Here is a 72,089-nt window from a genome sequence, read left to right on the forward strand (position 1 = left end):
TTATGATGTTGTGGCCATTGGGGAGACGTGGCTGCAGGATGGTCTGGACTAGGAACTAAATATACCTGGTTATAAAGTTTACAGGAGGGACAGGGAAATGGCAGAGGGGATGGCGTAGCCTTAGTGATTAGAAATAATATCACCACATTAGTGAGGGAGGATATAATGAGGGGAAAGGATCCAGTGTAGACCTAATGGGTGGAATTGAGGAACAAAGAATGATCTAAAACTGTTATGGATGTTGTGTAGCGACCCCCTGGTAGCAGTTCTGAGGTGTTAGATTGTATAAATGCACGAATTAGGCAAGTGTGTAACAAAGGCAAAGTAGTATTAATGGGGGATTTTAACTTACACATAAACTGGGAGAGGCAGAGTAGCACCTGTCAGAAAGGTAGCGAATTTCTGGAATATGTTGGCATAGTTTCCGACAGCAATACGTCCTAGATGTAACAAGGAGACATGCAATATTAGATTTAGTTATGAGTAATGAGCCAAATTTAATTAGTAGCCTATATGTCCGTGAACATTTATCAAATAGTGATCACAACATGATCAAATTCAAGGTAGCGTTTGAAGTGAAAAGCACGAATCGGCGACTAGAATTTTAGACTTGGGTAAGGCTGACATAACCGTGTTGAGACAGAGGCTGGGTAGATCTGTTAATGGGTGAAACGACTGAAGAACAGTGGAGAATATTTAAAGAAACATTTAACGAAATACAGAGTGATATATACCCCTGACAGGAAAACAGCTCCATTTCACAGAAAAAACAGCCATGGACAACTGAAGAGATTAGGGATAGCATAAAACAAAAAGAAAGGGCTTGCAAAAATGCAAATCGCAGCATAGATCCGGCCGAATGGGATCGATACAAAGACCAGAAAAGGGTCACAAAGCAGCTTATAAGAGCTACTAAAAAGGATTATGAAAGGAAACTTGTAAGGGACATCAAAATCAAAAACAAGAAATTTGATAACTTACATAAAGGGAAAGCGGGTGTTCAAGAGCAATGCAGGCCCACTAAAAGCTGAAATGGAGATATTGTCATTGAGAATGGGGAAATGGCAGACATGTTGAGCAATTACTTTGCCTCAGTATTTACAGTTGAAAGGAGAATAACTTGCCGGAAGTCCCGAAAAAATTAATAGCCGACAGGGGACAGGGACTTAATACAATTAATGTAAGCAAAACATCAGTAACAAGGAAATTAATGGAACTAAAGAGTAAGAAATTCCCAGGACATGACGGTTTCCATCCGAGGGTGTTAAAGGAAGTAGGGTAGCACATTGTAGATGCTCTAACTAATGTCTTTCAGAGTTGGCTAGATTCTGGATTAATCCCTCTCGATTGATAATTTGCACATGTCACTCCTCTTTTTAAGAAGGGTGAAAAGGGAGAACCAAGGAAATTGCAGACCAGTTAGCCTGACATCTGTGGTGGGCAAGTTGCTGGATTCCATAATCAAGGATAGGGTGACTGAACACCTAGAAAAAAATCAGTTAATCAGGGACAGCCAGCACGGATTCATGATGGGAAGGTCATGCCTGACAAATCTCACTGATTGGCTTGAAGAGCTGACAAAGGTAGTGGACAGGGGAATGTTTGCTGATGTTATTTATAGAGATTTCCAGAATATATTTGATGAAGTCCCGCAGAAGGGACTGTTAACTAAGGTAGAAGCCCATGGATTTGAGGGCAAATTATTGACATGGTTAGGAAGCTGGCTGAGTGGTGGGCGATAAATAGTGTGGATAATGAGTAGGTATGCCAAGAAAATCGGATCTCAGTGATGCCATTGATTCTCCAGCCAGTGGAAAAGCCCCTGGGAAGGAGGACATTAGAGTCATAGATAGATACAGCACTGAAACAGGCCCTTCGGCCGACCTAGTCTGTGCTGACCAACAACCACCCATTTGCACTAATCCTACATTAATCCCATATTCCTTACCACATCCCCACCACTCTCCCACCACCTACCTGCACTAGGAGGAATTTACAATGGCAAATTTACCTATCAACCTGCAAGTCTTTGGCTGTGGGAGAAAACTGGAGCATGCGGAGGAAACCCACACAATCACATGAAGAGCTGAGGGCGGCACAGTGGCGCCTCACAGCTCCAGGGACCCGGGTTCGATTCCAGGTACTGCCTGTGTGGAGTTTGCAAGTTCTCCCTGTGTCTGCGTGGGTTTTCTCCGGGTGCTCCGGTTTCCTCCCACAAGCCAAAAGACTTGCAGGTTGATAGGGAAATTGGCCATTATAAATTGTCACTCGTGTAGGTAGGTAGATGGTAGGGAAATATAGGGACAGGTGGGGATGTTTGGTAGGAATATGGGATTAGTGTAGGATTAGTATAAATGGGTGGTTGATGTTCGGCACAGACTCGGTGGGCCGAAGGGCCTGTTTCAGTGCTGTATCTCTAATCTAATCTAATCTAAACTCTGCATAGGCAATACCCAGAATCGAAGACAGTTTGCTGCAGCTCTGAGGCTGCAGTGCCAACCACTGCGCCACTGTGCCGCCCATCACCACTAGCATAATCAAGAGTGCCAAGCCTGCTATACTCTCAGCACTCCATGAACTGCTTTGCCTGTGCTTGGTTAAGGGAGCAGTACAACAGGACATGCGCGATGCCAATAACATCAACCTCTATAAGAACAAGGGTGACCGTGGTGACTGCAACATAGTGGGGAAAGTCTTCGGTCGAGTCATTTTAAACATGCGCCAGAAGCTGACTGAGTGTGTCTACCCTGAGACACAGTGTGCTTTCGAGCAGAGAGATCCACCATTGACATGCTGTTCTCCCTTTGCCAGCTACCGGAGAAATGCCGCGAACAAAGATGCCCCTCTATGTTGCTTTCATAGATCTCACCAAAGCCTTTGACCACGGCAGCAGACGTGGTCTCTTCAGACTACTAGCAAAGATCGAATGTCCACCAAAGCTACTAAGTATCATCAACTCAATCTATGACAATATGAAAGGCACAATTCAGCATAGCGGCGCCTCATCAGACCCTTTTCTCATCGTGAGTGGCGTGAAACAGCGCTGTGTTCTCGCACCTACACTGTCCGGGATCTTCTTCACCTTGCTGCTGTCACATGCGTTCAAGTCTTCAGAAGAAGGAATTTTCCTCCACACAAGATCAGATGGCAGGTTGTTCAACCTTGCCCATCCAAGAGTGAAGACCAAAGTACGGAAAGTCCCGATCAGGGAACTCCTTGTTGCTGACGATGCTGCATTAACATCTCACACTGAAGACTGTCGGCAGAGAGTCATCGACAGGATTGCGGCTGACTAAAACGAATTTGGCCTAATCATCAGCCTCAAGAAAACAAACATCATGGGACAGGACGTCAGAAATGCTCCATCCATCAATATCGGCGACCACACACTGGAAATGGTTCAAGAGTTCACCTACCTAGGCTCAACTATCACCAGTAACCTGTCCCTCGATACAGAAATCAATAAGCGCCTGGGAAAGGCGTCCGCTGCTATGTCCAGACTGGCCAAGAGAGTGTGGGAAAATGGCGCACCATCACGGAACACAAAAGTCCGAGTGTATCAAGCTTCTTTCCTCAGTACCTTGTTCTACGGCAGCGAGTTTGGACAACGTATGTCAGCCAAGAGAGACGTCTCGATTCATTCCATTGTCGCTGCCTCCGGAGAATCCTTGGCATCAGGTGGCAGGACCGTATCTCCAATGCAGAAGTCCTCGAGGCGGCCAGCATTCGCAGCAAATGCACCCTTCTGAGCCAGCGGAGCTTGAGATGGCTTGACCATGTGAGCTGCATGGAAATGGTAGGATCCCCAAGGACACATTTTTCAGCGAGCTCGCCACTGGTATCAGACCCATCGGCCGTCCATGTCTCCACTTTAAAGACGTCTGCAAGTGTGACATGGAGTCATGTGACAGTGATCACAAGTCGTGGAAGTCAGTTGCCAGTGATCGCCAGATCTGGCAGACAGCCATAAAGGCGGGGCTAAAGAGTGGCGAGTCAAACTATCTTAGCTGTTGGCAGGAAAAAAGACCGAAGTGCAAGCGGAGAGCAAACTGTGTAACCGCCCCGACAATCAATTTTATCTGCGGCACCTGTGGAAGAGTCTGTCACTCTAGAATTGGTCTTTTTTGCCACGACAAGCGCTGCTCCACACACCACTGACCACCTCCAGGAGCTTACCCATTGTCTCTCCAGCCAAGGATGCCAAAGGAGGCTCCGATTGGCAAGATGTGACTAGTGGTGTCCCGCAGGGATCAGTGTTGGGGCCTCAGTTGTTCACATTATTCATTAACGAATTGAATGATGCCATAGTAAGCCATATATATTAATTTGCTGGTTATACAAAGTCAGGCGGCATTGTAGACAGTCTAGATGATAGCATAAAATTGCAAAGCGATATTGACAGACTAGGTGAGTGGGTAAAACTGTGGCAGATGGATTTCAATGCGGGCAAGTGTGGGATTATCCATTTTGGACCAAAAAAGGATAGATCCGGGTATTTTCTAAATGGGAAGAGTTTAAGTGCAGTGGATGTCTAAAGAGACTTGGGGATTCAGATGCATAGATCTTTAAAATGCCACGAGCAAGTGTAGAAAATAATCAAAAAGGCTAATGGAGTGCGAACCCTTATATTTCCACGATTGGAGTAAAAAGACACAGAGGTTATGATGCAGCTGTACAAAACCATGGTTAGACCCGACGTGGAGTGCTGTGAGCATTTCTGGGCACCGCACCTTCGGAAGGATATATTGGCCTTGGAGGGAGTGCAACATAGGTTTACAAAAATGATACCTGGACTACAGGGGTTAAGTTATGAGGAGAGATTACAGAAATTAGGCATGTTTTCGCTGCAACTTAGAAGGTTAAGGGGTGATCAGATCGTAGTTTTGAAGATATTCACAGGAAAAGACAGGCTAGATAAAGATAAACTATTTCCACTATTTGAAAATTCTAAAACTAGGGGGAATAGTCTAAACTTTAGGATCAGTCCGTTCAGGAGAGATGTCAGAAAGCACTTCTTCACGCAAAGGGTGGTAGAGGTTTGGAACTCTCTCCCACAAACAGCAGTTGAAGCTACAACAGTTGTTAAGTTTGAATCTGACATAGATAGATTTTTATTAAGCAAAGATATAAAGGGCTATAGGCCAAAGGCAGGTATATGGAGTTCGGTCGCGATCAGCAATGATCTTATTGAATGACGGCTCGAGGTGTTGAATGGCTTACTCCTGTTCCAATCATCCCATGTTCCTATGATGTCGTCGGGTCGGATTTCAGTATTATACCCGAGCAGGCCTTTACTCCAAATCCCACAGGGAGGTCACCCTACTTTACTGGCCTTGATTCCAGCAATAATAGGAAGAGGCCCTTCAGTAGGTAATAATAGGCCGCTTTAAGGCCTCCAATGGCCTCTGGGCGGAAAGGCCGTTGCTGGTCATTTCCAGTCCCAACTGATTGCAGTGCAATGAGAAGATGACAGGCCCTCCCTCCCATGCCTGCCACAGCAAATCTATGGGTTACATGCTTCCTAGCCCATCTCTGGGAGTGCGGTGGCATTAAATCCAGGCCTAGGATTCATTACACTTCCTCCCTTGGGAAAAAAAGAATGTCTTGCTGCAGTAAGGATTTCATTCAGACAGTTCGAAAATACAATTAATTCTTAATACCGTAAACATTTTTAGCAAATAACTTATTGCGTCCTGCAGAGGAGACACTTTCCTATGCTACAATAACACGTACCATATTTTATTAATACTATTTACAGTCTAGCTGACAGTGGCTGCTCGCTTCATCAAAGTACAACTGCTCTCTGGTGTGGGTATGAATTTTCACCTGGATGGGAAACTCATTAACCTCATTCACCTCTGTGCCAAAACTAAACTATGCATCATAGACATACATGATCTGTCGTTTTTGGATGACTAAACTGTCATTGCCCACTCTGCGTCAGATTTGCAAACCACTCTCGATCTCTTCACTTCTACATGGAGAGGACTTGAATGCCCTCTACAGTTGTCAAAACAAAACTCATATATCAGCCTATACTTGGTCATAGAAGTATTCCATATCCCACATATGTTGAAGGAGAAACTCTAGAATACATTGAAAACTTCCTGAAACTTGGCAGCTGCCTCTCTTAAAAGGCCACCATTGATGGGGAGATCCAACACAGGATCAACTGTGCCAGATCAGCCAGCTACAAACTTACAGAAGTGAGTGTTTGACAATAAAGACTTCTGCAAGTCAGCAAAAGTCTTAGTTTACAAACAATTCTCGTCACCACACTCCAGCACTGCAATGAGGCCTGAACTGTGTATCACAGACAAATAAAACACTAAAGAAATTCCCTCAGCACTCCCTCCAATGCATCATCCAGATTAAAGGGAAGGACCATAGAACAAATGCTAGTTACCTTCTTGAAGCCAACTCTACTAGCATCCAGGCAAATTTCCTGAAAATCCAACTTCGATGGACTGGACACTGAGTTTGCGTAGCCAAAAACCGTCTGCCCCGCCAGGTCCTGCTTTCCCAACTCTGAAATTGCAAGCGTTACAGGGAAGGACAAAGGAAATGCTTCAAAGAACACTCTGAAGCTCTCGCTGAAGCTCAGCAGCATTGACATTCATGACTGGAAGGAGCTCGCGACTAATTGTTCAAAATGGTGGCAACTTGTCCATCACTTTGAGTCCAAGTGCCTTAATGATAAGGAAGAGTGGCCGCAGAGAAAGAAAGAAACGGAAGCAAACCCCACACTTGGGATCCTTGTGAAATCTTCTCCCATGTGCTCAAAGATCTGTGGGCCTAGACGCGGCCTATTCATTCACATGAAGACCCATAGCAGAAACTTGTGACCCTGTGTAGACGTCATCCTCTAACAGCTGACGATTTTACAAAATTGCTGAATTTTACCTATAACAAATGAAAGATTAGTAGGATTCGGACATGGCAAAATATTCACATTTCAGAGCCTCCCTTCAGACTTACACCTTCTCTTTGAACTCTGGGCAGAGCATCAGCAATGACATTGCTTTCCCTGCAAGATGTACAATGAACAGTGCAACTGGCTGTAACGATATTCTCCACAGAAACAATATGCCTTCCTTTGCTCTGATTTTCTTTTGCAGAAACACGAGTGGATATCTGTATAAAACAAAATTTCCCCGTGACATTTGGTGACATCTGCATCAAACTGTTGTAAAGCCAGTACAAGATGGCAACACGGGTTGAAATACCACCAATAAAGTTGTTGAAAATTGATTTAAATTCAAGTTATTAATAGAATAAATCAATTAGTGCAACACAATTTGGATTTGAAGGCTATTGTCAGTCATGATGCCATAACAACTTAGATCTGGCGTCGCAAACACCCACCTAGTTGACTAAAGCCCTTTGGGAAAGGAAATAAGCTTCTCTGGCGGACATGTGATTCCAGACCCACAGCAATCTGGACAACTGGTGATGGGCCGTAAATGCTGGCTGTGCCAGGGACTCCCACTTCCCGTTACTGCAGCATATCTTATTTTACAAACTTAATGTCTTCCAGTTGGCATAAAACCCCTGACGGGACACTATTACGAACTCTTCCATCGAATTACATCCCTAATTTTCTCAAAGTATTTTGCGAACATTATCGATTTCTGCCATCTGCCAAACTTCATTCTCTCAAGCAAATTCCATAGAATGATTGGTCCTGCTTCGTTTTGTAATTTTTTTTTTCTGTCTTTGGGCCTCTGGTAGCAACTCGCAGGGATTTGCAACAGTAGTCTTTACTTTGTCATGGTCACGTGCGTGATCATCTGAAGGAGACTTCCATTCAAAACCAGTCTCCAGGAGCTTGTCTAAGATGATTTGGGCCAATCCATATTGTGGAAGATCTCAAATGGCACAATGTGAACTTCTACTCTCTCTTATATATATACTTTATATATACTTTGCCGAATCAAAACTACCAGGAGTTTCTCCTTATTAAATCTCATCTTACACCTCCAAATCACGTCCTCCAGCTTTGAGCTTTCCATTCTCAATTCACGATTTAATGCAAATTAAACATGCACTAACAGTTAACTCACGTTCGATGTTTGTTTATCTGAAAGATTACACGTTAATTAGCATATGCAATAACGACAGTCTGTAGTCATCCACTGAACAGGTTTATCAACAAGATGGTGCCAAACACTTCCACAGTACAAGAAAATCGAGAAATTTCTCAGGTAGTTTTCTAAGTCTTTCCCTCCAAGATGCTAATATGGAAGTAGTGTTTCAGTGCCAGATGAGCTGAGGCAGTTCTTGAGGCTGGTGATGTTCAGGAGGTGGAAATAGGTATATGATTCAGACGCGTTGAGATCTGCGGGTCAGTTCAGGGGAAACCAGTGGAGAAAATTTACAAAGCATCATATTCAGCCTGACACAACTGCTAGGATGGCAAATGGTGTCAGTGAAATGTGTATGGAGTTTGTGGCAGAGTAAAGGATGATTGATTTTTTATTTCATATATTTAATTGGAGAAAATTGCAGCTTCTGCTAAACAGACATTTGTAATCTTGTCACACAGAGGCAGTGGAAAGTCAAGGGAGATGGTGGAGAGCTGGACCTTGGTGTTGTCAACACACATGTGGAAGATGGCCCATGCCTGTCGTTGCTGTTGACATTGGGAAACATGTAGATGTGCAAGAGTAGGAGGCAAAATATAAAGGTCAGGCACAGGCGAATTGATAGTGCACGTAGGTGGACGGAATCCGTTGCGAGGTAATCTGTGACTATTATCGTATCAGGAAGACAGGAACCAAGAAAGGGCAGTCCCACAAAAAGTGCCCAATATTAGAGATATGGAGAGATCACGGGCGAGGTTTGATGGATGTTTGGAGGAATGAGTTGAGCCGGTGAATTTTGAGGCATGGATAGAGTTTAAGCTGAGGACGAGAATTTTAAATTTAAGCCATTGAGCGGACTGAAATCTAATGCGGGTCAATGAAAACCATTGTGTTGTGCGAGCTGCCAGATGTTTTGGCATATAAAGAAGTGTAATAAAGTTTTGGAAAGAGAGAGAGTGGAGGTTTGGTTGTCAGTGAGCAGTGAACTGGGGGAATAGTGTCAGGAGATGGCCCAGTTCTTGTTTAACTGGAGCCTTTAGCCACTGCAGAATGAACTGATAAACATGTGCAATACAATAATAGAGAGAGGAATGTCAATGGAGTACGCTCAGAGTCTGTCCCCTAATTCCACCCACAGTAAATTCTCAGCTGTAATCTTTAACATGGATTTAATTGTCCTCGTGTCGAAGTTTACATTTTAATTGATTCTGCCGCTGGATTCAGTGTATACTGTGGAGAAAGCCGGAGAATTTATGCATGAACCATTATCAGTGAAAATTGTCATTACAATTACATGAAGCCGCTCATCATTGTGGGATCTGTCCTGTATTAGCACATGTTTCAACCTTATCCCCAAGATAGGTCTGATTAAGTTACTTTGCTGGACTTTGAGATATTCATGTCAAATGCACCATTTTATTTACATGCCAGTCAAAGCTGCTGATGTAATGTGTTTGTTCAAGTGACTGTCACTAATAGCAATGATCAGGGGTATAACCATGTCAGTGGAGACTTATCCCCTGTATAAATCAGGGCCTATTAGTATGTATCAGCTCAGAGTGAGTACCGGAGCTGTCGGTCTCAGAACAATACCAGCTGTTGCTTCTCACAGAAATGAGATATCCAGTCCTATATCAGATTGAAGATATTTACTATCCCATTCTTGCAGCCATTGGAGTTCCCGGTAAGCTGCTGTCTCCAGCTCTTAATGTTGCAAATAAATATTAAATCGACTGCTGTACTTGATAATGTTTTCCTTGCTGAATGTTTTACGCAGTTGTCTATTCGGTTCGGTCAGTATAATGATGGGCTGTCTGGAGGCTCTGCTTATTTGGTGTTGAAGCAGATGCATAATGACTGTGATAATCTTTGTGCATCACATCCTTGCATTAGTATTGCATTATTCACTGGGCTGAATGTATTTTCCTTTGATAGAATGCCCTTAGATTCTAAATGTACGAGCTCATTTTTCTTTCTTTATCTGTAATTGTTTGTGTTGATCCATTCCTGAGAATGTGATCAGATTAATATCTCAACTTAATGTATTGGGATCAGATGCTCGGGCTAAGTACGTAAGAATATATGCAATAGGAACATGCATAGGCCATTTGGTCCCTCGATCCTGCTCCACAACACATTCAGATCATTTGTGATTTGATCTCGACCTCAAAACCATTTTCTTGCTTGTTCTCCATAATTCTTGACTAGCCTATAGTTTAAAAATCTCTATATCTTAGCTTTGCATATAATCAATGACTCAGCCTCCACAGCTCTCTGGGTCGAGAATTCCAAAGATTCATGACTATCACAGAAAATAAATCCTCCTCAGCTGCGCCTGAAATGTGCACCTTTTGTCCCTTAGTTCCAGATTCCTCCTCGAAGGGGAAATATCTTCTCCCCACCAGACTCTGAAGCTTCCTCAGAATTTCACATTTCAATGTGTCTCTCATACTTCTAAACTCTGAAGTTTATGGGCGGAAACTATTCAACCTCTCCTCGCAAGACAGCCCCTTTTAACACCAGGAGTCATGGGAGTGAAGCTTCTCTGAACCTACCTCAATGCATGTCTATTCGTCCATAAATAAGGACAACACAACTGTACACAGTAGTCTCGGTGTGTTGCCACCAACGTTCTAAGAGCAGTTATCAGACCATCAGAAGTTGTTAACAGTTTCATGCTGTGGAACTAACCTGCTTGGAATGTTATTTCATCAAAATAATTTCAATGATTTAAAATCAGGCAGATCCATGTCCTGGTTCCCAACATCAAGGGCAGGATTGTAAAGGGAGTCCAACGTTGGTAAAGGTGGCGGGGCGGAGCGGGGGTGGGGGTGTGGGGTCGGGTTGTGTAGGTTGGGAGGGGGCATGAAGATCGGAGCGGGTGAGGCCCGTCACCAACCCGAAGTCGGCAGGACCCCTCCCTATCTCAGCGGCGACTATCTCAGTTTTATTAAAGACAGAGTGCACAGCAACTCGACGTCCTGTGAGCTCGTAATAATGTCCATCATATCAAATGCATTATCATATCACCAATCAAAAATCTCAATCAAATCAGTTAAACTCCTTTTTGCATGAAAATATTGGTGCTTCCTTTATTTAATTAATCGCATTTGCCCCAGTGACTGTTCGTTTCTTGCCAGTTTACCGTTTCTGAACTTTATTTTCCTATCACACATGTTAAGCACACTGGCCTGCAATAGCTCTGTTTATCTTTAAAGCTCTTTTTGAACAAATTCGTACCGTTTTCTTTTCTCCAGTTCTCTGGCAGCAAACCTTTATCAACAGGGGATTGCAAGATTATGGGCATTGCCTCCATAATTTCCACTCTTACTTCCCTCAGTATGCTCGAATGTACCTGATCCGTCCCTGGCGACTTATCAATCTCAAGTATAACCAGCGTTTCCAATCCCTGCTCCGTATCGATTTGAGCCAATCCAGTCTCTCGATACCTTATTATTCATTAGGTATTTGGGAGCTTATTCTCCTTGTTAAAGTGGTAAAAGGTACTCATTTAGCACCTCAACTATGCCTCTGCTTCCATGCACAAATCATTACTTTTTGTTTCCTAATCGGCCCTATTCCTTCTTTTATCACTCTCTCACTTTTCATACAGACATATATGAATGTACAGGCTTTTTAAATTCCCTTTACCTTGTCTGCCAGTCTCTGCCCATACTCTCTTTGCTGCTGTTATGATCCCTTTTAAAACCACTAACAAATCAAAAGAACTAAATGCACCCATTGACCCTAAAATCTGAAACAAAAACAAATGGACAAGATTTCACTTTTATCAATTTTACTTTAACTCTCAAACAAAACTAGCATAAATTAAACATGAACAGTTAAGTTACGATCAATGTTTGTATATCTCAAAGGTTGCTCATTAATTAGCAGGTGCAGTGAAGGTAGTTCTTATTAATATTCTGAACAGGCTGATCAGTACAATGATGCCGACCATTTCCACAGTACAAGACAATCGGGAACTTCCTCAGGTATTGTTCCAATTCCTGTCCTCCAGGATGCAGATATGGAATTAAAGATGTCCAGTCAATAGCAAACAATGCAATCTTCCAGTTAATGGTTCTGTTTTGTCATCTTTCAAACACCCTCAGCCATTAATCAGCTTTCAGCTGTGTTCAATCCCCCAGACTCTTCTTGTAATACAGAAACCTCAGCTACAATCATATATGCCTTGTAAAAATAAAAACAGCTTGTATTCTTTTAGTTTCGAGATACAGCATTGAAATAGGCCCTTCGGCCCACCGAGTCTGCCCTTCGGCCCAACGAGTCTGTGTCGACCATCAGCCACCCATTTATACTAACCCTACACTAATTCCATAATCCTACCTGTCCCCAACTGTTCCTATAATTTCCTACCAACTACCTATACTACGGGCAATTTATAATGGCCAATTACTCTATCAACCAGCAAGTCTTTAGCATGTGGGAGGAAACCGGAGCACCCGAAGGAAACCCACGCAGACACAGGCAGAACTTGTAAACTCCACACAGGCAGTACCCAGAATTGAACCCGGATCGCTGGAGCTGTGAGGCTGCGGTGCTAACCACTGCGCCACTCCAGAACGTTAAAGCTTTCGATCTCTTTTCAAATAAGGGTCTGTCTCAAATAAGCTCGCTTTGAATCCTAATCACAACACCAAACATGTCAGCTGCCAAGAATGCAGTCCACACATGAGGCGTTGCGAGGTGTTGGAGCCGGTGGAACTTTGGGAGCTGGTCCAAAGGAAGCAGTGGGACTTCCACCTCTGCCATTCAGAACCACCCATCTCTATTTGATAGCACTTGGGCAATTTACTTCCTGGTGCCAGGGTCCCTGTCGTTTTTAGGACTGGGATTCCGACTCCAAGAGCCAATCATAGGGCAGGTGGCTCAGTTCTACTGGTAGCGCCACCTGGAGTGTACTACCAAGGGACTTGGACCGAGGCCAACCACTGGAGACGTGAACCTCAATTAAGTGAGGCGAGATTACCGAGGGCAGGCTGACAGGCAGCGATGATGGGGCAGGAGGGTGGGAGATGAGGGGAGAAGAATAGGCTTTCCAAAGGAGTGGGTTGCTTTCTGCTGGGGACCTCTGTGGGCCACAGATTGCCCAGGGAGGAAGAGCCCTAAGCTCACAAGGAGGTCACTTCATTTTTCAGGGCTTATTGCCAGCAGCGGCAGGAAGAGGCCGTGAGGTAGTTAATAATAGACCTATTCAGCGCCTCAGCTGTTCTCTGGGTGGGAAGGCCGTTGCTGGCCTTTTCCACTCCCAATGTATTGACTGCAATGGAAAGATGACGGGCCCTTCCTTCCCTGCCTGCCATCGCACATCTATGGTGCACATGCCTCCTAGCCGACCTCGGGGAGAGGGGCGGCATTAAATCCATGCCTAGGATTCAGCACACTTGCCTCCTTGGGAAAAAAAGAATACCTTCCTGCAGTAAGGAATTCGTTCAAACAGTTAGAAAATACAAGTAATTAATAGGGTAAACATTTTTTAACAAATCGCTCATTGTGTACTGCAGAGGTGACACTTTCCTATGCTACAATAACACATTCCATACTTTACAAATACTGTTCACTATCTAGATGACAGTGGCTGCTCGCCTCATGAAAGTTCAACTGCCCTCTGCTGTTGGTATCAAATTTTGCCTCGCTGGAAAAATCTTTAACCTCAGTCGCCCCTCTGCTGGCACTAAACTATACGCCATAGACATTCATGATTTGCAGTTTGCGGATGACTGCAGTGTCGTTGATCGTTCTACTCCAGATCTGCAAGCCACTAGTGACCTCTTCAGTTCTGCATCAAGGGGACTTGAATGCTTCCAGAACAAATCTAATATATCAAGCTACACCTGGTCAGCCAAATAGTCCATATCCTACATATGCTGAAGGAGTAATCTTCTACTCACTCTTCACTAAATATAGGTACCAGATATATATATACTTTGCCTAATCAAAACTGTGAGGAATCTCCACTTGGTCAACCTTATCTTTCACCTCAAATAACGTCATTCAGCTTTGAGCCCTTCCATTTTCAATTGAATCTTAAAAGTAAATTAAACATGAACAGCAGTTAAATCACGTTCAATGTTTGTATCTCTAAAAGGTTGCACATTTATTAGCATATGCAAAAATGCTAGTCCGTACCAATTCTCTGAACAGAATCATCAACAAGATGATGCCAAACAGTTCGAGAGAACAAGAAAACCACCAATTTCCTCAGGTAGTTTTCCATGCCTTCTCCTCCAAGATGCAGATGTGGAAATAGTGATTGAATGTTTCAGTGACAGATGGACTGAGGTGGTCCTAGAGGCTGGCGATGCTAGGGAGGGGGAAATATGTATCTTTTCTGATCGAGGGGCAATGAGATCTGAGATTCAGGTTAGGAAACAATAGGGTAAGGTTCACAAAGCATCATATTCAGCCTGACACAACAGCTAGGATGGCGAATGATGTCAGTGAAATGGGTATGGAGTTAGTGATAGTTCAAAAGATGATTGCTTTGAGAAAATTGCAGCTTCTGCTAAACAGACATTTGTATTATGGTCACAAAGAGGCAGTGGAGGGTCGAGAGAGGTGGTGGAGAGCTGGACCATGGTGTTGTCAGCACACATGTGGAAGCTGACTTCATGTCTGTAGTTGCTATTGACATTGGGAAACATGTAGATGTGGACGAGGAGGAGGAAAATCGAAAGTTCAGGCACAAGTGAATCAATAGTGCTGGGAGGTGGAGGGAATTCATTGCAGGTTTTCGTATTGGTAAGAGGGAACCAAGAAAGTGCAGTCCCACCAAAAGTGGCCAATATCAGAGGTATGGAGAGTTCATGGGCGAGTTTGATGGAATGGGTGGAGATGGTGAATTTTGAGACCACAAAGAGATTTGAAGCGGAGGAAGAGAATTTTAAATTTGAGCCATTGAGAGGATTGAAATCAAATGCAGGTCTCTGAAAACCATTGCATTGTCCAATCAGCCGGACGTTTTGGGGGATGGAGATGTACGGAAGAGTTTTGGATAGAAGGAAGATGGATGTTGGATTGTCAATGAGTAGTGAACAGGAGGAATAGTGTCAGGCTCTGGTCCACTTCTAGTTTTACTAAAACGTTTAGCCACTGTAGAATGAACTGATAAATATTTGCAATAAAATAAGAGAGAGAGGAATGTCAATGGAGAACGTTGACAGTCTGTCCCTAATACCATCCATAGTAAGTTCTCAGCTGCAATCCTGAACATGGATTTAACTGTCCTCGTGTCAAAATTTACATTTTAACTCCTTGTGTCCCTGGAGTCAGTGTATAATGTGGAGAATTCCGTTTCATTTTTAAATGAATCGTAAGGAGTGAACTTCATGACTACAATGACATGAAACCTCATGAGAAGCCGCTCATCATTGTGGGATCTGTCTTGCATGATTGCATGTTTCAGCCTTATCCCCAAGAGATGTATGATTAAGATATTTTGCTGGACTTTGAGATATTTATGTTGTATGCACCATTTTATTAACATCGCAGATAAAGCTTCTGTATTGTGTTTGTTCAAATAACTGTCTCTAATCGCAATGTTCAGGGGTATAACCATGTTAGTGGAGACTTATCCCTTTATAAATCAGGGCCTATTAATATGTATCAACTCAGAGTGACTACCGGAGCTGTGGGTTTCAGAAGAACACAGTTGGTGCTTCTCACATAAGTGGTATATCCGGTAATATTTCAAATTGAAGATATTTACTATCCCATTCGAGCAGCCATTGGAGTTCCCGGTAAGCTGCTATCTCCAGCTGTTAATGTTGCAAATCAATATTAAATCGACTGTTGTACTTGATAATGTTTTACTTGCTGAATGTTTAACACAGTTGTCTGTTCAGTTCGGTCAGTTGAATGATGGGCTGTCTGAAGGCTCCGCTCATTTGGTGTTGTAGCAGAAGCATAATGACTGTGATTATATTTGTACATCAAATGCTTGCATTAGTATTGGATGATGCACTGTACTGAATGCATTGTCTGATGATAGAATGCCCTCAGATTCTAAATGATCGGGATTTCTCCCATGCTTCGAAACTCTGAAGTATCTAGGTCCAAACTGCTCAAAGTTTCCTGATAAGACAGCCCCTTTAACACCAGGCGTTAACCTAGTGAAACGTCCCTGAAGTTCGCTCAATGCATGCATATTCCTCCTTAAATATGGGGAACAATGCTGTACAGAGTAGTCTGTGTTTCCCACCAACGTTTTAAGACCAGTTATCGCACCATCAGGGGTTGTCAACAGTTTCAAGTTGTGGATTTCGTTGATTTATAACGACACAGCTCACAGTATCAGTCTTACAAGGAGGCAGCACATTGTCCTCCTTCCCCAGCATCATGTGTCGATCTCACTGGGATTTCAATATTTTGTTGGAAATGACTGTTATAAAATATGTCCTTATGGGAATCTAACGCTGCTTCAGAGGTCTGGCAACTGAAGTGAGTTTGTTGCTCACACTTTAACATCTCCTTCACTGATTCACTGCGGTTGAATTCATTTACAGCTGCTTGAATTTACTGTAATAATAAATGTACTGGTTTTATGTTGCATCAGTTTGGACTGGATTTGTTGGAATCACGAGCCCTTCTAGTTAATTGCAGATTATAAAACCTAGTGTTGATCTATATTTGTTTGTTGAACAAACCAACAGTTTTACTCTGAACTTACAAATTATGAGAGATGAAATTTCAAGTTTGTGTGTTCCGTCTGGAAGAGGCACTCGGTTTTGCGTATTCTTTGTATTGCAGATAGAGTTAACAGTGCAAGTTGTGGGAATGACGGTCCATCCTAACTCGTAAATTAATGTCCTGGGTTATTTGAGTGATGTGTACGCGATGAGGTCAAACAATTTTCAGTATGTGTGCATACAGTAGTTTATTCGGAACTCTTAAACTAATTATACCTTTGCTTGCTGCATTCTATGCAAATTAACACTAAATAATAGTACATCAAAGATGCACACACTGCAATCGTTTTCTGTGATGTGCCATTAATGACCAGATTTGGGGGGGGGGGGGGGGGGGAGAGAGAGAGAGAGAGAGAGAGAGAGAGAGAGAGAGACATCCACGTCATTTTTTCTCAACTGACTAAATAACTAAATGGAACCAGTTATTTATCAACTGAAATGTTTACTTCACTTTGTTCGCTTTCCAAACCCTTCAGGACCTGCCTCCCCTCCAGTTCTCAAATGTCCTTTTCGTTGTCTCCCACCAATCCACTCACTGGTTCAGCCTCCATCGGTCTCTTCCTCCTGATCTAAATTCTGAAACGCAGCGCAGATTTTGAGACTACATCTGTTGGCTCTCTTAACAAATAAAACAAAAACAGCTCCCCTGTCCCCTCTCGGCCATTGGTCTGGAGGCTAATCTGGATTTAAACAATTAGATTCTTTCCTTAGCCCTTCCACTGCGTCCAATGCTCATTTTCATTCGCCTGCATTTTTGTTTTCAAATCAATTTTCCAATCAATAGTTGATAATTGCTCTCAGAAGAATTCCCTGCCCGAAGGTGTTGGATGCTGCAACAAGGCTGTATATTTCACACAGGATCCTGTCGAACTGCTGCTTTAGTTTGATCTCTGATCAATAATTTCTCTGCTTCCCTTTCTATCTCTTTCAGTTAACCTGTTGGCGATTCTGATCCTGTCCCGAGGAAAGTGTGGTCTCTCCAAATGTATCACTCGCTACCTGGTGGGAATGGCAGTGGCTGATCTCCTGGTCATTATTACAGATCCCATATTGAGGAGGCTTCCAGTGAATTATTTCCCAGATTCATTCCTGTCCCTTACTCCCATCTGCAGTTCAATTGTTTTCCTGATCTTTGCAATCACAATGGTTTCGGTATGGCTGACAGTCGCTTTCACCTTTGATCGATTTGTGACCATTAGTTGTGAGAAGTTGAAGACAAGATTTTGCACTGAGAGAACAGCGGCCATTGTTATCGGAACAGTGACTGTGCTGTGCTCTTTAGAAAGTGTTCCCTGGTACTTTATATATGAACCTAAATATATAATTAATAATGTTCCTTGGGGCTGTATCACGAAACAGAGCTTCAGTACTTCCCCTGCATGGACCAGTTTTGTGCTGTTTCACCGCATTTTAACACCTTGTGTCCCCTTCTTTCTGATTCTGCTCTTCAATGTTCTGACAGTCAGACGTATTTTAACGGCCAGTAGAGGCCGCAGGGGACTTCGGGGCCTCAGCACTGGAGAGAAGCCAAATGACCCTGAGATGGCGAATCGAAGGAATCCATCATTTTGCTATTTAGTATATCTGGAAGTTTCATACTTTTATGGATGACGCAGGTTGTATTTAACATTTATAAGCGAATTACAAAACAATATAATTTCTCTATCAATGACCCTCATTTTATCACACAAAAAGCAGGTGGTATGCTGCAGCTTCTGAGTTCCTGCACCAACACGTGTATTTACACTGTGACCCAGACTAAATTCAGAGAGGAGCTGAAGAAGGCCCTGCTATACCCACTAAATCTAATTGTGAAATTCGTTAAATCATAGCTAAAGCAAGGGTTTTCAAGTTCCAGCACTAAAATCCATTCCAGTCGGCATAGCCTAACTCATTGCAGGGCGGACCATTTTCTATTCACAGAATAGATCCCTGAGATGATTGTAAAGCTCATTTTGTAATATTTTATTGAACATCCGACCTAATGAGACTGGTTATCTTTGCAGAAGACACAGGCATTCTTTCTCAAAAATGACGGTGCTAAAGAGCACAGCTGAACATCATCTGAAGCAGCTCTGAATCAAAGAAGCTTCTGTTGGCTTGATGGCAAAGTGACAGGGTGGTGTACTGGTTAAGTCACTGCGTTAATAATCCAGAGGTCCATGCTAATGTCTTGGGAACACGGGTTCAAATCACCCCATAGCTGCTGGTGGAATTCAAATTCAAGTGATTCAGAAAAATGTGGAATCAAAGGCTTGTCTCAGTAATAGTGCCATGAAACTACCATCAACTGTCGTTAGAATCCATTTGGTTTTCTAATTCCCTTTGAGAAATGAAATCTCCCTTCCTTATCCGATCATTCCTGCATATGAATCCAAATCTTCGGCAATCTGGTTGACTTAACTGTTCTCTGAAATGCCTGAGCAAGCCATTCAGTTGTCAAGGACAATTGGGGATTGTCAGCAAAGGCTAGAGCTGCAAGCGAAACCCACGTCCCGTGAAATACTAAATAATATAAGATGGAGGATGAGTAAGTCACCCAGGAAAGTAAAGGCATGAATGAGGAAAGAGAGTGAAAATCAAACAATAAAAACAATAAGTGAGCATGACTAGCAGAACGAATTAAATATTAAATACAAAGAGAGAGAACAGAGTAGATAAATGTGGAAAAAAGAAGTCAAACAAAGAGAAGTGGCGTTCGACAGAGCAGGAGCATGAAGGACCGAAATATTAACACCTCAAAACCCAGGAAGAGGCGCACATTGTTTGCTGCATAAAGCAATTATTTCTTTTTTAAGTTGCATGCATACAACCTCTTTTAACATGGAAATATCTCAGAATATTTCATACACAGAATGGCGTCTGAAGGGTTGGAATCTGTTGGCACCAATGCGATTCCTGGTGCCAGGAGGTAAAGGCAGGGCGAACACAGCTATGGCCTTTCCGAGTCCTCCCCCATTCAAATCCCGACCACCAACGATCGTCCCCACAGCCTCCCGGACCCCAGGCGCGAGCTTACATTGTTGAACCACTTAAGTGCCCGGCGCAGGGATCTCCATCCATTTGAAGACGGAGGTACCCACCTCAAAGAATTGGGGGCCAATCATACGGCCAGTGTCCCAACGTTATTGACAGCCCCAGTGGCGGTCAATGCTGGTACTGAAGAGGCCTTGGGACAGGTCCAGCATTGGAGCCTCGAACCTCTGGTAAGTGAGGCCGGGTCTCTGGGGTATCAGTCTGCCCCCGACAAGGGTGGGGGATTGGGGAGGGGGTGTAGTGGAGTGAGAATAAAGGATAAGGGAGGAGTTAAGGGCGGCACAGTGGCGCAGTGGTTAGCACTGCAGCCTCACAGCTCTAGCGAACCGGGTTCAATTCTGGGTACTGCCTGTGTGGAATTTGCAAGTTCTCCATGTGTTTGCGTCGGTTTCCTCCGGGTGCTCCGGTTTCCTCCCACATGCCAAAGACTTGCAGGTTAATTGGCCATTATAAATTGCCGCTGGTGTAGGTAGGTGGTAGGGAAATATAAGGACAGGTGGGGATGTGGTAGGAATATGGGATTAGTGTAGGATTAGTATAAATGGGTGGTTGATGGTCGGCACAGACTCGGTGGGCCGAAGGGCCTGTTTCAGTGCTGTATCTCTAAACTAAACTAAACTAAATATTGAGCTTTTTCCCATGGGTTTCCTCTGTTGGCCACAGATATCCACCAGAGGAGTGTCCCCGATGCCTGCAGGGAAGGTGCGCCGTATAATTAGGCGATGTCACGGCTGATGGAGGCAACCTAAGGTTCTTAATTGTCCTCTGCTTGGGAAGACCAGTATCCACCTGTCCCAACCCAAGCAGAATGGCGTGGCGAGGACCCATCTGCCTTCTGAATGCGACCCAATATGTTGGGGGATACATAAACTCTAACCGGAATTGTGGAGGCTGTTATGGCATTTGGCATGGAAACCACACCATCTTCCTCCAACGGCTCTTCACTGTCATCAAGCTGGCTGATGCTTCTCTCGCCTGGTTCCATTCTTATCTAGCTAATCATAGCCATTGTATCACTTGCAAAGGCTTATTTTCCTGTTCCCACAATGTTAGCCCTGGTGTCCCCCAAGGAACTATCTATGGCCCTCTCCTGTTTGTCATCTACATACTATCTCTGGGTATAACAGACAGAAGAAAAAGACGTGCAGAAAACGGACCGAGCAAACAACATACTCTCAGAGAAACAGAGACAATGGGAGACAGACATAGATAATTAGAGATGATAAAGGCAGTGTCAGAAAGTCAGTTTAACCCACAGAGTGCAAAGACTATATGTGTTGGCTGGCTGAGTATTCAACAGATGAAACAAGCAGGCAGTTTAATGTCTTCCCTGGTTAATACACTTTAGGCTTTTATGTCAATTCTAAAGTTTATGTGTGTCGGATGAGCAATAATCCCACCCAGTCTTGTGTAACTGATCGTGTTCGCATTTAATGCAGGAGTTTAAACTGCTGTTATGTACAATGTGCAACTTTACTAGTGAACTTCAGTCTTGTGAAATCAATCAGAATGTATTCTTAACCCTTCTTCTCTGTTACACAGTAGATCCCACTGCACAGTCCCTTTCTCTGTTTTCGTGCTATGTTTCATTTTTGATTCACATTGAATATTAAAAATGGTGATTGGCGAGATAGAAACTAAACACTGGATCTGAAACACTTTCAGACTCAGCCCAGTTTTATCTCTGACGTTTGACATAACTGGACAATATGTGCATTCCTACTGTGTATTATCTCACAATAATAAACTTCCGTCCATTTACTTTAAACAGATGACATTATTTCATTTTCTGTGTGCAATATCATAGAATTACAAAATCAACACAATATTCTCTCTGCAGTAGCTCGCATTTCAAGGTTTAATTCACTCAATCCATTACATTCTCTGTGTTAATTCCCATCATGTGTTTTAAGCACAGTTTGCAGGACTGATTACATTAAACCGGTTCAGATATTGTAAACATTGATTTAAAATTACAATCAAATTAAGTTTTTCGATGTATATCGCCTGTGAGCTCTGACACGTCTGAAAGTTTCAAGGACACTGAACAGCCTATTCCACCTCTCATTACATCGTACAACGGACTGCAACAGACAGCGACAAACTCAAAGAGAATTTGATGGTCAATAGCTCATTTCTGCCATTTTTGGCAGCATTTTCGGTAAATAAAGTGGGATAGGAGAAATTAATTGTTGATGCTCAAATGTGTTGCAATGGGAGAAATCCGTTATGATTCCAGAAATTTATAAGAACAGGAATAGAACCATCGGGATTCTATATATCGATTGGAATGGGAGAAACCATTTGTTGTTTTCCAGAAATCAAATCAATCAGGACCAAAAAAAATGAGATTCCAGATATCTACTGCGAAAATAGCATCAGGCTTCTTTATGTCTATTGGTACTTAAGAAATCGATTGGGAACCAAAAATATTGGAGAAAGAATGGGTTTCTGTAGATCACTTGGACGTGCGAAATCAATTATGTTTACAGAAAGCAATTGGAACGGGAGAAATCCGCTGTTTTGAAGAAACCAATTGTGTTCGAGAAATCAATTGAGGCAGAAAATTCTGCTGGTGTTCCAGAAACCCAGTAGGGTGCTGGAAATACAGAATAGGTCGAGAAATGTAAATTTAATTGTTACACTATTGTACAGATTCGTTCCACACATGTCTTACCTGGACAGCTGCAAAAAATGAGTCAGATAAGGTGATCAAGGTAGAGCGAATATGATCCCACCACACATTGAGACACTGCATTCAGGAACATACGAACTCAGGTGGTTAAAAACAGTTTTGTCATGTCATGTCTGGTACCTTTGCATCGGTGTCCTCCAGTTAGGAGTTATCCTACCTGTGGAAATAGTATCCCCTTATTCTCTCTGTGAAAACAATTGGTGTTTTGAGACATCTCTATCAAATTTACTGTCAACTGTCTCGGTTCAAAGCGGCATTTAATTCCACAACGGGGAGATGTTACTATTTCAAATGCAACCGTGGAAATTTGATTTGAATTGGATTTCGAGTTTGGAATGGACACTCTCAGAAAGTGGGCTGGCAGCGACTTCTGAAAAATCACAAAGAGCAACATTTTCTCAGAGACTATGATATCAGAATCACCTGAGAACAACTGCCCCTTTTCACCATAAGACAGGCTGTATTTCCCGTTCAAGACAGAAATCAGCTATTTCAAAATCGATTGCAGGTGCTGATAATTTCTCTAAAGACGGATGATTTTTGCAGTGAATCGAGGTCAGTTTCCTGAAAGAACATGCTTCAGAAACGACAAGAGAACAGGCTAAACTAAAATTTGTAATGAGTAACGAGACAGAATTAATTAATATTCTGACATCAAATAAGCAGCAAGCAATGAGTGGTCATAATATGTTCTGTTTGAGGAGAAACGTAACGGAAATGCTCTGCTATTCACCTTAAGTAAGGCTGACGTGAAGTAAGATGCAGACTGAGCACGTTAAACTCGGATGTGTTAATGACAGGCAAAACTAGACATTAACAATCTGAGGCACTGAAAGAAGCATTTAGTAAAGTAGCTTTTTAACATAGAGCCTGTGCTAGCTCTTTGGAAGAGCTACTCAATTAATCCCTGCACTCTTTCCCATTAGCTCTATTTTGTGTTTGCCTTGCAGTATTTAAACAATTCTATTTTGAATATTGATATTCAATTTAAAACCATCAACCTTGCAGACAGCACGTTCAAGAGCCTAATAGCCCACTGTCTAAAAACAAATAAAAATCCCTATGTAGCTCCTGGTTCGGTTGCCAGTCATCATAAATATCTCTCCTCTGGTTACCTTCCCTTCTGCAAGGAAAGGGTTTACACTGGGAAAATGGGCGGCACAGTGGCATAATGTTTAGCGTTGCAGCCGCACAGCTCCAGCGACCTGGGTACTGCCTGTGCGGGGTTTGCAAGTTCTCCCTGTGTCTGCCTGAGTTTCCACCGGGTGTTCCGGTTTCCTCCCACCTCCAAAGACTTGCAGGTTGATAAATTCCCCCTGGAGTAGGTAGGTGGTAGGAGAATTGTGGGGATGTGGTAGAGAATATGGGATTAATGAAGGATTAGTATGAATGGGTGGCTGTTGGTCGGCACAGGCTCGGTGGGCTGAAGGGTCTGTTTCAGTGCTGCATCCCTAAATAAAACAAATAAATAAATTCTCGATTTGGAAAACGTCTGCCAAATTTCCTCATGGATTTGCTGTTTTAAGAACACATGGCTAAACCATTAATGCACTACTCCAGGTTGATATGTAGCGCTCCCCTTCCCTTACTCACATCGACTGCTCAAAGAAAAGCGCCAACTCCGTAGAGATAAAAATCTGCATCGTTGTGAGCATCCCCTGGATCAGAAGATTCTCCAAGAACATTATGAGAACAAATCGGCCGCTGACACTCAGAATAATGACTGAGTTCAAGGCACAAAGAAACATTGATGTAAATAGAACATATCCCCCCAGGAGCAGCGGTAGCAGCAGAGCAAGGTAAGTGGTGTAACACAATGACAATGAAAGTTAGAGTCAGCTCGGTCGTAGTAAAATGTCAATGAAATGTAAGCAGATCAGTATTAAAACTGGACAGGAGAATAAGCTGGGGGAAGAGGTAGGTTTTCATGATGGACAGGGAACTACAGATATGTGTAAGTGCGAGGATGTAAAAGGAGAACAATGGGTTTTGAACATGGAGAACAAATGCATTTACATGGAGTGATGTTTGTTTTTTGTTACAGTTCTATTAGCAGGTGTGGCAGCTGTTTAAGACAGAAAGCAAGATAAGCCTTGTTACAGATTTGAATTGACACTGTTGTGCAGAGTATTAACCATTGTACAGTCACAGCCTGCGAAAATCCGCTGTGGTAGTCTTAAACAGGCCATTGCCATGCTGGTGAAAGGAAGATATATTTGATAAAGAGCATTACTCCAGAAAATCTGCCCACAATGCTGAACGTTTTGCAGTCAAATGCTTTCATTTCGAGTTTCTCTTCTCAGCAGTTTTTCTGGCAATACAACGCCAATAACAGCATTGATGGTTTTGAGCTTGGAAGAAATTCGAGCCTAAATCCAGCGCCTTTGGCCGCTCAGTTCCGCCACCACGCTGGGCCCAAATCAGTGCTGTTGCCCGGTGGGTGAAAGCTGTCATTCTTGCTGTTTATCATCTGAGTGGAGTGATTTGCAGTGAGAAAGCAGGAATTAAGAGAACATTGTGAGCTCTGTTCACGGGATGAAGTAACCGAGAGGTTAAAGCAGCGGACCATTAATCCATTACTCTCTGCATGCATGGCTCAGAATTCCACAAGCATTGTAATTGTATTTCAGACTAGATGTGTTTTCCCCTTTCTTTAACAAATCCAAGAGTCCAACATCTGAGTCCCAGCCTTCCACAATCCGCAGTGTTGGTGCTTTGCAGAGCGGTCTCAATCATTTTGCTCAAATCAGCACAGTCATAATTTCCACCCAAACTGTTTCTTCACAGAGGTGTTGATAGTGGAAGGTCTGAGCTGCCTGAATTCTCATTCCAAGTGGCCAATGGCATCCTGGTGAAAGAAGTATCTCTGCACAGATGCTGCCTGATTTCACCAAAGTTTGCATCATTTCTCTGTTTTAAAATTTCGGCTTTCGCAGCAGTATCAATGAAAACACAAAACCTGCCTCATCTTCGTAGCTCCAGACATCCCTTTGCTCAGCTTTTCTCAGACACATGTTCACTCTTCACTTTCTTACAGGTACTGTTAATTGAGGCGTTTCCACACACAGTAGCCTGAAGGATGGCTTCCCAAATGCACATTGCTCATGTTATCAGTGTTTCTCAGTGAATTCGCAAGGGAAGCATTCCACAGTGCTGTGAGGGAATATAATGGATTATTCAGTTGGCAAGCGGATTTGAAGGCTTTAAGTGGGGTACCGAAAAAGTAAGGAAGTTTCACAAAATGTGGGAGAGGTACGAGAAGATAATGAGCTCCAGGAGAATGAGAGCATGTCAGGCACGCTCAGGAGATATCAGAGAGAGTCGAGACGCTTTAGGGACAGCGGAGATGGGAAGGAACACTCAAAGGCATTACATGGGCTAATGGAGGCTCTAGATGTCTCAGAGACCAGAAGGGACGTTTAGGAGTTATTGGGGAAGGTAAAGCATGCTCAGCTTTTACCAAAGAGCGTAATGAACCACTCAGGTGGTTTAAGTAAAGGTAAATTAGGCGCAGACGATTTCAGAGAATATAAAGGACACTTATGCACCTCAAGTGCTTAGTTCAGGCATTTTGGCATGGAAGCTTCAAGTGTGATATCGTTGAGGCATTTAAAATATTTAATGGATTGAGTGGATTGATCGAGTGAAACTACCTGAACAAGGGATCGTAGCGAGAAGTAATAATAGACTATAAAGAAACATGAATAATGCAGGAAATGAGGGCAGGAATATGAACACTCAGGCACACGCACTATAAACTAACAGGTAATGACAGGGACATAGCGATAATATTCAAACACACGCCTGGCTAGTCTGCCACATTCTATTTTCCATAAACTTGAAATGATCCAAAGCTCTGCTGCCCATACTTTAACTTGCACCAAGTCCATTTTGCATTATCACCCCTGTGCTCGCTGGCCTACAGTGGATCCAGGTCAAGCATGGTCTTGATTTTAAAATTTTCCTTGTTTTCTGTAATCTCCTCCAGCCCCACAACCCACAGAGATATCTGCACTTCTCCATTTCTGGTATTTTGTGCATCCCTGATTCTAATCGCTCCACTATTGGTGGCCACACCTTCAGTTGCCCAGGCTGCAATCTCTGGAATACCCTCCCTACACCTCTCTGCTTCTCTACCTTGATCTCTACCTCAAAGACACTCCTTACAACCTACCTCTTTGACTCTTTTGGTCATCTGTCCTACTATTTCTTTATGTGGCTAGATGTCATACTTTGCTCTATAATTCTCCAGTGAAGCACCTTGAGACGTTTTATTACGTTAAAGGCATTATATGCAAATAGGTTTCTGCTATTAGTTAGATGACCCCTCACTTTAAACTCCATCTGCCCGAAGTATGACTCACATAATTAATCTATCAGGAATGTTTGACAATACAGTAATTCCCAAAGGTTAGGCTATTGCATTGCAAAAGGCTACGGCATTTCATGAGGTGCATGCATTTCAAGCTGCTATTCCACTGAAAGTGGCTATTGCAAGCGTCTGTTGCATCACATGTAGATTTTGTATTACAAGTGGAAACTCAATTGCGAGAGTATTGCTATGCAAGATGTTGTTGCATTGCATGTGTATACACTACTGCAAGAGCCTAATGCACCGCAAGGAGCTGCTGTATGCATCAGGACAGCACATTGCAAGGCCTATTGCAATCTGAGGAGCTGTTACTCTGAAAGGGCCGAGACTATTGCAAAAGTCTTTTGCATTGCCACGTTCTGTTTTCCTGAATAGGCTATTGCATTCCTCAGGGCTATTGAATTGCAAGTGGATGTTTCACGACAAAACAAAAACAACATTGCACAACAAGAAGGTGTTTAACCTTTGCATTGTAATGGACCATTAGCATGTCAGAGGCATCGGCATTTTAGGTACCAATGCATTGTAAGAGTGTATTACATTTCAAAGGGGTATAGCATTACATTTCAAGTTGCCGTTTTATTGCAGATGGTGCCTATACTCTAACAGGCACTGCACTACATGAAAATGTTGCACTGCATCAGGGTTTCGCAGAGCCAGCAACTATTGCACTGTAAGTAGCTATTATCCTGAAAGGGGCTATTGTACTTCAAGACACTCTTGTCATGCCAGGGACTGTTCATTTCAACAGATTTCTTAATGCTTTTGCATTCAAAGTGGATATTGCATTGGAAGAGGTTGTTGCATTGCAAAGGACTATTGTGTTGTATCATGCTTTTACTTTTTAAGGGGCAAGTGTTATTTGCATTGAGAGAGATGATATTGTAGTCAAGGGGCATTTGCATTGCAGTAGAAAGTCGCACCGCAAAGGGAGATTGCACTGCAAAAGTCTTTTGCATTGCAAGCAGCTTTAACAATCCAATATGATCCTGTCTTGCAAGCAGCTATTGCATCACAACAGGATTTTTGCCTTGAAAATGTGAATTGCACTCAGTGGACTGTTGTGTTGTAAGGGAAAGTGGCATTGCAGAGAGCCTATTGCACTGCAACATGCAGCTCCAGTTCAAAAGGCTATTGAATTGCAAGAACCATTGAACTACAAAGTGGGATGGCACTGCAAGGGGCTATTGCATTGCAACAAGATTTTTAAAATGCAACTATCTATCGCACTCAAGGGGACTGTTACATTGTCAGTGAAGGTTGTTTTCCAAAGGTAGCATTGACCTGTAAGAGGTTACAGCATTGCTCGGGGTCATCGCACCGCAAGCAGTTATTCCATTGCAAGCGATTCCTTTGCCTGTTCGAGGCATTTGCATTGCAGGTGACTCTAGCTTTGTAAGGTTGACGACTTTTGCATTGAAAGGTTCGATTATACTCAAGGATCTATCGGATTGCAATAGAACGTTTCATTGCAAATGGTTATTGCACTGTAAAAGGCTGTTATACTGCAATTGAGTCATAGAGTCAGAGAGTCGCACAGCATAGAAACAGGCCCTTCGGCCCACCGTGTCCATGCCGACCATAATGCCTATCTATACTAATCCCACCTGCCTGCATTAATTCCATATCCCTCTATGCCTTGCTCATTCAAATACCTGTCCAAATGCCTCTTAAATTTCGCTACTGTTCCTGCCTCCACCACATCCTCAGGCAGCTCATTCCAGATACCCACTATTATTTGTGTGAAAAATTTACCCGTTGGATCCATTTAAACCTTCTTCCTCTCACCGTAAATCTATGTCCTCTAGTTTTATTCACCGCTACCATCGACAACAGACTCTGGCTATCTACCCTACTTATGCCTCTCATAATTTTATATACCGCTATCATGCCCCCTCTCAGCCTCCTTCGCTGCAGGGAAAACAGACCCAGCCTATCCAATCTCTCTCTATGACTCAAGCTCTCCAAACCAGGCAACATTATTGTGAATCTTTTCTGCACCCTCTCTAGCTTAATCACATCTTTCCTGTCGTATGGTGACCAGAACTGCACACAGTAATCCAAATGCGGCCTAAACAACTTTATGTACAACTGTAACATGACATCCCAACTCTTGTACTCAATGCCTCGGTCGATGAAGGCAAGAATGCCACATGTTTTCTTCACCACCCTGTCTACCTGTGTTGCCTCCTTCAGGGAACTATGTACTTGCACCCAAGTTCTCTCTGCTCAAGAACACTCTCCAGGGCACTGCCATTCACTGTAAATGTCCTGCTCTGGTTTAACTTCCCAAAATGCATTACTTAGCACTTGTCTGTATTAAATTCCATTTGCCCACTTTCCCAGTTGAGCTGTCTGCTGTTGTAAACTTAGACAACCTTCTTCACTGTCCACTGTATCAACAAATGTTGGTGTCATCTGCAAACTTACTCATCGTGCTCCTTACATTCACATCCAAGTCATTAATATATATGACAAACAACAGAGGGTCCAGCACCGATCCCTACCACACACCACTGGTCACCGGCCTCCAATCTGAAAAACAACCTTCCACTAGCTCCCTCTGCCTCCTGTAACCAAGCCAATTTAGTATCCAATTTGCGAGCTCACCCTCGATCCCATGTGTTAGAACCTTCTGGACCAGCCTACCTTACGGGACCTTGTCAACGGCCTTGCTAAAGACAATGTCCATCATCCTGTCCACGTCAATCCTCTTGGTCACCTCCTTGAAAAAACTCAATCAAATTCGTGAGACTTGCTTCCCACGCACAAAGCCATGCTGACTATCCCTAATCAGACCATGGCTTTCCAGATGTATATAAATCCTGTCTCTCAGAATCCCTTCCAATAACCTTCCCACCACTGATGAAAGGCTCACTGGCCTGTCGTTCCCTGGCTTATCCCTGCTGCCCTTCTTAAATAAAAGCACAACTTTAGCTATCCTCCAGTCTTTGATACCTTAACCATGGCTAACAAAGGTACAGAAACATCTGCAAGGGCCACAGGAATCTCCTCCCTTGCTTCCCATAGCATCCTAGGATACACCTGGTCAGGTCCTGGGATTTTATCCAGCTTAATGTACTTCAATACCTCCTCCAATATAGCAATGTGCTATTGGACTGCAGTGAAAGATACTTTTGTATTTCAAGAGGCTATTGCAATGGAAAGAGGCATGAAAGAGCAAGAGGCTATTGCTTTGCAACAGGAATTTGCATTGCAAGGGTTTATTTCACTGAAGTGATTTTCCATTCCAAGTAATATTTTTTATTATCAAAGGTCTATTTCGTTATCAGAAGCTATTGCATTCTCAGGAGCTGTTGCATTGCAAAAGGCTGTTGCTTTCCAGGAATCTATTGCATGTCATGATCTATTGTATTGCAAGCGGATGTTGCAAGCGACTTTTGCATTTCAAGAGGCTGTTCTGCTGACAAAGTGTCTTCACATTGCAAGGGATTGTCTCAGTGCTGGAGGTTCCTGCAATGGAATGAGCCATTACATGACAAGAGGATTTTGCATCACATTGCAGGATTATCTTATGAGGATATATTGCAGAAACTGAGCAGGCATTCTCTACTGTCTCGAAAAATGAGAGGTGACGTCATTGAAACTTACAAAAGTTTTAAAGGGTGTGGCAGGGTAGAGGTGTCCATAATGTTTCCTCACGCCGGTGAGTTCGGAACCAGGGGACACAGTTCCAGAATAAGGGACTGGACATTTAAGTGTGAGATGAGGAGGAAATGATTGACATAGAGGCTGGTGAATCTGTGGAATTCTCTGCCCCAGAGGGCTGTGGAAGCTCAGTCATTGAGCATGTTCAAACCAGAAATTGAGAGATTTCTGGATACTCATGACATCTAGGGATATGGGAATATTGGGGGAAATGGTGTAGAGGTAGATGATCAGCCATGATCGGTTTGAATGACACAGGCGGCTTGATGGGCTAAATGACCTACTCATGCTCGTATTTCCTATAACACTATGTTCCCTGACAGCTATAGTGTAATAGCACCTCACAATACGGCATCCTCTTGCAATGAAATAACCTGAAACAATGCAATAGCCTTTTGAGCACAAAAGACCATGGCAATGCAGAAGTGACTTTGTAATGCAATAGCTCGACACGCCAGGAGACCAACCCTGGTTCAATGAAGAGTGCAGGAGGGAATGCCAGGAGCAGCACCAGGCATACCTCAAAATGACGTGTCAACCTGGTGAAGCTACAACCCAGGACTACTTGCATGCCAAACTGTGTAGGCAGCATGCGATAGACAGAGCTAAGCAATCCCATAACCAACGGATCAGATCCAAGCTCTGCAGTCCTGCCACATCCAGCCGTGAATGGTGGTGGACAAGTAAACAACGAACTGTAGGAGGTGGTTCCACAAATATCCCCATCCTCAATGATCGGGGAGCCCAGCACATCAGTGCGAAAGATATGGCTGAAGCATTTGGTCCAATCTTCAGCCAGAAGTACCTAGTTGATGATCCATCTCGGCCTCCTCCTGAAGACCCCAACATCACGGATGCCAGACTTCAGCCAATTCGATTCACCCCACGTGATCTTAAGAAACGACTGAAGGCACTGGATACTGCAAAAGCTATGGGCCCTGACAATATTCCTGCAATAGTACTGAAAACCTGTGCTCCAAAACTTGCCGCGCCCCCAGCCAAGCTGTTCCAGCACAGCTACAACACTGGCATCTACCCTGCAATGTGGAAAATTGACCATGTATGCCCTGTACACAAAAAGAAGGAGAAATCCAACCCGGCCAACTACCGCCCCATTAGCCTCCTCTCAATCATCAGTAAAGTGATGGAAGGTGTCATTAACAGTGCCATCAAGCGGCACTTGCTTAGCAACAACCTGCTCAGTTTGGGTTCCGCCAGGGCCACTCAGCTCTGGACCTCATTACAACCTTGGTCGAAACGTGACAAAAGAGCTGAACTCAAGAGGTGAGGTGAGAGTGACTGCGCTTGACATCAATGCAGCATTCGACCGAGGATGGCATCAAGGAGCCCTAGCAAAACTAAGGTCAATGGGAATCAGGGGGAAAACCCTCCGCTGGCTGGAGTCATACCTTGTCACAAAGGAAGATGTTTGTGGTTGTTGGAGGCCAATCATCTGAGCTCCAGCACATCACTGCAGGAGTTCCTCAGGGTAGTGTCCTAGGCCCAGCCATCTTCAGCTGCTTCATCAATGACGTTCCTTCAATCATAAGGTCAGAAGTGGGGATGTTCGCTGATGATTGCACAATGTTCAGCACCATTCGTGACTCCTCAGATACTGAAGCAGTGTGTGTAGAAATGCAGCAATACCTGGACAATATCCAAGCTTGGGCTGATAAGTGGCAAGTAACATTCGCGCCACACAAGTGCCAGGCAATGACCATCTCCAACAAGAGAGAATCTAACCATCCCCCCTTGACATATAACGGCATGACCATCGCTGAAACCCCCACTATCAACATCCTAGGGGCTACCATTGACCAGAAACCGAACTGCAGCAGCCATATAAATACCGTGGCTACAAAAATAGGTCAGAGGCTAGGAATCCTGAGCCGAGTAACGCACCTCCTGATTCCCCAAAGCCTGTCCACCATCTACAAGGCACAGGTCAGGAGTGTGATGGAATACTCTCCACTTGCCTGGATGGGTGCAGCTCCAACAACACTCAAGAAGCTCGACACCATCCACGACAAAGCAGCCCGCTTGATTGGCACCCCATCTTCAAACATTCACTCCCTCCACCACCGACGTACAGTGGCAGCAGTTTGTACCATCTACTAGATGCACTGCAGCAATGCACCAAGGCTCCTTAGACAGCACCTTCCAAACCCGCGACCTCTACCAACTAGAAGGACAAGGGCAGCACATAAATGGGAACACCACCACCTACAAGCTCCCCTCCAAGTCACACACCATCCTGACTTGGAACGATATCGGCGTTCCTTCACTGTCGCTGGGTCAAAATCCTGGAACTCACTTCCGAACAGCACTGTGGGTGTACCTACCCCACATGGACTGCAGCGGTTCAAGATGTCAGCTCACCACCACCTTCTGAAGGCCAATTAGGGATGGGCAAAAAATGCTGGCCTGGCCAGCGAAGCCCACATCCCATGAAAGAATTAAAAAAAGACACGCAGTGTGCTAACTCTACAGAGTGCAATGATCCCTTGCAGCACAATTTCCTCTTGAAGTGTAACAGCACTATACAAGAACAAAGAACAAGAACAAAGATAATTACAGCACAGGAACAGGCCCTTCGGCCCTCCAAGCCTGCGCCGATCCAGATCCTCTCTCTAAACATGTCGCCTATTTTCTAAGCTTCTGTATCTCTTTTCTTCCTGCCCATTCATGTATCTGTCTAGATACATCTTAAAAGACTCCATCGTGCCCGCATCTACCACCTCCGCTGGCAATGCGTTCCAGGTGCCCACCACCCTCTGCGTAAAGAACTTTCCACGCATATCCCCCCTAAACTTTTCCCCTTTCACTTTGAACTCGTGTCCTCTAGTAATTGAAACCCCCACTCTGGGAAAAAGCTTCTTGCTATCCACCCTGTCTATACCTCTCATGATTTTGTACACCTCAATCAGGTCCCCCCTCAACCTCCGTCTTTCTAATGAAAATAATCCTAATCTACTCAACCTCTCTTCATAGCTCGCGCCCTCCATACCAGGCAACATCCTGGTGAACCTCCTCTGCACCCTTTCCAAAGCATCCACATCCTTTTGATAATGTGGCGACCAGAACTGTACGCAGTATTCCAAATGTGGCCGAACCAAAGTCCTATACAACTGTAACATGACCTGCCAACTCTTGTACTCAATGCCCCGTCCGATGAAGGAAAGCATTCCGGATGCCTTCTTGACCACTCTATTTACCTGCGTTGCCACCTTCAGGGAACAGTGGACCTGAACACCCAAATCTCTCTGGACATCAATTTTCCCCAGGACTTTTCCATTTACTGTATAGTTCACTCTTGAATTGGATCTTCCAAAATGCATCACCTCGCATTTGCCCTGATTGAACTCCATCTGCCATTTCTCTGCCCAACTCTCCAATCTATCTATATTCTGCTGTATTCTCTGACAGTCCCCTTCACTATCTGCTACTCCACCAATCTTAGTGTCGTCTGCAAATTTGCTAATCAGTCCACCTATACTTTCCTCCAAATCATTAATGTATATCACAAACAACAGTGGTCCCAGCACGGATCCCTGTGGAACACCACTGGTCACACGTCTCCATTTTGAGAAACTCCCTTCTACTGCTACTCTCTGTCTCCTGTTGCCCAGCCAGTTCTTTATCCATCTAGCTAGTACACCTTGGACCCCAAGCGCCTTCACTTTCTCCATCAGCCTGCCATGGGGAACCTTATCAAACGCCTTACTGAAGTCCATGTATATGACATCGACAGACCTTCCGTCATCAATCAACTTTGTCACTTCCTCAAAGAATTCTATTAAGTTGGTAAGACATGACCTTCCCTGCACAAAACCATGTTGCCTATCACTGATGAGCCCATTTTCTTCCAAATGGGAATAGATCCTATCCCTCAGTATCTTCTCCAGCAGCTTCCCTACCACTGACGTCAGGCTCACCGGTCTATAATTACCTGGATTATCCCTGCTACCCTTCTTAAACAAGGGGACAACATTAGCAATTCTCCAGTCCTCCGGGACCTCACCCGTGTTTAAGGATGCTGCAAAGATATCTGTTAAGGCCCCAGCTATTTCCTCTCTCGCTTCCCTCAGTAACCTGGGATAGATCCCATCCGGACCTGGGGACTTGTCCACCTTAATGCCCTTTAGAATACCCAACACTTCCTCCCTCCTTATGCCGACTTGACCTAGCGTAATCAAACATCTGTTCCTAACCTCAACATCCGTCATGTCCCTCTCCTCGGTGAATACCGATGCAAAGTACTCGTTTAGAATCTCACCCATTTTCTCTGAATCCAAGCATAACATTCCTCCTTTGTCCTTTAGTGGGCCAATCCTTTCTCTGGTTACCATCTTTCTCCTTATATATGAATAAAAAGCTTTGGGATTTTCCTTAACCCTGTTTGCTAAAGATATTTCATGACCCCTTTTAGCCCTCTTAATTCCTCGTTTCAGATTGGTCCTACATTCCCGATATTCTTTCAAAGCTTCGTCTTTCATCAGCCGCCTAGACCTTATGTATGCTTCCTTTTTCCTCTTAGCTAGTCTCACAATTTCACCTGTCATCCATGGTTCCCTAATCTTGCCATTTCTATCCCTCATTTTCACAGGAACATGTCTCTCCTGCACGCTAATCAACCTCTCTTTAAAAGCCTCCCACATATCACATGTGGATTTACCTTCAAACAGCTGCTCCCAATCTACATTTCCCAGCTCCTGCCGAATTTTGGTATAGTTGGCCTTCCCCCAATTTAGCACTCTTCCTTTAGGACCACTCTCGTCTTTGTCCATGAGTATTTTAAAGCTTACGGAATTGTGATCACTATTCCCAAAGTAGTCCCCTACTGAAACTTCAACAACCTGGCCGGGCTCATTCCCCAACACCAGGTCCAGTATGGCCCCTTCCCGAGTTGGACTATTTACATACTGCTCTAGAAAACCCTCCTGGATGCTCCTTACAAATTCTGCTCCATCTGGACCTCTAACATTAAGCGAATCCCAGTCAATGTTGGGAAAATTAAAATCTCCTATCACCACCACCCTGTTGCTCCTACATCTTTCCATAATCTGTTTACATATTTGTACCTCTATCTCACGCTCGCTGTTGGGAGGCCTGTAGTACAGCCCCAACATTGTTACCGCACCCTTCCTATTTCTGAGTTCTGTCCATATTGCCTCACTGCTCGAGTCCTCCATAGTGCCCTCCTTCAGCACAGCTGTGATATCCTCTTTGACCAGTAATGCAACTCCTCCACCCCTTTTACCTCCCTCTCTATCCCGCCTGAAGCATCGATATCCTGGGATATTTAGTTGCCAATCATGCCCTTCCCTCAACCAAGTCTCAGTAATAGCAATAACATCATACTCCCAGGTACTAATCCAAGCCCTAAGTTCATCTGCCTTACCTACTACACTTCTTGCATTAAAACAAATGCACCTCAGACCACTAGTCCCTTTATATTCATCATCTGCTCCCTGCCTGCTCTTCCCCTTAGTCACACTGACTTCATTATCTAGTTCCGTACAGGCTTTTGTTACTACCTCCTCACTGTCAACTGACCTCAATTGGTTCCCATCCCCCTGCCACATTAGTTTAAACCCTCCCCAACAGCGTTAGCAAAAGCACCTCCAAGGACATTGGTTCCAGTCCGGCCCAGGTGTAGACCGTCCAATTTGTAATAGTCCCACCTCCCCCAGAACCGGTCCCAATGTCCCAAAAATCTGAACCCCTCCTTCCTGCACCATCTCTCAAGCCACGCATTCATCCTGACTATTCTTTCATTTTTACTCTGACTATCACGTGGCACTGGTAGTAATCCTGAGATTACTACCTCTGAGGTCCTACTTTTTAACTTGGCTCCTAACTCCCTAAACTCTGCTTGTAGGACCTCATCCCGTTTTTTACCTATATCATTAGTGCCTATGTGCACAATGACAACTGGCTGTTCACCCTCCCCCTTTAGAATGTTCTGCAGCCGATCTGATACATCCCTGACCCGTGCACCTGGGAGGCAACATACCATTCGGGAGCCTCGTTTTCGACCACAGAACCGCCTGTCTACTCCCCTTACAATCGAATCCCCTACGACTATAGCCCTTCCACTCTTTTTCCCGCCCTTCTGAGCAGCAGAGCCAGCCACGGTGCCATGGACCTGGCTACTGCTGCCTTCCCCTGGTGAGCCATCTCCCTCAACAGTATCCAAAACGGTATACTTGTTTTGGAGGGAGATGACCGCAGGGGACTCCTGCGCTGCCTTCCTGCTCTTTCTCTGCCTTTTGGTCACCCATTCCCTTTCTCCCTCAGCAATCCTAATCTGCGCTGTGACCAATTCACTAAACGTGCTATCCACGACCTCCTCAGCATCGCGCATGCTCCAAAGTGAGTCCATCCGCAGCTCGAGAACCGTCATGCGGTCTAACAAGAGCTGCAGCTGGACACACTTCCTGCACGTGAAGGAGTCAGGGTCATCAGCCATGTCCCTGAGCTCCCACATTGAGCAAGAGGAGCATGATACGGGTCTGAGATCTCCTGCCATTTTTAATCTTAAGTTTAAATTTAGTTAAATGAAAAAGGAACGAAAAGTTTTTACCAATCACAATAAAACCAGAGAAATCGAAAAAGCCTTACCTTATAAACACCCCACCGAGGCCTTTTTATTTTTGGTTAGAGGAGGAGGGCGGGTGGGATACACTACAAGTGTGGTGTCTCGGGTTCAGAAACAGCCCAAATATATAGTGTTTTACTTACCCAGCAGCCCCCTGGCCTCCGCCGAAAAACAAAAGGAAATTAAATTTACTTTCAAACTGACTTTCCCAGCTGCTCACTCGCTCACACGCTGCTCCCGAAAAAGCTGCTGCACTGAAAGGAAAGTTATTTTAAACCGCCCAAATGTATAGTGTTTTACTTACCCAGCAGCCCCCTGGCCTCCGCCGAAAAACAAAAGGAAATTAAATTTACTTTCAAACTGACTTTCCCAGCTGCTCACTCGCTCACACGCTGCTCCCGAAAAAGCTGCTGCACTGAAAGGAAAGTTATTTTAAACCGCCCAAATATATAGTGTTTTACTTACCCAGCAGCCCCCTGGCCTCCGCCGAAAAACAAAAGGAAATTAAATTTACTTTCAAACTGACTTTCCCAGCTGCTCACTCGCTCACACGCTGCTCCCGAAAAAGCTGCTGCACTGAAAGGAAAGTTATTTTAAACCGCCCAAATATATAGTGTTTTACTTACCCAGCAGCCCCCTGGCCTCCGCCGAAAAACAAAAGGAAATTAAATTTACTTTCAAACTGACTTTCCCAGCTGCTCACTCGCTCACACGCTGCTCCCGAAAAAGCTGCTGCACTGAAAGGAAAGTTATTTTAAACCGCCCAAATATATAGTGTTTTACTTACCCAGCAGCCCCCTGGCCTCCGCCGAAAAACAAAAGGAAATTAAATTTACTTTCAAACTGACTTTCCCAGCTGCTCACTCGCTCACACGCTGCTCCCGAAAATGCTGCTGCACTGAAAGCACTATGCAGTGCTTTAGTTCCTAATGGCACAATTGCCACGAGTAATGCAACAACAAATTGCATTGCACTGTAATATCACCTTACACTGACAAACCTCTTGCAATGAAGTAGCCCCTTGCTGTGCCATAGACATTTGTCGAACAATGTAACAGAGACCTTCAATGCAGCATTCACTTGCAATGCCATGGACTGTTTAAGCATGCTTTACCATTGGAATGCAAAGGCTTGTTGCACTGCAATATCATATTGCAGTGCAGGATCCATTGGCAGTGCAATAGCACCTTACAATGCAAAGGCCTTTCCTGTGCATTAGCCCCTTGTATGCAATAGGACTTGCTACACAGTGCTGAGGCTACTTGTAGTGTAAAAAGCACCTTGCGATGCCTTGGACATTTGCAGTGCAACACACATTTGCAATCCCATTGACCATATTGTGCACTGGACCTTTACAATGCAAAATACGTTTGTGGTGCAACAGCCTTTGCCGTGCAAAATCCTCTAGCAAAGCAGTAACCCCATGCATTGCAATACCTGGCATTTTTATTTCTGCATCCACAAGTAGTCAATGTCTGCGTGCATACCTGTTGTAGTGATGTAGAATATTGTGGATAGGTGTGCAACTGTCAGGAGTGATCTTGATTGCTCTCTGTTCTCCACTCTCTCTTGTGTCTGTTTTTCTTTGACTCCTCCTCTGTGTCTTTCTTCTTTCTCCCCACTATGTTGTTGCCCGTGTCACCCCCTCCTTTGTATTGTTTCCTCCCCTCTCTATCATTCCCCTCTCTCTGTGTTGTCACCAATTCTGTGTGTCATATCCCCTCTCAGTGCTCACGCACTCTGTCTGTCCTCCACTGTCTCTGTCATCCCCTTCTCTCTCTCTCTCGCGGTCTCTGTCCTCCACTGTCTCTGACATCCCCTTCTATCTCTCTCTCTCAGCCCGCCACTGTCTCTGACATCTCCTTCTCTCTCTCTCTCTGTCTTCCACTGTCTCGGGTCTCCCCTTATCACTCTCTCTCTCTCTCTGTCCTCCACTGTCTCTGACCTCCCCTTTTCTCTCTCTCTCGAAATGCCCTCCACTGTCTCTGGCCTCCCCTTCCCTCTCTCTCACTGTCCTCTATTGTCTCTGGCCTCCACTTCTCTCTCTCTCTCTCTCTATACCCCTCTCTCTTCCCCCTCACGAGGCCGCAAAACAGTGTAATAGCCCCCTTCAATGCAGTAGCAAATCATATTGAAAAGCCCATGCAGTGCCATAACCACTTGGAGTGCCATAGCCACTAGCAATTCCACATTCTCTTTCAGTGCCATTGTCCCTTGCAATGCAATAGACCTTGCCGTGCAAGACCCCCTTGTAGAACGACAACCGTTGCAGTGTAGCGTCTGCTTGACGTGCAAGAGCCACTTGTGGTGTAATGGTCCCTTCTAGTGAAATGGCCCCTTGTAAGCCATATTCCTTTACAATGCAAACGACACATGACGTAAATGGACATTTGAAAAGAAAATCCGTTGAAATGGAATAGTCCCATACAATGAAATCACCTCTTCCAGTGCAATACCCTCTTGCAATGCAAATTCCTGCTGCAATGCAACAGCTCCTTAAGAACACTAAAATCTTTCAATGCAAGAGCTTCTTGTAATGCCTGTTGCAATGCTACCGCCCCTTGCAATGGAAGCATCATTACAAAGAATAAAGGCAATTGCAGTGGAATAGTCTTTTTGATTGGAACGTGCAATATCCCCATGCAATACCAATGCATGCTGCTGTGCACAAGTCCGTGCAGAGAAAATTGCCTGGAAGTTTAGCAGACACTTACAATGCAATAGCCCATGGGATGGCATAAGACTGTCAGTGCAATAGTCACTGGCGATTCAAAATCCTGTCACAATGCAGCAGCCTCTTGAGTACAGTAGAATATTTCTGGTCAAAAGCAAATAATTGGCCTTGTAATTGTACAGCTCCATGCAGTACATTCGTCAGTGCAGCATAAAAGTGACGAAGCTGTGGCATAGTGATGTGATCACTACACGAGCAAACCAGTAACCCAGAGCATTGCTCCAGCGAGAAAAGTTCGAATTCCACCACAGCAAAAAATGGAATTTGAATTCGAAGTTAATCAATAAATCTGGAATAGCAATGATCAGGGGTATAATCAGATCAGGGAGGACTTATCTCCTGTATAAATCAGGGCTTATTAATGTGGGTCAACTAAGAGCGACGAGCTGAGCTGTGGATTTCAGAATGACATCAGTTGGCGCTTCTCACAGAAATGAAATATCCAGTAATATTTCAGATTGAAGATGTTTACTATTCAGTTCTGGTAGCCATTGGAGTTCCTGGTAATCTGCTATCTCCAGCTCGTAATGGTGCAAATCAATGGTAATTGGAAAGTTGTACTTGGTAGTGTTCTGCTTTCTGAATGTTTCACACAGTCGTCTGTTCAGTTCGATCAGTTGAATGATGGGATGTCCAAAAACTCAATTAATTCCATGTTGTCCAGCTGCATAATGACTATGATGATTTGTGTCCATCAAATCCTTATGTTAGTATTGGATCATGTGCTGTACCGAATGTATTGTCTGTTGATAGAATACCCTCAGATACTAAATGTTCGGGCTTGTATCAGTTTCTTTATCTGTAATGATTTTTGTTTTTTGCAACCCTGAGAATGTGATCAGATTAATATCTCAAATGTACGTCTTGGGACCAGGAGCTCAGGCGAAATACGTGAGAACATAAGCAATATGAAGAGGCATAGACCTTTTTCCCCTCGAGCATGCCTCAAAACCACCTTCTCGCTGGTTCTCGTTAACCCTTGACTAGCCGTTGGTTCAAAAATCTCTCCATCAAAGCCTTGAATATAATCAATGATGCAGCGCCCACAACTCGCTGAGGTCGAGAATTCCAAAGATTCATGACCCTCACAGAAAATAAATTCCTCCTCATTTCGCCTGAAATGTGCCCCTTTTGCCCCCTAGTTCTAGATTCCCCTTGAGGAGAAATATCCTCTCACCATCCGCCTGTGGAGCTTCCTCAGAATATGTCACTATGTCTCACTATGTTCACTATGTCTCTCATACTTCTAAACTGTGAAGCATATAGGTCCAACCTACTAAACCTTTCCCGACAAGGCAGCCCTTTTAACACCAGCGGTCAGGTAGTGAAGCTTCTCTGAACCTCCCCCAATCCATGTTTATTCGTACTTAAATAAGGAGAGCAAAATGTACACAGTTGCTTCGGTGTGTTCCCACCAACGTTCTAAGAGCAGGTATCAGATCATCAGGAGTTGTGGTACTAACCTGGCCCGGTTATTCGCTGTATTGTAGACAGATTTAACAGTGCAAGTTATGGGAATGAGTGTCCACCCTAACTGGGTTTATCAATGTCCTGTATACTTGTGGGATGTGCACACGACGAGGTCAAACAAATTTCATTATGTTTACATACGGTATTTTATTCACAATGCTTACACTAATTCTTCCTTTCATCTTTGCATTCCATGCAGACAACCACTGTATAATAATTCATGAAAGGTACACATATTGGAATCACTTTATGCGATGTGTTATTAAACAACGAAATTTATATCGTTATATAAGATACTTGTGTACTCTGGTTTTTAACGTAACAATTTGAATTAAATCAAGGAAGCAATCCAATACAGGATGCAATTATCGGTGTCTCCCAGTGATTTGGACTGGGAGCGGAGCATTTTACTGTATTTCTAGATAACTTGAATTAAGGTTTCGAGGGCTGTACAACTAAGATTGCAGAAGACCATAGGTTTAGTGACTAAGTACATAGTGAAGATGAAAATAAAAATGTGCAAATGTCTGTCGATAGTTTAAATGATTTGTTAAGTTAATGGAGTTTTATGTGAGGTGTTACGAGGTCATCCACCTTGTATTAAAGAGAGATATATCAGAATACATTCTTAAATGTGAGAAGCTGGGAGCGGGGGACAAGCTGAGAAGTTCGCTGTGGCGTCATGGTATTGTCACCAGACTAGTAACCCAGAGACCCAGGCTGTTGCTCGGGGGACATGTGTTCAAATCCCACTGCAACAAGAGGAGAATTTGAATTCAATTAATGAATATGGAATTAAAAGCAAGTCTAATGATGCCCATGAAACCATTGTCGATTATTGTAAAAACCCATCTGTTTCACTAATGTCCTTTCGGCAGTACAGTGGTATAAAATCGGGAGGGTGTTGCCCTGGGAGTCCTTAACATCAACTCTGGACGCCATGAAGTCTCATGGCCTCAGGTCAAACATGGGCCAGGAAGCCTCCTGCTGATTACCACCCACTGCTCCCACCCGCCCTCAGCTGTTGTAGCAGTACTGCTCCATGTTGGAGGAAGCACTGAGGATGGCAAGTGTGTGGAATGAACTCGGAGTGGAGGATTGCAAAGTCCATCACCAAGAGTGACTCGGTAGCACCACTACTGACCGAATACTTAAGGACATAGCTGCTAGATTGGGTATGCGGCAGATGGTGAGGGAACCAACACGAGGAACAAAAAGGACAGACTAGACATCGTCTTCACCAATCTGTCTGCTGCAGTTGCATCTGCCCACGAAAGTATTGGGGGAGTGGCCACCGCACAGTCCTTGTGGAGCCGATGTCCCGCCTTCACAATGAGGATACCCTCCTTGGTGTTGTATGGCACGACCACCGTGCTAAATGGGATAGATTTCGAAAAGATCGAGCAATGTTAAACTGTGCATTGTGGGCCAGCATCAGCAGCAGAATTGCACTCTACCACAAACTGTAACCTCATGTTCCCGCATATTCCCCACTCTACCATTACCATCAAGTCGGGGGACGAACCCTGGTTCAATGAAGAGTGCAGGAGGCCATGCCAAGAACAGCACCAGGCATACCTCAAAATGAGGTGTCAACCTGGTGAAACTACGACCAAGGACTACCTGCCTGCCAAACTGTGTAAGCAGCATGTGACAGGCAGAGCTAAGCGACCCCATAACCAATGGATCAGATCTAAGCTCTGCAATCCTGCCGTGAATGGTAATGGACAAGTAAACAACTAACTGGAGGAGGTGGCGTTATAAATATCCCCATCCTCAATGATGGGGGAGCCCCGCACATCTGTACGAAAGATAAGGCTGAAGCATTTGCAACAATCTTCGGCCATAAGTGCCGAGTTGATGATCCATCTCGGCCTCCTTTTGAAGTCCTCAGCACCACAAATGCTGGACTTCAGCCAATTCCATTCACTCTGTGGGATATCAAGAAATGACTGAAGGCAGCGGCTACGACAAAGGCTGTGGGCCCTGACAATATTCCGACAATAGTACTGAAGACCTGTGCTCCAGAACATTCTGCAACCCTAGCCAAGCTGTTCCACTTCAGCTACAACACTGGCATCTACCCGGCAATGTGAAAAATATTCCTGGTATGTCCTGTGCACATAAAGCAGGGCAAGTCTAACCCGGCCAATTACCGACCCATCAGTCTACTCTCAATCATCAGTAAAGTGATGGAAGGTGTCATCGACAGTGCCATCAAATGGCACTTGCTTCGCAATAACCTGTTCAGTGACGTTCAGTTTGTGTTCCACCAGGTCCACTCAACTCCTGACCTCATTGCAGCCTTGGTTCAAGCATGGGCAAAAGAGCTGAACTCAAGAGGTGAGGTGAAAGTGACTGCTCTTGACATCAAGGCAAGTTGACCGGGTATGGTAATAAGAATCCCCAGCAAAACTGATGTCAACGGGAATCAGGGGGAAAACTGTTCGCTGGTTGCAGTCATAGCTAATGCAATGGAAGATGGATGTGATTGTTGGAGGTGAATCATCTGAGCTCCTGAACATCCTTGTAAGTTTTGCTCAGGGTATTGTGCCAGGCCCAATCATCTTCAGCTGCTTCATCAATGGCCTTTCTTCAATCATAAGGTGAGAATTGGGGATGTTCGCTGATGAAAGCACAATGTTCAGAGCCATTCGCGACTCCTCAGATACTGAAGCAGTCCGTGTAGAAACGCAACAAGTCCTGGACAATATCCAGGTTTCGGCTGATAAGTGGCAAGTCACATTTGCGCCACACAAGCGCCAGGCAATGACCATCTCCAAGAAGAGAGAATCCAATTATCGCCCCTTGACATTCAATGGCATTACCAACGCTGAATCCCCCACTGTCAACATCCGAGGGGCTACCATTTACCAGAAACTGAACTGGAGTAGCCACGTAAATACGGTGGCTGCAAGAGCAGGTCAGAGGCTAGGAATCCTGCGGGGAGTAACTCACCTCCTGACTCCCCAAAGCCTTATCACCATCTACAAGGCACAAGTCAGGGCTGTGATTGAATGCTCTCCACTTTCCTGGATGGTTGCATCTATAACAACATTCAAAGAGTTCTATACCATCCAGGACAAAGCAGCCCGCTTGATTGGCACCCCATCTACAAACATTCACTCCCTCCATCACCGACACACAGTGGCAGCAGTGTGCACCATCTACAGGATGCACTGCAGCAATGCACCAAGGCTCCTCAGACAGCACCTTCCAAATCCGCGACCTCTGCCAGTAAGCAGGATAAGGTCAGCAAATGCATGGTAACACCGCCACCTGCAAGTTCCCCTCCAAGTTAGACACCATCCTAACTTGGAACTATATCACCATTCATTCACTGTCGCTGGGTCATAATTCTAGAACTCACTTCCGAACAGCACTGTGGGTGTACCTTCCTCACATGGACTGCAGCGGTTCAAGAAGGTAGCTCACCACCACCTTCTCAAGGGCAATTACGGATGGATAATAAATGCTGGCCTGGCCAGCGAATCTGACATACCATGAATGGATTTACATTTTAAAAAAAAGATAAATAGTGTACAAATTAAAATTACAAAACTGAGTTTGATGGATTTTTTGAGGTAACCAGATTAAGAATTGAGGGAACAATGTAGAGCATGGCTATCAGACCCGAACCCGACGCAACCCGACTCTGTCACCACCTCAGGTAAGTGGCTCCAATGTTAATGCACTTTCTGGACCTGAAAGTTGGTTTTCTTGCAGTTTTCTTAAGCTTGTGCAGATAAGTGACCAAGGGAAAACGGAAGATAGATTAACTGATGGCCATGTCAGGCGCGGGAAAAATAAGGAAGGATCCGGGCCAGGTCGGGCTCTTTCGAGGTTATCTTGGACTCGGGTAGAGTTTCGTTTCGACCCGGCCTTAAGTGCAATGCAGTGGACGGAATGAATAGGGATAGATGAGGTTTTAACGGTTTGAAATGCAAGGAAGGAAAAAGTAAATAAACTGGAGGTGTTGGGGTTCCCCATGCAATGCTGGTCAGCAAATAGAGCACTGATTTTGAGATGAACCTGGTCTGGCATAGGATAAAAGCAGCAGAGCGTTGGATCCACAAGGAAATGGGCGTTGGGGAAGGGCCGTCAGCCAGGTGACAATTGGTACATTCGAGTCTGGATGAGACATGGCATGGCTGTACGTTTCAATGTCTGATGGACTGAGACAAGTGTGGAAGAAAGAGTCGCGATACTATGATGTGGAAGGAGGGGATAACTGTTACGGCGTGACACATGGTGTTATGAACGTGACTCTATTTGTCAAAAATATATTTTTACAAAATTATAGTCGAGCTAAAAATACTGTCAGATTGTTTTTTTATCAAGAGGACTGAGGAAGCGGGATTGGCAACAGTGTTACTGTTTGTCACATGGCTTGGGTTAAAGATGAGCAGAAGCCCTGGTAATAGGGGCATAAAAGTGACAAGTACTCCTCTGATTGGATTAGCCCAGTAGCAACAGAGAGCAAGCCTTCTGGTTGTCAGTCACTACATGTATGTGTGTGTGATACCTTCTAGAAGGAGACTAAACTCAAGTTTCTGCAGAAGAAGGGGAAAAGTTTAAGGGCGAACAGAAGACCACAACCCAGCTCGTTTTCTCGCAATTCCCAAAATAACTCCATGAAGTTCAACGTATCAATTCTTCTTGTTTCCTGTATTGCAAGAAGGCCTCCTAAAATCCTTTTCAATGCCACCTGAAGACAACTAATTGCGCAAGATCCTGAAGATCTTGCCTGCGTGTGCTCGGAGGTTGGTCTTTGAGCCAATGTGTTGCATTGTTTCTCATCTGCGATTTATATAATTTTTTGAGGGCAAGTTATCTGCCCGAGTGTGATTTTTGTCTCTAATAGAGATGTGATCTTAATATCGTTTGTATATGTTTGTGTGTGTGTGTCGCGCTCTGTGTGTGTAGATATGTGCGTGTGTGAAGAGTTAATTTAGAAATGGTGACCTTTATAAATCTTAATGTTGGATTTTAAAAATATGATATCTGCGATACTTTTTTACTTCACTACTAGTTAAGACTTGTTCCATAATAAACTGTTAACTTTGCTGTTCAGTAAAGAAACATGGTCAATGCGTTCTATTCTGGGGAATATAGTTGACTGTCAGAAATTGGGAAAAAATAAATAATATGCTGTGACCTATGCAGTGGCGGACTAAATTAACAGTGCACACCTCCAGCCTCGGTCGTAACAATGAGTATCAAGCATAACCTGCGTTCAGATAGTGTGCTCAGAGACAGCAGTCATCATGTGGATTGGAATGGATTCCTGGGATACAGTTTCTAGATTGGAATAAAGGTGATGGATTCAGTCCTGACAATGTTAGATAAACGACAATTATGACCCATCCATAGAGATTGCGTTGGATATGTAAATAAAAGTAAAATGCTGCAGATGCTGGAAATCTGAAATAAAAACTGAAAGTGCTGTAAATACACAACAGATCTGTCAGCATATGTGTAGGGAGAAACAAAAGTTAACTTTCCAGGTCCGTGCCCTTTTATCAGAACATTCTGAGTTATACTCAGGCTGGATTGTGGAGGGTGGGTAACCTCACCGATCATGTTGAGTGAACATGTGGACGCTTGGATAATATGGAGAAGCGATTGGAAAGAGTACGAGCTGAGGATAGATAGAGAAGTTGTCTGAGAGAGACAGCAAACAAGCAGAAATGGAGAGGAAGAAACGGAACGATTACAGTGAAACCGGGAGTTGAAGATATGATGAGACAAGGAGTCGTACAGCATCGAAACAGGCCCTTTGGCCCACCGCGTCCATGCCGACCATAATGCCTATCTATACTAATCACACCTGCCTGCATTAATTCCATATCCTTCTATGCCTTGCTCATTCAAGTCCCTGTCCAGATGCCTCTTAAATGTCGCTGCTGTCACTGCCTCCACCACCTCGTGTGGCAGCTCATTCCAGATACCCACTATTCTTTGTGTGAAAAATTTTCCCCTTTGATCCCCTTCAAACGTCCTCCCTCTCACCTTAAATCTATGCCCTCTAGTTTTAGTCACCCCTACCATGGGAAACAGCTTCTGGCTATTTACCCTATCTATGCCTCTCATAATTTTATATACCACTATCATGTCTCCTCTCAGCCTCCTTCGCTCCAGGGAAAACAGAGCCAACCTATCCAATCTCTCTTCATAACTCAAGCCCTCCAAACCAGGCAACATCCTTGTGAATCGCTTCTGCAAACTCTCTAGCTTAATCACATCTTTCCTGTAGTGTGGTGACCAGAACTACACATAGTACTCCAAATGCAGCCCAACCAACGTTATGCACAACTGTAACATGACGTCCCAACTCTTGCACTCAGTGCCTCGGTCGATGAAGGCAAGCATGCTATCCGCCTTCTTCAACACCCTGTCTACCTGTGTTGCCACTTTCAGGGAACTATGCACTTGCACCCCAAGATCTCGCTGCTCAAGAACACTCCCCAGGGCCCTGCCATTCACTGCATATGACCTGCCCTGGTTTAACTTCCCATAATGCATCACTTCACACTTGTCTGCATTAAGCTCCATTGCCACTCCCTTGCCCACTTTCTCAGTTGATCTATATCCTGTTGTGACCTTAGACAACCTTCTTCACTGTCCACTGTACCACCAATTTTGGTGTCATCTGCAAACATACTCAACATGCCCCTTACATTCTCATTCAAGTCATTAATAAATATGACAAACAACAGAGGGCCCAGCACCGATCCCTGCGATACACCACTGGTCACCGGCCTCCAATCTGAAAAACAACCCTCCACTATCACCCTCTGCCTCCTATCACCAAGCCAATGTTGTATCCAATTTGCTAACTCACTCTGGATCCCATGTTTTCGAACCTTCTGGACAAGCAATCCATGCAGAACCTTGTCAAAGGCCTTGCTAAAGTCCATGTAGACAATGTCTATCGCCCTGCCCTCGTCAATGCTCTTGGTCACCTCCTCGAAAAACTCATTCAAATACGTGAGACATGATTTCCCACGCACCAGGCCATGCTGACTATTCCTAATCAGACCATGCCTTTCCAGATGCATATAAATCCTGACTCTCAGAATCCCTTCCAATAACTTTCCCACCACTGATGAAAGGTTCACCGGCCTGCAATTCCCTGTTATATCCCTGCTGTCCTTCTTATATAAAGGCACAACATTAGCTATCCTCCAGTCTTCCAGTACCTCACCCATGGCTAACGATGATACAAAAATCTCTTTCAGGGCCCCAGCAATCTCCTCCCTTGCTTCCCATACCATTATAGGAAACACCTGGTCAGGCTCTGGTGATTTATCCACCTTAATGCGCTTCAATACCTCCAACGCCTCCTCATTTGTAATGTTGATGTGCTCCAGGATGTTGGTGTTCCCTCCCTTGAACTCATCAGCTTCCATGACCTTTTCCACGGTAAATACGGACGATAAATATTCATTTAAGACCACACCCATTTCCCGTGGCTCCACACATAGATTGCCACACTGATCCTTAAGGGTACCTACTCTCTCCTTAGCTATCCTTTTACTCTTAATATACTTAAAGAATCTTTTAGGATTATTATTTATCTTATCTGCCAGGGGAATCGCATCGCCCCTTTTCGCCCTCCTAATTTCCTTCATAAGTGTATTCCTGCATCCCCTCTACTCCTCGAGGACTCGCTCGATCCCAGCTGCCTATACCTGACATATGCCTCCTTCTTTGTGCTGACCAGACCCTCAATATCCCTCGTCAACCAAGGTTCCGTAAACTTGCCAGCCTTGCCGTTCCATATAACAGGAACATACCGGCCCTGAACTCTTCCTATCTCAATTTTAAAAACATCCCACATGCCAGACGTCCCTTTACCTGTAAACAGCCATTCCCATTCAACTTTTGAGAGTTCCTGTCTGATGCCATCGAAATTATCCTTCCCGCAATTTAGGACTTGAACCTGAGGACCAGTCCTATCCTTTTCCATAACTACCTTGAAGCTAAGAGAGTAATGGTCACTGGTCCCAAAGTGCTCAACCACTGACACATCAACCACCTGCCTATCCTCATTTCCGAAGAGGAGGTCGAGTGTAGCCCCTTCTCTGGTAGGGCCATCCACATACTGCTTCGGAAAACTATCTTGGATACATTTCACAAATTCTTCCCCATCTGATCCCTTATCACGAAGGCAGTCCCAGTCAATATTAGGGAAGTTAAAATTACCTACCATTACAACCCTTTAATTCCTACACCTATCTGATTTCCTGACATATATGCTCCTCCACTTCCCTCTGACTATTGGGGGCCTATTGTATAATCTGATCAAAATGTTCACCCTTTTCTTATTGTGTTCAGTTCTGGTCGCCTCATTCTAGGAAGGATGTGGAAGCTTTAGAGAGGGTGCAGAGGAGATTTATCAGGATGCTGCCTGGACTGGAGGGCATGTCCGACGGTCTTTTCTCATTGGAGCGAAGAAGGATGAGAGGTGACTTGATAGAGGGGTACAAGATGATGAGAGGCATAGATAGAGTGGATAGTCAGAGACTTTTTCCCAGGGTGGAAAGGGTTATCACCAGGGGACATAATTGTAAGGTGATTGGAGGAAGGTTTCGGGGAGATGTCAGAGGTAGGCTCTTTACACAGAGAGTGGTGGGTGCGTGGCGTGCACTGCCAGCGGTGGTAGTCGAAGCAGATATGTTAGGGGCATTTAAGCGACTCTTGGATAGGTACATGGATGATAGTAGAATGAAGGGTAGGTAGTTAGTTTGATTTTAGAGTAGGTTAAATGTCCGGCACAACATCGTGGGCCGAAGGGTCTGTACTGTGCTGTACTGTTCTATGTTCTATGTTCTATGTTCTCTTACATCCACCTCTGTCACGCCGGAAGGATCGGTACCCCGGAACATTGAGCTGCCAGTCCTGCCTATTCCTCAGCCACGTTCCTGTAATAGCTATAATATCACAATCCCATGTACTGATCCATGCTCTGAGTTCATATGTCTTACCTGTAAGGTTTCTTGCATTAAAGTAATTGCAGTTTAGCCTACCAGACCTTCCACGCTCCCTGTCCTGCCTACTGGACTTGCTTGCTTTAACCTCTAAATCTGCCACAACTATCTCATCTGAGAGACTACTACTTTGGTCCCAACCACCTGCAAGACTGGTTTAAACCCTCCAGAGTAGTACTAGCAAACCTCCCCGCAAGGATATTGGTCCCGATCCAGTTAAGATGCAACCCGTCCTTCTTGTACAGGTCACCTCTGCACCAGAAGAGATCCCAATGATCCAAGTAGCTGAAGCCTTCCCGCCTGCACCAGCTCTTCAGCCAGGCATTCATTTGCCGAATCCTCCTCGTCCTACCCTCCCTCACACGGGGCACCGGGAGTAATCCTGAGATTACAACACTGGACGTCCTGCTTTTTAACATTCTGTCTACCTCCCTATATTCACTTTGCAGGACCTCATCTCTCTTCCTGCATATGTCGTTAGTACCAATATGGACCATGACCTCTGGCTGCTCACCCACCCCTTACAGAATGTTCTGCAGCTGCTCCGAGACATCCATGCTCCTAGCACCAGGGGGCAACATACCATCGTGGAGTCGCATTTGTGGCCACAGAAACGCCTTTCTGCACCTCTTACGATAGATTCCCCTACAACTGTAGCGCTTCCAACACTTTTCCACCCCTGCTGTGCAGCAGACCCCTCAGTGGTGCCACGAACTTGGCTGTTGCTGCTTTCCCCTGGGAGGTCATACACCCAAAAGTATCCAAAGCGGTATATCTGTTTGAGAGGGGGATGGCCACAGAGAACCCCTGCACTACCTGCCTGCGCCTACTACTCCATCTTGTGGTCACCCATCTCTTTTCGGCCTGCGCAGCCATTACCTGCAGTATGACCACCTCACTAAACGTGCTATCCACGAATTTCTCAGCAAGGAGGAGGTGTTTGGTGTCTTGCAGGGAAAGGTTGGCCCACTCAAGGACAGAGTAGGGAATCTATGTGTGGAGCCAGAGGAAATGGACGAGGTAATAAATGAGTACTTTGCATCAATATTCACCAAGGAGAAGGACTTGGTGGATGCTGAGCACAGGGAAGGGAGTGTAGATAGTCTCAGTCATCTTATTATCAAAAAGGAGGAGGTGTTGGGTGTCTTGCAAAGCATTAAGGTAGATAAGACCCCAGGGCCTGATGGGATCTACCTCAGAATACTGAAGGAGGCAAGGGAAGAAATTGCTGGGGCATTGACAGAAATCTTTGCGTCCTCATTGGCTACAGTTGGGGTCCCAGAGGACTTCAGAATAGCCAATGCTGTTCCTTTGGTTAAGAAGGGTAGCAAGGATAATCCAGGAAATTATAGGCCGGTGAGCCTTAAGTCAGTGGTAGGGAAATTATTGGAGAGGATTCTTCGGAACAGGACTTACTCCCATTTGGAAAGAAACGAACTTAATAGCGAGAGACAGCATGGTTTTGTGAAGGGGAGGTCGTGTATTATTAATTTGATTGAGTTTTTTGAGGAAGTGACGAAAACGATTGATGAGGGAAGGGCAGTGGATGTTGTCTATATGGACTTGAGTAAAGCCTTTGGCAAGGTACCGCATGGCAGACTGGTGCAAAAGGTGAAGTCACACGGGATCAGAGGTGAGCTGGCAAGATGGATACAGAACTGGCTCAGTCACAGAAGACAGAGGGTAACAGTGGATGGGAGTTTTTCTGAATGGAGGGATTTGACTAGTGGTGTTCCGCAGGGATCAGTGCTGGGACCTTTGCTGTTTGTAGTATATATAAATGATTTGGAGGAAAATGTAGCTGGCCTGATTAGTAAGTTTGCAGACGTCACAAAGGTTGGTGGAGTTGCGGATAATGATGAGTATTGTCAAAGGTTACAGCATGATATAGATCGGTTGCAGACTTGGGCGGATAAATGGCAGATGGAGATTAATCAGGAAAAATGTGAGGTGATGCATTTTGAATATCTAATGCAGGTGGGAGGTATACAGTAAATGGCAGAACCCTTAGGAGTATTGACAGGCAGAGAGATCTGGGCATACAGATCCACAGGTCACTGACATTGGCAACGCAGGTGGATAAGGTAGTCAAGAAGGCATACGGCATGGTTGCCTTCATCGGTCGGGGCATAGAGTATAAAAATTGGCAAGTCATGTTGCAGCTGTACAGAACTTTAGTTGGGCCACACTTAGAATATTGCGTGCACTTCTGGTCGCCACACGACCAGAAGGATGTGGAGGCTTTGGAGAGGGTACAGAGGAGGTTTACCAGGATGTTGCCTGGTCTGGAGGGCATTAGCTATGAGGAGAGGTTGGAAAAACTCGGATTGTTTTCACTGGAACGACGGAGGTGGAGGGGCGACAAGATAGAGGTTTGCAAAGTTATGAGCGGCATGGACAGAGTGGATAGTCAGAATCTTTTTCCCAGGGTGGAAGAGTCAGTTACTAGGAGACATAGGTTTAAGCTGCGAGGGGCAAAGTTTAGAGGGGATGTGCGAGGCAAGCTTTTTACACAGAGGGTGGTGAGTGCCTGGAACTTGCTGCCAGGGGAGGTGTTGGATTCAGATACGTTCGCGACGTTTAAGAGACATCTTGACAAATAAATGAATAGGAAGGGAATAGAGGGAAATGGGCCCCAGAAGTGCAGAAGGTGTTAGTTTAGGCAGGCATCAAGATCGGCGCCGGCTTGGAGGGCCGAATGGCCTGTTCCTGTGCTGTACTGTTCTTTGTTCTTTGTTCTTTGTTCATCGCGGATGCTCCACAGTGAATCCACCCGCAGCTCCAGCTGGAGCGGGTAATCAGTCGCGAAAGATGGGTACACTTCCTGCACACATGGTCATCAGATACACTGGAAGTGTCCCTGATTTCCCATATAGAGCAGGAGGAGCAAATCACGGCGCTGAGCTCTCCTGCTATGTCTTACCCTTAGGTTACTTAGTTACTCCCTTGATTAAAAAAAAATACTAATTCTGCTCAGGGCCTTATTCTACGCATTCAATCAAAAGTCCTTTTAAAAAGAACATTTTTGTAGTATTCACCTTATCACCAGAGATTTTTTTCCAGCAAAAAAAACAGACCGCTTTTTTAAAAGATATTCTAACAGCTGCTACTCACCAACCAATCACCCTGCAGCTCTCCTCTGACGTCACTGGTTGCCTTTTTTCTTTCAAAACTCTGGCACGCTGGAAGAGATCCTCTCCGCTCCCGGAAGATAAGAGGATTTTGCCAGACCAGGTGAGGTTTACTGCTGGACTCACTTCCTGTGTGTTTAACCCAGTCATATCCTCAACCTGTTTTCGTGAATGTTCCTCTTCATTATTTCTGAACTGAGTAGATAACTGAATGGAATCAATTACTTACCGAATAAATTGGTTGCTTCACTTTGTTCGCTTTCCAAACCCTTCAGGAACAGCCTCCCCTCCAGTTCCCTAATATACTTTACTTTGTCTCCCTTCAATCCACTCACTGGCTCTGCCTCCAACGCCTCATCCTCCTGATCTGAAGTCTCAAACTCACCACAGCGGCTTTCGAAATTTTCACGTTTTGAGACAGCCCCTGTTGGCTCTCTTAAACATTAAAAGATAAAATCTCCCCTGTCCCCTCAGTTTCTCGGCCATTAGTCTGAAGTCTAAACCGGATTTAAACCATTGGATTCCTTCTTTGAAAACCTCCTTCTCCTTCCACACTGGCACTGCGCCCCCAACAAATGCTTCCACTGTATCGAGAGATCATTTAATTTCACGTTTATTAAAAATCAATTTCCCAATCAATTACTGATAACTGTGTTTAAAACCATTCTCTGCCCGAAAGTGCTGGATGCTGCAACAAGGCTGCAAATTTCACACTAGATCCTGTCAAACTGCTGTTTCAGTTTGAGGTCTGATCATTAATTTCATTGCTTCCCTTACTATCTCTTTCAGTTAAACTGGTGGCGATTCTGATCCTGTCCCGAGGAAGGTGTGGTCTCTCAAATGTATCACTCGCTCCTGGTGGGAATGGCACTGGATGATCTCCTCGTCATTAACTCAGATCCCATACTGACGAAACATCGGGTGATTTATTTCCCAGATTCTCTCCTGTCGATTATTTCCTTCTGTAGTTCAGTTAATTTCCTGTTTTTTGCAAGCACAATGGGTTCTATCTTGCTGACAGTCACATTCACCTCTGATCGATTTGTGACCATTTGTTGTGAGAAGCTGAACTCAAAATAATGCACAGAGAGAACGACGGCTGTGGTTATTGCAACAGTGAGTATGCTGTACTCTTTCGACTGTGTTCCCTGGTAATTTACAACCAATGCTGAACATAGAATTGAAAATGTTCCCTGGGGTTGGATCATGAAGCAGAGCTGCTATACTTACTGCGCATGGAGCGTGTTTGAGTTGTTTCATCACATTTTAACTCCATGTGTCCCGTTCTTTCTGATTTTGCTGCTCAATGTTCTGACAGTCAGACACATTTTAGTGGCCAGTGGAGGCCGCAGGGGACTCCGAGGCATCAGCAATGGAGAGAATCACAATGACCCAGAGATGCAGAATCGAAAGAAATCCATCATTTTAGTGTTCACTATGTCAGGCAGTTTTATACTGTTATCGGTGACGCAGACTTTATTTTACCTTTATCAGCGAATTACAAAACAATATCCTTCCTCCAGCAATGACCCTCTTTATATCACAGAGCAGACAGCAGCAATGCTACAGCTTCTCAGTTGCTGCACCAACACGTGTATTTATGCTGTGACCCAGACTAAATTCAGGGAGGAGCTGAAGGACGTCGTGAAATACCCAGTGAATCTAATTGTTAAATTAGTTAAATCATAGAAAAGTCAAGGTTTCCACGTTCCAGCACTAAAGTCCAATCCAGGCTCCACAGTCTGAACTCACAACATGGTAATAAATTTTCTATTCACAGTCCAGAGCGCTGATATGATTGCAAGATTGATTTTGTAATATTTGATTAAACATCGGACCGAATGAGGCTGGTTATCTTTGCAGAAGACATATGAATTTTTTTTCAGAAATGACGGTGCAAAAGAGCACATTTGAGCATCAACTGAAGCAGCTCTAAACAAAAGGAGCTTCTGTTGGCTTGATGACAGAGTGACAGGGTGGTGAACTGGTAATGTCACTGAGCTAATGATCCAGAGGCCCATGTTAATTCCTTGGGAACACGGGTTTCAATCACCCCGTGGCCACTGATGAAAATCAAATTCAATTAATTGATTAAAAAACCCATCTGGAATTGAAAGCTGGTTTTAATAAAAGTGCCATGAAACTATCATCGATTCTCGCAAAAACAAGAAACATTTTGTTTTCAAATTCCCTTTGGGGAAGGAAATATCCCGTCCTTACCCGATCTGTACTACATATGAATCCAGACCTGCAGTAATCTGGATGACTTAACTGTTCTCTGAAATAACCTAGCAATCCATTCAGTTGTCGAGGACAATTAGGAATGGGCAACAAATGCTGGCCTTGCCAGCGAAACCCATGTCCCATGACATAGTAAATAATGTCAGATGGAGGATGAGTAGGTCACCCAGGAAAGTAAAGACGTGAATGAGGAAAGCGATCGAAAATGAAACATTGAAAAAGTAGCAATTGAGAATGACTAGCAGAGAAAATTCAAGAAAAAACAAAAAGGGAGAGAACAGTGCAGAGAAATATGGAAATAAGAAGTCAAACAAATATAAGAAGGAGTTCAACAAAAAACGAGCATGAAGGACGGAAGTATTAACAGCTCAAAAACCAGAGAGAGGTGGACATGGTTTGCTGCATAAAGCAATTATTTATATATTTAAGTTGCATGTACACAGCCTCTTCTTACATGTTAATACCTCTGAAAATTTTCTACACCGAATGGCGTGTGAAGGCTTGGAATCTGTTGGCACCAGAGCGGTTCCTGGTGCCAGGTGAAAAAGGCAGGTGGAATACCGCTTTGGCCTTTCCGAGTCCTCCCCCACCCAGAACACCCCCACCCCACCACCACCGACGGCTCACATAGCCCCACACCTCCCGCACACCTGGCGCCATCTTACATTGTTGAACCACTTAAGTACCCTGTGCTGAAATCTCCATCCCTTTAAAGCGGGGAACCCCGCCTCAAAGAATTGGCAGCCAATCATAGGGCCAGCGTTATTGACAGCCCCATCGGAAGCAGTGGTCAATGCTGGTACTGCAGAGGCTTTGGCACAGGTCCAGCATTGGAGCCTCGGCCCTCTGGTAACTGAGGCCGGGTGCACTGGGGCAGTCTTTCTGGCCCCGACAGGGTTGCGGCGGGCGGGAGGAGGGGAGGGGCGGAGGTGGGGGGGTGGGTGTGGGTAGTGTAATGGGTTGGGAAAGAAGTGAAAGGGAGCAGAGTATAGGAATATTGAGTTTTTGCCTGTGGGTTTCCTCCGTTGGCCACTGATATCCCACAGAAGAGGGTCCCTTAAACCTGAAGGGAGGGTGCCTCATATAATTAGGCGATGTCACGGCTGATGGAGGCCATACTAATCGGCAACCTAAGGTTCTTAATTGGCTTCTGCTTGGCAAGGCCATTATCGGCCGATTCCACCCCAAGCAAAATCGCTTGCCGACGGGCCATGTGCGACCTCATATGTTGGGGGGTCCGTAAAATCTAACCAGAATTGTGGAGGCTGTTATGGCGTTCAGCACGGTAAACCGCACCATCCTGCTCCAACGCCTCTCCACTGTCATCCAGCTAGCTCGGCTTTTGTTGCCTGGTTCCATTCTTACCTAGCTAGTCATAGCCAGTGTTTCACTTGAAAAAGCTTCTCTTCCTGTACCCGCAACATTACCCATGGTGTCCCCCAAGGATCTATCCACGGCCCCCTCCTGTTTGTCATCTACATACTATCCCTGGGTGTCAAATAGAACAAACGTGCAGAAAAAAACCCCGAGCAAGCAACATATAATCAGAGAGACAGAGACAATGAGAAACATACAGAGATAATAAGAGAAGATAATGGCAGTGCCAGGAACTGAGTTTAACCCACAGAGTGCAATGACTATGTTTCCTTTTTAGACACCACTTATAATGATCCTGGAGAATGTATGTGCTGGCTGTCTGAGAATCCACAGATAAAACAAGCAGTAATGTTAATGTCTGGTATGGGTAATACATTTTAGGTTTAATTTCAATTCTAAAGGTAATGCGATAGGAAGAGCAATAATCCCACTCAGTATGATGCACCTGATCCTGCCCGCATTTACTGCAGGAGTATAACCTGCTGCTAGGTACAATGTGTAACTTTACTAGTGAACTTCAGTCTTGTGTGATCAATCAGAATGTATTCTTACCCTTCTTCTGTGTTACTGAACTAGGTCCCAACGCAGTGACCGTTTCTCTGTTTTTGCATTATGTTTTATTTCGATTCACATTGCATATAAAAATGGTGATTAGCGAGATATAAATTAAACACTGTTGATCTGAAACACTGCTCAGACTCAGCCCAATTTTATGTCTTACCTTTGCAATAACAGCTCGAATTGCACAAACTGCACAAAACGTCCTCTTCCTGTGCGTTTTCTTAAAATAATAAACAACAGCTCATTTACTTTAAGCATATGTTATTATTTCATTCTCTGTGTTACAAATCTTAAAATTATAAATTCAACACAATGTTCTCTCTGCAGTAGCTCATATTTCAATGTTAATTCACTCAATCCATCACATTCTCTGTGTTGATTCCCATTCTGTGCTATTAAGCACTGTTTGCCGGTCTGATTACATTAAACTATTCATAGATTGCAAACATTGATTTAAAATGATGAACACAATAATTTTTTCGATGTCTATCGCCTGTAATAGCATGCTTCAGACACGACAGAAGAACAGGCTGAACTAAAATTTGCAATGAGTAACGAGCCAGAATTAATTAATGTTCCAAAGTGATTGATGAGAAGGTTACGTCATCAGAAAGCGCCGCGGTGCGCACATGCGCACAGGGTCTCGGGTCATCTGCGCATGCGCTGCTATCCGGATTGCAGGACCATTTTGCGCATGCGCAGACGACGTCATCGCGGAACGTTCATCTTCCTCGGAGAACACGCCAGGTTGGCCGTTGCGCATGCGCGGACTGGTCTGCCAATTCGGGACCGCAGCGCATGCGCAGATGGCCCGATACCGTGTACGCATGTACGTCAATTTCCGAAAGCTTCGCGCGCGAGTTTTTTGAAAATGGAAGGAGGAGAGGTTTCGTCCGGCATTTATCTCAATTATTTAGTCATTTTTGGACATTTGATCATTTTTATTAGACAGAGAGATTGTTGCAAGGTAGGTTGCTCTGAAAATACATTTCAAGGGAAGGGGGGAAAGGGAGGAGGGGAGGGGGGGAATGGGATTAGGGGGAAGGGAAGGGAGGGCGGAAGGGGGAAGGGAAGGGAGGGTGGAAGGGGGAAGGGAAGGGAGGGGGAAGTGGAAGGGAAGGGAGGGGGAAGGGGGAAGGGAAAGGGAGGGGTAAAGGGGGAAGGGAAGGGAGGGGGAAGGGGAAGGATGGAAGGGGAGGGGGAAGGGATAGAGGAACCGGGGGGGAAGGGCGGACAGGGTGGAGGGGGGGAAAAGGAGGGAAGGGAGGGAGGGAAGGAAGGGAGGTCGGGAGGTAGCAGCGGACGGGAAGGGGAATTTCTTTTTCTGTGCATGCGCCATAAGCACAAGGACTGGCTGATGAGATGGAGCCAATTAATTTGCCCAACAATTGCCCGGAAGCACCTTCGGATGCAGGTGGCCACGCGGAGGACATAAGTCGCGTGCCACAATCCATGGATCCTGAGCGTTTCACCGCCTGGCCTAATGATCTGATGGACCATACATACGCCTGCCTGTTCAAAGCTCCACTTCCCTACCTGCGGTACCCTCTCCTTGCTGTTCAGTTACACAGTTACCTGTTCCTGCACCCATCCAAGCAGTGCACGTGGGACACACAGCCACATGTTTCCCCATCCGCCCTTGAAACAACCATGCAGAGCCTTGTGAGACTCCGCAATTGCCAGCTGCTGCCTGTCAAGCAGAGAAGGCGTCCAAAGGGGTCAAGCACTTGGGGAACATTCAGCAAGAAGAGACTGAGCACTAAAAGGAAACAAGCATGCGTGTCCAGTGGTAGCACAAATGTGAATGCTCTTGCTGTGTACACAACTGGTGAGGTGGGAGTGCAGCCACACCATTCTCCATCCTCAGTGTTGCTTTAAGGCAAAGGTAGATAAGAGTGAAAGAAATGGAAGATGATGCTGATAGTAGTCAGCAGGATTAATGGGAATGGATGGGAAGACGCACGAGTAGCATAACCACTAGCAGGGAACAGCTGGGCTAAATGGCCTTGCTTTATGTTCATATTCCAAAAGAATGTGCTTCTTTTTCCAGCACCCTCACATCATTCATGTTCTCCCTGAGACAGTATTGAACCATCACGAGATAGGGGCGGTTACATCATCCTGACTCCTACAGCTGAGGTGGGTACTAAGTGATTCATTGGCTTAATGGCAGAGCATAAATCATGCGCAACAGTAATTTCATTGGAGGCAGGGAAGCTCTGACACTGATGTTCTTTCAATTATTTCTTTCGTGTAAAATGTGCCTTTGAGAAAACAATCCTTGACACTTAAGGACGGCATTCCAGCAAAGGAGGCAGTACAGGAGATGACGCAAGGATGTGATGATTCCTGCATCTGAGGTCGGTAATAAGTGCTTCATTGGCGACGTTATCAATTGGTGCCTTCACTGCAGAACTTAAAAAGGTGTGCGCAACAGTAATTTCAGTGGATGGAGGGAGGCAAGCTCTGACTCTGATTTGCTTTTCTTCTTTCATGTAAAACATGCCGTCGAGAAAACAATCCTCGAGACTTACGGTCAGCATTCAAGCAACGAAGGCAACTGGATCATGCTGCGGAGCTCATCATTTATGGATGAATTGGGAATGCACATTGGGATGCGCTTGGCGAACATTCACCAAGAATAGACTGAGCTCAGACTCTTGTGACTTTGCCTTCTTCACATGGACAATACAAGTAGTGGAATAGAGACCCAAGCGTTCATTCACCACAAGGCTCTCCAGGAACAATCTCTTTAGCTGTGCATAGCAGAGACTCGGCCTGTCATCTGACGGGAATGCTGGACACAACACTCCTGTATCCATGCACAGCAGTTCACGGATACTTAATGAACTTAATAAAACTTTTCAATATTAACCCAGAATTGTTGAGGCTTTGTTTTGCATGCTATTTCCCCGACTTTGCAACTGCACTTCAGATGTTCAACGATGGTGGAGTTAGGGGGGTAAAGGAGGGGTGGAGGTTGGGGGGTAAAGGAGGGGTGGAGGTAGGGGATAAAGGAGGGGTGGAGGTAGGGGGTAAAGGAGGGGTGGAGGTAAGGGGTAAAGGAGGGGTGGAGGTAGGGGGGAAAGGAAGGGGTGGAGGTAGGGGGGGTAAAGAGGGGTGGAGGTAGGGGGTAAAGGAAGGGGTGGAGGCAGGGTTTTAAAGGAGGGTGGATTAGGGGGTAAAGGAGCGGTGGAGGTAGGGGGGTAAAGGAGGTGTGTGTGAAGAGGGGAGGGGTGGGTGAAGAGGGGGAGGGTGTGGAGAGGGAGCATGCAAAATGCAGGGACCAGACAGTTGCAACGCCTGAAGTACTGTGGAGAAGTAGAGAAGCAAATGGGTAGGGGAGAAAGCAACTGGATTGGGCATCCGCAGCTGGAGGGAACGGCTGAATGGAGACGGCCGGAAGCGAGAGGCCGTAGAGAGCCGCGGGGAACGAGCGTGCGAAGACCTTGGTGTCACCGGGTCCAGGGACTGGCCAGCAAGTCTTTTGCTGTTGTGTTTATGGCGCATGCACAGAAAAAGCCCTCCTCTTCCGTTCCGCTGCTCCCCCCCACACTCTCTCTCCTTCTCCCCCTCCCTCTTTCTCCCCTCCCTCTCTCTCTTACTCCCCCTCTCCCTGTTTCTCCCCCCCTCCCTCTCCCTCTTTCTCCCCCTCTCCCTCTCCCTCTCCCTCTTTCTCCCCTCTCCCTCTTTCTCACCCCCCTCCCTCTCCTCTTTCTCCCCCTCCCTCTCCCTCTTCTCCCCCTCCCTCTCCCTCTTTCTCCCCCTCCATCTCCCTCTTTCTCCAACACCTCTCCCTCTTTCTCCCCCCTCTCCCTCTTTCTCCCCCCTCCCTCTTCCTATTTCTCCCCCTCCCTCTCCCTCTTTGTCCCCCTCCCTCTCACTCTTTCTCCCCCTCCCTCTCCCTCTTGCAGCCCCCTCCCTCTCCCTCTTTCTCCCCTTCCCTCTCCCTCTTTCCCCCCTCCCTCTCCCTCTTTCTACCACCCTCCCTCTCCCTCTTTCTCCCCTCCCTCTTTCTCCCCCCTCTCCCTCCCCCCTCCCTCTCCCTCTTTCTCCCCCTTCCTCTCCCTCTTTCTCCCCCTCCCTCTCCCTCTTTCTCCCCACCTCCCTCTTTCTCCCCCTCTCCCTGCCCCCTCTCCCTCCCCCTTCCTCTCCCTCTTTCTCCCCCTCCCTCTCCCTCTTTCTCCCCCCTCCCACTCCCTCTTTCTCCCCTCCCTCTTTCTCCCCCTCTCCCTCTTTCTACCCCCCTCTCCCTCTTTCTCCCCCCTCTCCCACTTTCTCCCCCTCCCTCTTTCTCCCCCCCCCCCCGGCACAGCTGCTGCTGGTCTCCCCGCGCTGCTCTCCCTGGCCCGCTCCACTCTCTCACTCCGGCCGTTGTATTCTGCCACGTGTTTGTTCGGTTTCATCTGTGATTTTTTTGAGCAGCGCCATCTTTAGTCCTGGCAGCTGCTGCAGTCGCACGCTGTGACGGTTTCGAGGCACATGCTGTATCTGCGCATGTGCCGAAACAGCGCCACCTACCGATCGCGTTGTCAACAATTGCGGTCTTAATATTCAGACACCAAATGAGCAGCGATCAATGAGTGGTCATAATATGTTCGAGGCAGATCTTCAGTTTGAGGAGAAAGTTAACGGAAATGGTCTGTTATTCACCTTTAATACGGCTAACATGAAATGAGACGTAGGCTGAGCACATTAAACTCGAATGTGTTTATAACAGGCAAAACTAGGCGCAAACAATCGGAGGTACTGAAAGAAGTATTTAGTACTGTAAGTATCTAATACATAGAGCCTGTGACAATCACCTTAAACATCTCTCCCCTGGTTATGTTCCCTTCTGCCAGGAAAGAGTTTACACTGGGAAAACAATTCCTGATTTGGAATACGTATGCCAAATCTCCTCACGGAATTGCTGATTTAAGAAAACATGGCTAAACCATCAAGACACTGCTCCAGGTCCCTCACTCACATCGACTGATCAGACAAAAGCGCCAGCTCCCTGTAAACAAAACCCAGTTCTTCTGTTAGCATCCCCTGGATCAGATGATTCTCCAAGAACATTTTGTGAACAAACTGGCTGCTGTCCTTCCAAAAGCCAGCCCTCCTTTTGCAGACCTTATCTATTGTGAAGACACTCAGAATAATGACTGAGTTCAAGGCACAAAGGAACATTGATGTGAACGGAACAAATGGAATGCCAGGAGCAGCTGTAGCAGCAGAGCAAGGTAAACGGTGTAATATAATGACAATGAAACTTAGAGTCGGCTCGGCCGCAGTAAAATGTCAATGAAATGTAAGCAGATCAACATTAAAACTGGACAGGAGAATAAGCAAGGGGAAGAGGCAGGTTTGCATGATGGAGAGTGAACTACAGACATGTGTAAGTGCGGGAATGTAAAAGGAGAACAATGGGTTTTGAACATCAAGAACAAATGCATTTACATGGAGTGATGTTTGGTTTCTTGTTGCAGTTCTATTCGCAGGTGTGGCAGATATTTGAAAGAGAAAGCCAGCTCACCCTTTTTACAAATTTGAATTGATGTTGTTATGCAGAGTATTAACCATTGTACAGTCACAACGTCCGAAAATCCGCTATGGTAGTCTTAAACAGGCCACTCCAATGCAGGTATATTTGATAAAGGAAGATATATTTGATAAAGACCATCTCTCCAAAAAAGCTGCCTACTCTGCTGTCAGTTCCGAAATATTTTGCTTCCATTCCGACTTTCCTATCTCAGCAGTTTTTCTGACAATACAACGCCAATAATAGTAGTGATGGGATTTGAACTTGGCAGAGACTCGAGCCTCAATCCAGCACCTTTGGCCGCTTCGTCCCGACACCACGCCGGGCCCAACTCGGTGTTGATGCTGTTATCTGGTGGTTCAAAGCTGTCATTCCTGCTGTTTATCCCCTAAGTGAAATGTTTTGCAGTGAGAAAGAAGGAAATAAGAGATCATTGTGAGTTGTGTTCATGGGATAAAGTAGCCGGGAGGTTAAAGCAGCGGACCACTAATCCATTACTCTCTGCATACATTGCTCAGAATTCGAACATCATTGTTATTGCATTTCAGACTAGATGTGCTTTTCCTTTCTTTAACATATCCAAGAGTCCAACATCTGAGTCCCATCTTTCCACAAGCCACAGTGCGGGTGCTTTGCAGAGCTGTCTTACTCGTTCTGCTCAAATCAGTGCAGTCACAGTTTCCACCCAAACTGTTTCTGCATGGAAGTACTGATAGTGGAAGATCTGAGCTGCCTGAATTCTCATTCCAAGTGACCAATGACATCCTGGTAAAAGAAATATCTCTGCACAGATGCTGCTTGATTTCACCAAAGTTTTCAAGATTTTTCTGTTTTTGAAATTTCTGGTTTCACAACAACAGTATTACTGAAAGCACAAAACCGGCCTTAGATTCGCAGCTCCAGACAGACCTTTTCTCTGCTCTTCTCAGATGCATGTTCGCTCTTCACTTTCTTACAGGCTCTGTTAATTCCGGCGTTTCCACGCACAGTAGCCTGAAGCAAGGCTTTCCAAAGACACGTTGATAATGCTATCCTGGTTTCTCAGTGAATTCGCCAGGGAGGGGTCCCACAGTGGCTGTGAGGGAATATAATAGTTTCATGAGTTATCAAGTGGACTTAGAGGCTTTAAGGCTGATGGACGTGGGGAGTACCAAAAGAGTAAGGGAGTTTCACAAGTTATCGAAGAGGTAAGAGACAAAGTGTGGTTGAGATGATCATGAGCTCCAGGAGAATTAATGCATGTGAGGCATGCTCGCAGGTTATTGGATGGGATAAGTGATGCTCAGAAGATATCAGAGAGTGTCGAGACGCTTTAGGGGTAGCTGAGATGGTAAGGGACACTCAAAGGCATCACATGGGCTCATGGACGCTCAGGATGGCTCAGAGACCAGAAGGAACGTTCAGGAGTTATTGCAGAAGGTGAAGCGAGCTCCAAAGTTTCAGAAAGGGAAAGTTTGGTTCAGGCTATTTCATAGAATGCAAAGAACACCTATGCAGCTCAATTGCTTCGCTCAGTCCCTTTGGCATGGACGCTTCAATTGTGATATCGTTGAGGCATTTAAGATGATTAATGGATTGATTGGATTGATCGAGTGAAACTATCTGAACAAGGGGTCATAACGAGAAATAATAAAAGACCCCAAAGACACAAGAATAATGCAGGCAATGCGGGCAGGCATATGAACACTCAGGCACGCTCATAATAAACTAACAGGTAATGGCAGGGACATGGCCACAATATTCAAACACACTCCTGGCTGGTCTGGCACATTCCATTCTCCACAAGCTTGAAATGATCCAAATCTCTGCTGCTCATATCTTAACCTGGCACCAAGTCCCTTATTCCCCGATCACCCCTATGCTTGCTGGCCGACAGTGGCTCCCGGTCAAGCATGGTCTTGCCTTTAAAATTCTCCTGATTTTCAAACTCGACCATCGCCTCACCCCTCCCTTTCTCTGCAATCTCCTCCAGCCCCAACAACCCTCAGAGATATTTGCACTTCTCCAATTCTGGTATTTTGTGCATCCCTGATCTTAATCGCCCCATCATTGGTGGCCACACCTTCAGTTGTCCAGGCTCCAATCTCTGGAATACCCTCCCTACACCTCCCTGCTTCTCTGCATTGATTTCTACCTCAAATATACTCCTTACAAACTACCTCTTTGACGAAGCTTTTGGTCATCTGATCCACTGTTTCTTTATGTGCCTCGGTATCATGCCTTGTTTCATAATTCTCCGGTGAAGTACCTTGAGACGTTTTTATTACGTTGAATATAAGAATATAAGAAACTTCTCTGAATATACGTTGTTGTTGTTACTTAGATGACCCCACACTTTAAACTCTATCTGCACGAAGTATGTCTCACATATTTAATCTATCAAGAAGGTTTGACAATACATTCATTCGCAAAGGTTAACATTCTGCCTCTTCACCAAGTTTTCTCATTAGTCTTTCATTTCATGTGAATCCAGGAGAAATAAAGCAGCATGGAACGGATGGAGGGACAAATCTGGATTTCGTTTGGGATCTCTATTTGATATTCATTCCAGTATAACTTAGGTGAAGAATTCCATTTGGGAATGTTAATTTTAAAATGCTGTCGGCAGTTTGGGAAACTGCAGTGATGTATTGCAATATGCATTCAAACACAATTAATAATACATGCATGTAACATAAATGAACAAACAGAAGGGGATTCAAGCCCATGCATTGTAGAGCACAATAGATTAGCAGTCCATTGATTTAACCACTCGGGCACCTCGGCTTGTGCACTAGTGCTGTCACATGCCTATTTTTGAATCCCTGCAATGTTGGACAAGGATGCTAACATTTGCGCATGCCCCGATTGTGCAGTCACAAGCTCAATTTGTACAGACTCAGAGAATTGTTAGAGCATGGAAGGGACCATTCGCCCGTCGTGTCTGTGCTGTATCTCCGAAGGAACAATTCAACTAGATCTACAACACCCGCCTTCTTTCCGTAGCCCTGCACATTCTCCCATTTCAGATATTCCTGATTTGTATTAATGACCTAGAGCTTGGTTTACAGGGCATAGTTTCAAAGTTTATGGATAATATGGAACTTGGAAGCATTGTGAACTGTGAGGAGGAGAGTGTGGAAATGCAAAAGGACAGGTTGGTGGAATGGGGGAGAGGTGGCAGATGACTTTCAATGTGGAGAAATGTGAAGTGATGCATTTTCGTAGGAAGACCATTGCGAGATAATACACAATAAAGGGTTCAATTCTCACGGGGGTGCAGGAGCAGAAGGCCCTGGGTGCATATGTACATAAGTCATTGAAGTTTGTCGGACAGGTTGAGAGTGTGGTTATTAAAGCTAACAGTATCCCGGGCTTTATTAATAGTGATATAGAGTACAACAGCAAGGAAGTTATGTTGAACTTTTATAAGACATTCGTTCAGCCTCAGCTGGAGTATTGCATCCACTTCTGGGCGCCACACTTCAGGAAGAATATTAAGGTGGTCTCAAGCGAAATTGCTGGGGGTATTTGCGGGGCGGAGGGATTTGCGGAGGAGGGACATTGGTGGAGGGGAGAAATTTGCGGGGGAAGAAATTTGTGGGGGTGCAGTTTGGGGGTGGAATTTGCACTGGGGGTTTTGCGAAGGAGGATGACGTGTGGGGGGCGGTTGGTTGTTGGGACAAACTTGCCGGGGAGAGGGGGGATATTTGCAGCGGTGCAATGTGGAGGGGGGAATTTGTGGGGGCCGCCCAGAATTTGCACGGCACGGGAAGTAATCCAGAAAGAGAGAAAAAGAAACGAGGAAGAGAGAGAGAAGAAGCCACAGAGAGAGAAAGCCAGAAAGAGCCAAAGAAAGAGCCAGAAACATGTCAGAGAAATAGAGATAAGACAGCAAGAGACAGAAAAGACAGCAAGCAGTAGAGAAGACAGGAAAGAAAGAAAGAAAGAAAGAAAGAAAGAAAGAAAGAAAGAAAGAAAGAAAGAAAGAAAGAAAGAAAGAAAGAAAGAAAGAAAGAAAGAAAGAAAGAAAGAAAGAGAAAAAGCCAGTGAGTAAGAAAGACAGGGAGAGAAACGCAGAAAGAGAAACGCAAAGTGAGAGAGAGAGATTGATAGAGACAGAGATTGCGAGAGAAACAGAAAGGGAGAGAGAAACAAAGAGAGAAAGCCAGCGAGAAAGACACGCTGGGAATCACACAGAGAGAACCACAGAAAGATAAAAACAGAAAAGGAAGATGGAGAGACTGTGAAAGTGAGAGAGTGAGGCAGCACGACGGAGAAAGGGAGGGAGAGACAATCAAGATGTGATACTCACCAAACCACACGGTCTGCAGTCCATCATGGGACTCTAGCACCTTCCCTCCATTAGGTCGCCCATAGCGAAAAAATCCTGGACATGCGCATTGAGGTGGGAATTGGAGAAAAGGGTCGGAACTGGGTCAGAGAGAGAGGGATTCAGACTGGGCTCTATCAAACACACACGCACACACTGTAATCAGCTCCAATTCACCTGTGCCCACAGATACAAAGACTGAGACACAGAAACCCACGTTCACACATCAGCCGCATGGAAAGAAAGAATGGTGGCTGATGTTGAAGTAATATATCCCAGAATCTGTCAAACAGCCAGTCCACCCAAAGCACAGCTCATCCAACCAGCTCTCATTTCCTCTATCTGGATACTTCATCCCAGGTATGGGACAGTCCAATGTGAGTCTTTGTGTAAACAGGGAATAGGGGAGTGAGGGATATTCCAGCCATATCCCAAATGGACTATTCCAGACACAAACCTGTCTGTCTGTCTCCCTCTCCCTCCTCCAAAATCTCATTAACAGTGCAGAAAAGCTGCTCTTAGTTTAAATCATGGAGGTGCTTGTTTGGATAATGGCCATTGAACACAAATTGCATTAAATGGCTTTCACTTTTCACCTCCAGTTTACAGAAAGTTCATAAAATGACTCAAAATGTCTCACTGCAGTAACCTTGAAATTCTGGCAAAGAGATTTTGCTTGAGAGGGCTGTTTGACTGCAGTGTAAACAGGCAATTTTTATTCGGATTTTTAATTCCACTGTGTCACAAAGCCTGAAACTAAAGTCAAGTTAATAATTCAGCCAAGAGAAGTTTGCAACTGGTAACTTTTCACACAACAACTCTGGCCCATATTTACGCTTATATTTGTCAATGATTGTTTGTACTTTATTTGATGCTTCGGTATTCATGCATTACCCTAAAATCATTGGGGAAAAAAACGTTCTTAACATACATTACATTAATGTTACAAAGGTTTACGAAGCTAGAAAATGACTGTTGAACAAAAATTATGCTAAAGATCTTTCATTTTAACCTCCACTGCATGTAAAGCTCAGCGACAAAGACCTCCACATTCTGACAAAGAGTTTTTGCTGCTGCAATAAAGTGTGACTTGTTTCCCTTTGCTTCCTGACCGTTTCTTTCCTCTGCTCTCCAAAGGAATTAAGAGGGATTTTGTTCATTGCTTGTATAAATTCAGGAGGTTCCTGCTCCTCTGCAGCTGCCGTCCTGGAGAAATTAGTTGTATTACAAATCTTTCCCTCAGTTTGGAGACATGAGGAGAGACTGTTTACACGAACAGAGGGGAGAACAAATAGGCAGGGAGTTGTTATGGTCTGAAATTCACTGTCTAACAGGTTTCTGAAAGCAGATTCAATATTAACTATTAAAAGACAATTGGATCAAAACTTCAATTATTCTTGGCAATAGTCGAGAAGGTACGATCATAGAAAGAGATGTGAGAAAAAGAGATGTTATAACTTTGGTGATGAAAAACTCAACACAACTTATTTAAAAGAGTTTTTATTTGTAAATGATTGAGTTTTATTTGATGCTGTTGTTTTATTTACGCATTACCTTTAATCACTCAAATGATTTTCCTAACATGAATTAGTTTAATGCTACAAGTTAACACATAGTTGGAAAACAGCCATTTAACACACATTGCATTGAAATTCTTTAATTAAGCTTCTCAAGATTACCGGAAGTAAATTCCTCAAACTTGTGGAAACTTTTCAACTCTCAGTAACAGAGTATCTCCCAAACAGCAATAACTCAGCATCTCCAGCTGCTGGTGTCCCTGTCTCACTGCAGTTACTGCCCCCTCTCGCGATTTCCGTCTGCTGGTGTACCTGTCTCACTGCAGTTACTGACCCCCACCGCCACCCAACATCTCACCATCTCCAATGGCTGGTGTCGCTGCCTCACTGCAGTTACTGTCCCTATCACCCTCTCGATCTGCTGGTGTCCCTGTCTCACTGCAGTTTCCTCCCCTCTTACCAACTGCAAATCACTGTGATTTGCAGCTTTGTCCATTTTGTTCTGGGTCCAGGGTAGGTTCAGTTGAAACAATCTGAGCTTTGCAATGACGCCCTTCTTGAGAAACAATTCCTATATCTTCTGCAGACCAAGTCCCACCACAATAGGCAGATTATCAGTAAAATATAATCTCAGAATCAGATTTGAAATCATTTCAGTGCTCTGTGCTGTGAATATAAATAACACTTTCTGTCCTGTGGGGAGTGTAGGGAATGGAATATGAAATGGAATTTAGTTCCCGTGTTTGAAACCCTTCAGCGCTTTCTATGACTTCACTAATTTAACAATAAGATTGAGAGGGTATTTCACCGCATTCCTCAGCTCCTGTCTGAACTTAATCTGGATCACAGCGTAAATACATGTGTTGGTGCTGCAACTGAGAATCTGCAGCATCCTTGATGTGCGATCTATGATAAAGGGAGGGTCAAGGAAGGAGGAATAATATTCAATATCTGCAATTCGCCTATAAATACTATACACTACGAGTATCATCCATAACAGTATAAAACTTCCAGATACACTGAACAGCAAAATAATTGATTTTCTGCGATTCTCTATCTCTGGGTCCTTGTGATTCTCTCCGTTGCTGTGGCCCCGGATTCCCCTGCGGACTTTACTGGAGAATAAAATCCGTTTGACAGTCAGAACATTGAGTAGCAAAATCAGAAAGAAAGGGAGACAAGGGGTTAAAATGCGGTTAAAAAATTCAAATGCCCCCCATATGGGGGGAAATATAGAAGCTCAGCTTATAATCACAGCCCATGGGAACATTATCAATAATATAATCTTGTTCCAGTGTAAAGTACCACGGGACAGACTCTAAGCAGCCCAGCACACTCACTGTTCCGACAACCGCAGACGCCGTTTTCTCGCAGCAATATTTTGTTTTCAGCTTCTGACAACAAATAACCACACATCGATCAAAGGTGAAAGTGACTGTGAGCCAGACAGAAACAACTGTGGCTGCAGAAAGCAGAACGAAAATGAGAGAACACGCATGAGTAGTTCTCAGGAATGAATATGGAAAATACATTGAAACAATTCCACCTAATCAGTAACAACGACCAGGAAATCAGCCACTGCCATTCCCACCAGGTAGACAGTGATACATTTCGAGAGACCGCACTTTCCTCGGGACAGGATCACAATCGCCAACAAGTTAACTGGAAGAGAGAGAGAAAGAGAAGGAAGCAGAGAAATTACTGATCAGACCTAGAGACAAAGCAGCAGTTTGACACGATCTGGGCTGAAATTTCCAGCTTTGTTGCTGCATCGAACAGTGAAAACTGATTCATTGACCTGGGCAGTGCTTTGCCACAGTGAAATGTTTGAGAACACAATTATTAATAATGAATTGGGAAATTGATACAGAAAGTGAATAAAGTCAGCTCCGGATCTGGTGGAAGTATTGAATGAGGATGCAGTGCCAGTGGGGAAATGAGAAGGGGTTTTACAGAGATGAAATCCAATGGGTTAATTGGGAATCTATCTCCAGACTGTTGGTTGGGAAAGTTTGGGGGAGCGGGATGAGTAGCTGGTTTGTTGCCCTGGTTCAGGGAACCGATGAGGGACTATTACCAAATGGGAAAAATGCTGCAAACTGCAGCACTGAGCTTGAGTATCAGCGACGATCTAGAATGGTGGCGCAGGCTCGAAGGGCTACAAGTGGAGCCAGAGAGTGCAATTGGGAGGGAGAGAAGGAATCGGACATGTTGGAGCTGGAGGGAAGACTGGAGCAGATGGTTTGGGAAAGTGGATAAATTGAAACAATAGATGAGGAGACTGAGGATTCAATACAGTGAGAGGAGAGGCTGAGATTCAGAGGGAGAGACTGCAGCAGAGTGTTAGAGGAAATCTAATCAATAGATCTCAATAGTACATTCAATTAATACATTCAAACGATAATCCCTGTGGTTATTGGTGTTGGAGAACAGCTCCATGTTTATAAAATATAGTCAACATATTTAGTTTGCAGAGGCAATTAAATATAAATTCAATTATATTTCTGATATCAGCCTCAGTCTTTATTGAATACAACAGTCACAGAGATTTTAAAGTGCTGCATTTAAATAATGAATTACCATCAGTGAAGAACTGATTCTATTCTGTTTATCCAGTCACTAAGTAAGGAATAGGAACTTCCTGCAAAACAAAATGTGGACCTGACAGAAATCAACTCAGAGGATCAATTCCAACAGGAAAACGAAAGCAATCTGATAACAGACAACTTCAGCTCACAGTTTCTCTCACTAATTGTTCTGGGCATTCCAGTACTTTATGATAGTGAATTATTCACACTGCTGCATCTTTCTCTTCCTCTTTGCTTCTGCTTATCTCATTCACTTGGTTTCGTTCTCCCTGCTACTTTTCACCTTCCCTATCTCTCTGGAGTACTCACACCTTGCAAACTGCTGCATAATGATACTTGTCACATACGATTTATTCCTAACCTTCTGCGCCTGTGCTCAGTTCACCTGCCCCAGGTTCAATGATTCTATTCTCAGAGTCAGGTTGTTCAATGGTGAAACCTATGTGAATAATTTAATGTATCTACCGATCACACAA

Source organism: Heterodontus francisci, chromosome 39 (genome assembly GCF_036365525.1).
Source record: "Heterodontus francisci isolate sHetFra1 chromosome 39, sHetFra1.hap1, whole genome shotgun sequence".
Lineage (NCBI taxonomy): Eukaryota > Metazoa > Chordata > Chondrichthyes > Heterodontiformes > Heterodontidae > Heterodontus > Heterodontus francisci.